The 72,089-nt window shown below is 43.1% G+C and overlaps 1 protein-coding gene across 2 annotated transcripts; it reads right to left on the bottom strand.

Moving 5' to 3' along the window:
* Nucleotides 1-25,545: 25,545 nt before the first annotated feature.
* LOC121866159 (achaete-scute homolog 2-like) lies at nucleotides 25,546-53,152 on the bottom strand. 2 transcript variants are annotated; one of them, XM_042365766.1, is made up of 2 exons: nucleotides 52,338-53,152; nucleotides 25,546-28,077 (listed from the first exon to the last, which is right to left on the bottom strand). In XM_042365766.1, the coding sequence occupies exons 1-2, from the start codon at nucleotides 52,800-52,802 to the stop codon at nucleotides 28,003-28,005; spliced, it is 540 nt and encodes a 179-aa protein (XP_042221700.1). In that variant the 5' UTR covers nucleotides 52,803-53,152; the 3' UTR covers nucleotides 25,546-28,002. The 2 variants fall into 2 exon arrangements, with proteins under 2 accessions (XP_042221700.1, XP_042221702.1); XM_042365768.1 differs by lacking the exon at nucleotides 25,546-28,077 and adding an exon at nucleotides 41,718-41,854.
* Nucleotides 53,153-72,089: the final 18,937 nt, after the last annotated feature.

Raw genomic sequence — 72,089 nt, 5'->3', positions numbered from 1 at the left:
AGCAAAGATCATGTCAGCGGTACCACGTGATGATCTAAAGCTGCATTGAGATTCTGGGAGGAAGTTTTCCGCCTCAGGAAGAAGTCTGTTTTGTAGAACCCAGGCGATAATCTTGCCAGCTATGGACAGCAGCAAGATTCCGCTGTAGTTTCCACAGTCTGACCGGTCTTCCTTGTTCTTATAAATATTGACGATGGAGGTGTCTTTAAGAGCTTGGGGGATTTTCTCCTTTTCCCATATATTCTCCAGGAGAGAGTGGAGACGGCTGGTAAGTAGTGGCCCTTCCGCCTTATACACCTCGACTGGAATACCATCAGGCCCTTAGGCTTTGTTATTTTTCATCTATTTGATGGCAGTAGCTACCTCATCCAGAGATGGAGGATTGCTGAGGTGGGTCAGCTGTGGATGCTGAGGGACCTGCTGGATAGTAAGGACATCCACATCAGTGTTTCAGTTCTGCAGTGAATGGTAGTGCTCTTTCCAGCGCTGAAGGAGGCCTTCATCATCTTTAATTATGGAGTTACCATAGGGTGAGCAGAAGGGTGCTGCACTATGATTGATTGGCCCATAAAATGTTTCAGTGGAATTGAAAAATTCGCGCATTTTGTGCTATCTGCAAATTTTTTAGTTTCACATGCTTTATTTTTAAACCAGTCATACTTTAGATTGCGAAGTTCCCTCTTGCCGCCGTTTTCTTCTTGCAGAAGGTATCAGCTTTGGTCCGAGACTGAGGGTTGTTTTGCCAGCACGTTTATCATCGACGAGTACACCAGCTCTGGTGTATTTTTCGATCTCGCCGAGGGTCTGTCTGCAGGTTTTTGTCATGACAGTGTCGAGAAAATAGCCCAATCGGCACTTGGATTTGGGTTTTTTGTTGTCGGGTTGTTTATCAGCCCATGTTCGAGCTGCTCTCTGAAAGCATGTGCTACCACTGGATCCTCCTGACGCTTAGTGTTAAAACCTCTTCTGGAAGCTTGCTGCCTTCACCGTTTTGGGGCGACGTGAAGTGATAGCTTGGCTCTGATGAGCCAATGAGCAGTGTCGCAGTGGTCTGAGCCACTCATGGCACGGGTGATGAGGAAATCTCATCAATGATGTAGCCAATGAGATGCCAGTGTTTGAATCGTGGGTGTTCCCACGAATCCTTGAACTTGTCGGCCTGCCTAAACAAGGTATTGGTGATAGTGAAGTTGTGTGCAGAACACTTGCTGAGGAGGAGTTAGACCATTGCGATTACAATTGCCTCGTCCATTTCTCCCTATTGTTCCCTGCCAAATGTCAGCATATCTGCCAACTCTGGCATTGAAGTCACCAAGGAGCACAACCTTATCTTCTCTGGGGATAGAGGTTAGCACTCTGTCGAGGTCGGCGTAAAAGGACTACTTGATATTATCCTCTGCATCCAGTGTTGGGGTGTAAGCACTGATGAAAAAGACATGACGTGAGTGATTCAGTGGGACTCGGAGTGTCATGAGGCGCTCGTTGATCCCAATAGGCATTTCAGTTAGTCTGTGTAGGACGTGTTTGCGGATGGCAAAGCCGACTCCATAAATGAGGTTTTTCTCCGCAACAGGCTTACCCTTCCAGAGGATGGTATAGCTAGACCCTCGTCTGGAAGCTGGGACTCACTAATGGCTGCTATGTCGATGTTATACCTAGACAGCTCTTTTGTCACAAGGGTGGTTCGTCTTTCGGGACGCTTATTTGTGCCAGTATCCAGAAGGGTCCTGAAACTTTTACACAGTGTCCATAAGAGGTTGCATAGTTTATTTTTGCTCTGATCTGTGATTTTGATCTGTGTTTTTGACTGCATAAGGATGACCTTACTGGGTGCCGTTGCCCAGTCAGGTTTTTTTTTAGGCAGGCTATGTTTAGGGCACCTTTTTTACCCCACCCCCCCCCTCCCCATGTGAGGTGAGCAGAGTGGCTCCTCGATAGGCCGGTCAGTCGCACAGACAGGACCGGATTGCACTGCTGCCTAGCTCCCAATGCATAAACAACCAACTTATTTGTGCCGCCCATGTGCAGAGTTATGACTAAAGACTCCTGACAGTCATCTCTGCCTGTCCCCTTCGCCACTCGTCCATCACCATAGGACTTTTGGGTGGTATAGGGGTTTTGATGATGATGATAGGTATGATAAGCTGGATGATGGCTGCAATTGAGTAGATTTATGTGGTGAGGCAGGAGCGCAGGCTGCAATCACATATCTTGGCTCTCCTTTTTCCTGATCCAGTGGTGCAAGTGTTGCAACGACTGGGGAGAGTTGCAATGGAATGCTGCATAGCCCAGTTTGTTGGGTTTCGTCTTAATAACCTGTCCATCAGGATTGCCTTCGTCTGCCAGTGCAGTCGTTGGTTTCCCATGGTGGTCACCTCTTCCACCTATACCGCCGTTGGGGTATTGTTGGAGCTCTGTAAGCACATCTGCCTGATGCGGGGCTCCACAGCAGATTTTTCGTTCAGGGTTTACTCCCGTAGCCTTATACTTACCAAGGTTAATCCGCAAGGCAGCAGGGCAATGGTTGATTGATGCCAGGGTGTGTCCACATGCCAGTGAACCTATGCACCGTCCCTCTGGGGCCCACTGCTATTCCGAGATTCCCTACTGGTTTAGCTTGGGTCCACAAAGCACACAGCCAAACTGTGGAATGCTCTGCCTTCTTCTGTGTTTCCATGCTCTTACAATCTGTCTCACTTTAAAAAGCTGGTTTTCCGGCATCTTCGTGGTGTAGATTAATACAGTATAACCTTTTTTTCTATATTTTCAATTTCTTTCCGTTCTTTTTTTTCGCCCCTCAGGCTCCATTGTGGGTCGTTTGACCTGTGCCCGGGTGGGCTAATTCCCGTAAAAAAAAAAAAAAAAAACACACACACACACACACACACACACACACACACACACACACACACACTTCATCCTTGGCCACCGAAGGGTCAAGAAGTACCTGGCTCTGCTCTGGCAGCAGCCAGGTCAACTGTCATGTTGGCCCATACCAACTCCCTCCCTTGAACCACTCTTCCCTACCAGAATACCAGCAAGTTCTCGCCAGAAGTTACTATTTCATTTCGGAAAGGAATGGAACCAGTGAAAAACAACTCAACAGCAACAGATGAGTCGTACCCAAGTTAACCTTCACACAGTGAGGTCCCAGGTACCCAATGATAACTGCCCCTGGGACTCAACAACACCAGCTATGTGTTAATCCGTCCACAATAGAGAGACCTAGGACCACACCTTGAGTGAGTGAGGTCCTGTGACACCAGACCACATGGTGTCCCCATGATGCTACTACACCACTTAGTGAACGAGTTGCTACAGCATCCATTTTTTTTTTTAAGGGGATTAGCCCATCCGGGCACAGGTCACTGACCCACATCAGGGCCTGGGGGGCGAAAATATAATAATAATAATAATAATAATAATAATAATAATAATAATATATATTATTATTATTACAATTCATAAAATTTATAGCAAATTAATAAAAATAAAATAATAATAATAATAATAATAATAATAATAATAATAATGATAATAATAATAATAATAATAATAATAATAATAATAAAAATAATAATAATAATAATAATAATAATAATAATAATAATAATAATAATAATAATAATAATAATAATGATAATAATAATGATAATAATAATAATAATAATAATAATAATAATAATAATAATAATAATAATAATAATAATAATAATAATAATAATAATAATAATAATAATAATAATAATAATAATAATAACCATAAATAAATACAAAAACGAAAAAATAAATCAAGAGTGAGAAACGATACACAGTACTGTATATATGTTGTGGTGTCTAAGTAAGAGAAACAATTGAAACCCTGCAATTGTGTGTAAATGAGGCAGAAAGTCAGATCAGCAACCTGGGACTTCGTCACAATTTTCGTGATGCCATATGGCAGCAGGGTCTACCATTAGACAATACATTATCCTTCCAATATCTTCCCAGGTGGTAGTACCTCCCTCATTGGTAGCTGCTTACTACCTACTACCTGTAAGGTAGTGAGGTTCCCCATAACATCATCTGTGAGGGAATTACTAAACCACGTCAGGTCCCTCATGACACCATCTGTGAGGGAATTATTACACCACATCAGGCCTCTCATAACACCATCTGTGAGGGAATTACTAAACTACATCAAACCCCTCATAACACCATCTGTGAGGGAATTACTACGCCACCTCAGGCCCCTCATAACACCTTCTGTGAGGGAACTACTACACCACGTGATGCCCCTCATAACACCACCTGTGAGGGGACTACTACACCACATCAGGCCCCTCATACCACCATCTGTGAGGGAACTACTACACCACGTGATGCCCCTCATAACACCATCTGTGAGGGAGTTACTACACTACGTGTCTGCTGTTCAACACCTCAGCGCACAAGATCTACGATTCTACGTGAACTCCACTGTAAACATTAATCTGTATGTTCACTGTATGTTCCTTTCTCTAATAAAGGCTTTTGTTAAACCATCAATGTCAATGTATGTAATAAGTCAATTATGTACAATGTATAATTTCAGCCATTCGGGCTGCAGAACTTTTTTCAATAAACTATTAATTATTAATATTATTACACACACACACACACACATACACACACAAACACACAATTTAATCATCAACAAAGCTATTGACCTCGGGTTTCGAAGAAGTCTTATACCATGGCTTACAGACTTCCTCAGTGACCGACGCCAAGCTGTACGCTTCCGAGGGGCTGTCTCCACCTTTCAGTCACTCACCAGTGGCGTTCCCCAAGGCACCAAGATGGGACCACTATGCCTCCTTATGCTTATCAATGATGCCCTAAGAGAAACCCCTGCTCGCTGGAAATATGTCGACGACTCCACCATTGGGATCAGCGTCAACAATTCTGCTCCCGACTATACCGCCCTTCAGGATTAATTGAACAGTCTCCAATACTGGGCCACCAACAACCACGTCACCATCAACCATACCAAGACCATGGATATGCACATCAACCTCTCCTCCGACGTTGTCCCACCCTCTTCCATTACTTTAGGTCCCAACACACTCCAGGTTGTTGATTCCACTAAGCTCCTCGGCGTCACCATAGACAGTTGTCAAATACTCCAGTTTCCGTCTCCACCTCCTCCGCCGACTCAAGTCCCTCGGAGTTCCTGCCACCCTAGCTTCTCAGTGTTTACTCAACATTCATACTTCCCAAGCTCACCTATGCCTCCCCTACCTGGTCTTCCTCCCTATATGCCACACAACGCAAGCACCTAGAAAAAGTGCAAAAGAGGGCATGCAAGATTATTCTCTCCCCTTCCTACTCCACATATCAAGAAGCGCTCAACACACTGACCCTTTCAACTCTCACTGACCATCACCACGACCTCATCTGCAAATTTGGTAAAAAGCTTCTGCACCATCCTCGACACCGGCTCCTACTACCACCTGAGATCCCTAGCCCGAGAATTGCTGTTCGACACCACAACTGCATCCGGCCCATACAAGCAGGAACTGATCGCTATAAGAACAGCACAGTCCCAACCATTGTAAAAATTATCAATAACTTGTAATAAACCAGTGTATTCACTCCCAGTTAATCCTACTTTTTGCACTGTCACTATGATGAAATGCCCTGTAGTTTGAGCTTTTCCCTACTTAGTTATTATATATCATATTTGTATCACTTAAGTTACTTGTATATTATTTGTAAATCGAAACCCATTCCCCAATTATGTAACTGTATATTTTCAGCCGTCCGGCTGCTATGCTCTTTCAATAAACCGTTAATTATTATTATTATTATTATTATTATTATTATTTATAGTTTTAATGCTACTTCTTTTTTTTGAAGTTTGCTCCCCATTCCAATTTGTAAATTTAGTTCGAGTAAACTATATCTATCACTCTAAAATCTAATTGGGCATTAAATATTTGGTGAAATAAAAGTGTTTCACAGGAGAATAGGAAGACATGTTATCTCAAAAAAAAATATTTATCTATATATTTATAACACAAATAGAAGGAAAAAAAACATTTTCTCCGCCAACTGTTGAGGTTGATCTAGCTCCACATGCTTACGGTCACGTGGCCGCTCCTGGCTTCTTGATAAACATGCTGCCGGTCCTTACGGGTGTTATGAGGTCTCCAGCAGTGAAGACGGCCGTGGTTACCTAGAAGTCCAGGTCCTCCCCAAATACTGCTCAGTAAACTGTTGTCCCCCAACCCGGTGTTCTTCAAACCTTTCCTTGACAGCAGAGACCCTGTGGTGGATTCCAATTCCATGGAGTCTTCGCCTAACTGTCCAGTGCAACCGCTTCGTCGTGCTCGTCGCGAAAGGATGGTCGCGAATGTCTGCCACAATCCTCGCGTCATCTACTGCGCTGGTCACTCTAGGCTAGGCCGTCCTAATCAGGGAAGATCTGTTAAATTACCAGACTCTTCAACTCTTCAAACCGCTGTAACCAACACCGCATTGTCAATCTCGAGACTCCCATCAGCCTTGCGATCTCGCTGATACTTAACCCGGCGTTATGCATGCCGACGAATTGCCCTCTCTGGGAGATATCGTGGTGTTGGTCTCCCATGGTTGTAGTTGGCGGAATGACCGAACGGTTGCTGTATGACCACGTCATAACCTCGGAGAAGTTAAAAGTTGTGGTGAATGACATTATTGTCCCTAGAATCGTCATTCCCATATTACAATAAACTATCATGTGTAGTGAGACTGGCGTCATTAATAACTTCAATAAAAGCAATAGGAGAGGGATAATATACCCACCACCAACAGTCTCCATTATGAACCTCTCTACTCTGAATGTAATATATTATCTGTCCTCCCGGCACTCACATAAGAGATATATTATCACCGATAAGTGGTATAGTTCAAAGTGGAGGAGCACATAGAAACACCCCATAATGGAATTTTTCCATAATTCAAGTGTCTAGAAAACACAAACTGTGTTCATTTTTTATTAAAAGTGCGTTTGTAACATATAAGTAATTAATTTATCCTAAGACATAACATTTTATATTCCTATCATCATATTTATTTAATATGGCATGAAACGGTAAGAGTTCACCGCAAACATTTCATGACCTTTCTTTATGCACGGCAGCGCGTTTGTTTTACATGGATACAAATATTACATAAAAACTTGAAAGTATGATGAGGTGTACAATCAAAGACAAAAGTCGTGTCGCGGTTTTGTCCGAAGATTAAATATAACTCGTGAAACATTATGAGAGCCCTTCGGCATATGTTTTCACCAAATTTCAGGACACGACTTTTGTCTTTCATTGTACATGAGTGAGTGATCGAGGCATTGTGTTTTATCTGCTGACTCACAGTGGCCAATGTTATAGTAAAAGTAATATAGTATCAAATACACTATACAATTTTACCACTGATCATCGGTAAATTGTGTAGTTCATCGAGGATCTGCACATAGAGACGCCATATAATAGATTGTTTACATAATCGGGGTTTCTGGCACACGCCATGTGTGTTCGTGCGTGTGTGTCTTCAACGATGCCACAAAACCGTGTGAGCCAAAACTGCCTGGCACAGGTCTTTTGGCCGGTACTGTACCAATCTTTCCGAAACAGGTCGAGTAACATTGCTCGGGAAGCCTCAAATCACATCGACCCCATGGAGATACTTCTTTTGAGGACTGTACCTAACTCTGTGAATAGGGACGATTGCATTTCTCTACCTCTCAGATTATAACTGGTAACTCCACACAAAATTTTACAAGGCGAAACTCTCTTTCTTCCTCGAGAATCAACCCCTGAGGCGCACTTGCTGTGTCCAAGTATTGTGACATTTTGTCATAACGACGGCACGAATAAAGTATAATTTCGTGTTCCATTCGTGAATATTGAATCTCGAGCAATTGAGATCCCTACAAATGTACTGTAGGTGAGTTAATTACGTTGGTGCAGGAAACGTTACCCACTAATAGCTCTGGCAATCATGCCGTGACATTGTCTGTTTGTGCAAATACGGGAGCTAGTCGCTTGGGTAAGTTAGTTGAGCAAGAAGAAAAGATGTTTTCTGGTGAACAGGATGCCAAAAGTAGGAATACACTGAGGGATCTCGTCCGTAAGTACCCTGAAGCATTCTCGCTACCTGATGAAGCTCTCACCATAACAAATTTCTATTTTCATGAAATCCGTGAAAATGGTCGTCCATGTCATAAGAGACCATAAAATATTACTGTTAAATATCTCGAAGAAATTGACAGGAAGATCCAGGATCTGCTGGCCAAGGGAATTATACACCCTTCACGTTCCCCCTACAATGCACCTTTAGTGCCAGTAGCGAAATTAGTTATTTTTACCTCTACACCACCCCGTCAAGTACTGTACTGCGGTGTCCTTCAGGACTCCTTTTTTTTTTTTAAACTTAGGGTGAAACACGACGACCCTCTTCAACGGGAGGGGGTGTTTAAAACTCCGGGTGTTACTCTCCAAGACATAAAAACAATAATCATTTAATTATGTGCATTTTATTGTGGCATTAAAGGTGATTAATTGTCAGCAGAAAATGACCAGTACGTTTTAAACAAAAACATTATAAATCCTGTAAAAGTCCTATAAATTTTCAAAACCATATTTTACAAAATATGAAATAACTTTGCGAGGGTCAATTTCAACTACCTTGTGAACTGACATGAGGGTCAGCCCAGTTAATTTTTTTTTTCATATGAATTTATCAATTAAATTTTCAACCATTTTAAAGTTGAAAAAGAGCGTTCAACTGATGCTGTTGTTGCTGGTAAAGTCACAAGAATGAGAATCAGCCCTTTAAGGTTTGGGAATAAATCTCCATTACATTTTAGGCAGATATCTATGGCATTTAAAGACAACGACTTCTCAGGAACATGTCTCCATTTTTCTTTTCATACAGAAAATTCAGCAGAAAATGCTTAAGGTTCTGGTAGCAAATCGTTTTAGAAGTCAGCACACTCCCTGAAATTCTTTACATCTTCAGCAGAAAGCTTTAGTCTGTACTTTGGCATTAGTTTTTATGAAAGGACAATAACTTCATTGGAACCCCAGTGCACAGAACTGGCGACCATGTTGGAATTCAAGTGAAAATTTTATGCTTAAAGGATTCTATGAGAATATATGGCCTACTCACATAAGTGAGTCTCCATCAATAATAAGATACAACGTCGGCACCACTCCTTAATAGGCGTTTATATAGCCCACTTTGAGCCAAGGTGCCGTCCCAATTAAAAAATTGGGAAACCCCGTGCACTGCAAGTTCACTATTGCCGAAATGATGCTGAAATTTCAGAGTGTTGGGGGGTTGGTTCCCATAGCTCCATCTTGTGAAGTTCGTGTGTTATGTAAACCAATGAAACAAATTCGGGCCCTTTGTACCACATAACTCAAATTGGTCAAATGTCGACTATTATGAGTTGCAATACGTATATTTTTTGCGTGATATGTTAACAAAATACGCTCTACTTGTGCCCTTAATGAACATGGAAGCTAAAACAGTCGCTCAAGAATTCGTGACACATGTTGTATGTAAGCATGGGTTCCCAGAACAAGTAATCACTGATGGTGGTTCAAAATTTGTAATGAAGTATTCCGTGAAATTTCAGTTATGTTGCACATGGAGCACAACACCACCACCCCATATCATTCTTCCAGCAACGGGATGGTGGAACGCGTGAAAGCAACCATTGTCGGCATTCTTAGGACAATACCGATAGATAATCCGTCTGAATGGGACTTAATGTTGCCTTTTGCGGCATTTGCTTATAACAAAGATTATCACCCTGTTATTCCTTTCTGTTCATTCCGTCATAAAAGTGAACCCTAGTACAATGCTGAAAATCTTCCTGATCAAGTTGCTACTTTGGCAAACCGGTTTTCTTCCCATTACCAAGGTAATATCGAGGAAGGAGTTGCAGAATAAGAGAGATTTAGACAAAACTGCCAGCGTGTGTATGTTGCCACAAAACCTAAACAGGGGCTTTCTCGAAAGCTGCAATTTCTATTTGAGAGACCGTATCGAGTTGTTTCCAAGATAAGTGACGTGGTTCATAGATTGCGAGACATAGCTACGGGAATGGAAAAATCAATTCATACAAAACTTATTAAACCTGAGGAGAACTTGCGTACATCAAACAATCGCAATGTACGAAGAGCATTATTATCCTGCCCACGAACCGTCAACAACTGTATCGACTGAGGAGGTAAGCGATGTTGCCTCGCCTTCTCGACCTAATGCATATTCGTTGCGGTTCCGCAGCTAAAGAAGTGTTGGATATCGTGCTAAGGATAAGTCTTGTTTCCCTCTTAGGAGATAAGCACTTGAGGCTACATTTAACTTTGGATCTCACTATTGATGTTGAATACGAGAGGAAAGATCATTGTAGGGTAGCCAACCCAGGTATAGCTTTAATATCCGACACAAGAGACACAAATAACCTGACTGAAATACTCAGTGATGACACATGAGGGTAAATGATATTTTCATGTGTAACTGATATATTCTCAGGGAAACAATTTCGCTGTCTGTGGGGGAAACTACGACTATAGACCTTCTCACAGATCAAGGTAACAATGTAGTTTCACTTTTCACAGCATTAGTAATATTTGTCCATATACAGTCTTCACTGAGATATTGTTTGCTGGGTGATGTCGCTTTGTCTCACTTTCATGACTTTAATGTTTGATTCAGAGACTATTACACCTTTTCACATATCCATTTAGACATTGTTACATAACTATTTGACAAATTTCATAACCGAATGACAGAACACATATCGAATGACAATCTAAAATAATTGTTGGTGGTATGTCATTCTCCAATTGTTACATTCTCAAACTATATCTAGACTGTCGGTTTATTGTTCACATCTGTCAACTTCATAACTTATGTCAATTACTTCCGTTAGCATGAACGAACAGTTATTTTAGATTGTCATTCGATATGTGTTCTGTCATTCGGTTATGAAATGTGTCAAGTAATTATGTAACAATGTCTCAACGGATATGTGAAAAGGTGTACTGTCAAAGCGATCACAGATGTGAAAGGCTACGTCTTTATATGTGCTGGGCTATGCCTCATTCTCGTAATTTCATGGCTATTTGTTTCGTACATGTATTACCTGGACTCACCCTTTTGCTTGATGATTCCTTGAGTATGTTTCTGTCGTACTGTCTTTTTTAGAGTAGCATGTTTGCTTCCTGGAGAAGTCAGACTGTGGGCCAGACGAATGTAGGAAAAAATGGCACAGGAAAAAAATTGGCACAGAAAAAATGGCAATAGGAAAATATGGCACTGGAAAAAAGGGCATAATCATCAGACTAGCAAAAAATGGCATATTAATTTTTATTTACATGTTTTCGCTAAAATTATATAACGTTTGTTACTGAAGCTTACTTAGAGTTATATCAACGTCATAACATAAAATATTTATTACCTTTAACTAAAACATTCTACCGTATATTAGTAAAAACTCGTACATAAATGAATTACAAAATTTAAAATGTCACCTTGCATATTATTGTTTAAGATTTCCAACGAAAGTTATAGCCATGCAAAAACTCTTGGACTGACTTGCGACCAGCTTGGCGGTCCTGGCAGAGGGTCTTCAGTCTTGTCGGGAGGTTCTTGTAAACTCGGTTTTTGCGCTTCCTGTGTGGCTCACCACGAGATTCTTTGATGATTTGAGATGATATCGGCATGGTCAGCTTGGATCCACTGGATGGAACGCCAGATAGTTGGGTGGCTGTGCCCAACTAACCTGGTAGTAGAGGAAGTAACGAAAGCTTTAAAAAGAATGAGTGCTAGTTACAAGACTAGCGAGGTCATCCTAAAAGTATATCTTGCGCTTGTGAGATCTCACTTGGAATACGCAGTTCAGTACTGGTCACCGTACTATAGAATTAAGATAGATTCCCAAGAAAGAATTCAGAAGAGAATGACAAGACTAATAAGAACATAAGAAAGGAGGAAACTGCATCAGGCCTATTGGCCCATACTGGGCAGTCCCATTTACCCCCAACCGATATCACTCATATAACCATCCAACCTATGTTTGAAGCTAACCAGCGTATTCGAGTTAATGATGATGTTTGGTAACTTATTCCACTCGTCCACTACTCTATTTTCAAACCAATGTTTACCTATCCCGCGCCTAAATCTAAATGTGTCTAATTTAAAACCATTGTTACGAGTTCGCTCCTGGTTGTATAGTTTGAGTACCTTTGCAATGTCCCATTTGTTTAGCCCTGACTTCCATTTATACACCTCTATCATATCGCCTGGGCATTAGGAATCTTGAGTACAGAGAAAGGTTAAAGCATCTTAATCTGCACTCCCTCGATTTGATTTTGCCGCTTACAGCGGCTACTTTATTGTGTAATGTGCACCCCACACTCATCCTGTGAGCGGTAGCATAAAAGGATTACAGAGTAGAGTTTACAACGGGTCATAATAATTAACCCCTGTTGTCAGAATATTATGGTAATGAATGTTGCACAGTATTTCAATTACATTATGTATTTAGTTCTATACATAAAGGGTAACCTATTCACAAATGAGTGAGTACAGGCGTGTGAGGCAGTATGTCTGGCCTCACATTTTGTTATTCACATTTGCGTGAGAAGTATGCAAGCACATTGTGTAATTGGTTCTAAACATGAGAACGGATATAGTTACTAAGTACAACAAAGTGGATACAATCTTAATATGTCGGCTATTTTGCCATTAGAGATGAAGTGTTGTGCCATTTCACACACAGTGTGCTTGGACCTGTCCCTAAAAGGTTCTATCTTCACACAGTCGAGGACGTAGTGTTCAGGTGTGTGGCTATATGTCTGGCCACACACTTTACATTTAGCCTTGTTTACATCTGCTTGAGGAACATACTGCCAGAGGTACTTATATCCTAACCTTAATCTAGCGGTTACAACATCTTGTAATCTAGTAATCTTCTTACTTGCTCCCTATACATGTTTCACTTGATACATCTCATCATGGTAAGCCATGGATCGACTACTGCCTGTTTGCACTTGTCTACTTGTCAGGGGAGAGTACAGACTAAGGAGTAATACCTGACAAGGCTAATATATACAGTAGAGGAGAGTGAGATCAAGTCCCTAGGGGACAGCAGGGGTCCATAATGCTCCGCGCACCTACAGTGATTTACTTGACTTGCATATATATATATATATATATATATATATATATATATATATATATATATATATATATATATATATATATATATATATATATATATATATATATATATATATATATATATATATATATATATACCCCTATTGCTCATATATCCATCCAACCTATGTTTGAAGCTATCCAGCGTATTCGAGTCAATGATGATATTTGGTAACTTGTTCAAATCGTCCACTACTCTATTTCCAAACCATTGTTTACCTATTTCGCTCCTAAATCTAAATTTGTCTAATTTAAAACCATTGTTACGAATTTGCTCCTGGTTGAATAGTTTGAGTACGTTTGTAATGTCCCTTTTTGTTCACCCCTGACTTCCATTTATACACCTCCATCATGTCGCCCCTCACTCTACGTCTCTCGAGGGAATGCAAATTAAGATGCTTTAACCTGTCTCTGTACTCAAGGTTCCTAATGCCCGGGATTAGTCTTGTCATTCTCCTCTGAATTCTTTCCAAGGATTCTATATTCATTCTGTAATAAAGTGACCAGAATTGAACTGCGTAATCCAAGTGAGGTCTCACAAGCGCAAGATATAGTTTTAAGATGACCTCGCTAGTCTTGTAACTAACACTCCTTTGTATGAACCCAAGCACTTTATTAGCCTTGTTTCAAGCAAATACACATTGTTTACTTGGCTTAAGATTCCTACTTATCATTACTCCTAAATCTCTCTCGCAGTCGGATTTCTCAATAACATCGTTGTTCATCTGGTATCTGATTTCCCTGTTTAAATCTCCTATACTGAGTACTTTTCATTTGTCCACATTGAATTTCATCTGCCATTTTTCAAACCATTCGAAAATTTTTTTTAGATCTTCCTGTAGTTTTGCGGAGTTCTCGTCAGATTTAATTTCACGTCTTATTTTGGTGTCATCAGCAAATTTACTTATGTTGCTGTCTACGCCGATATCTATGTCGTTTATGTATATAATAAATAATAATGGTCCAAGTACTGAGCCTTGCAGAACTCCATTAGTGAATTTGCTCCAATGGGATTTAGTGTCGTTAATGCTCACTCACTGTTTCCTGTCCTGTAACAATTTTAGAATATCACAATTAATGCCATGAGCTTCCACTTTTCTTAATAGTCTTTCGTGGGGGACTCTGTCGAAGGCTTTGCTAAAGTCGAGATATACCACATCATAATTGTGCCCCTCGTCCACTGATTCGAAAACTGATGAAAAGAATGTTAATAGATTAGTTAGACATGAACGCCCGCTTGTAAAGCCGTGTTGGGAATCATTGATCAACTTGTGCTTCTCCAGGTGATTTCGAATAGAGTTTGAAATGATTGCTTCCAGTAATTTGCCTACAATTGATGTTAGACTGATTGGACAGTAGTTAGAGGATAGTGATCTATCTCCCTTCTTGAAAACCGGTATTACATTCGCTATCCTCCAGGATTCTGGTACTACACCTGATTTTAAGAACATGTTAAATAACTTTGCTAAGGACATACAAAGCTCTTCCATAAATTCCTTTAATACTCTGGCAAATATCTCATCGGGACCCGGTGACTTATTAGGATTAAGTTTGTCTATTTGCTTAGGAACATCGTTACTAGTCACTACTATCTCGCTTAATATATTTTCTTCACTATCTATGTATAGAATCGGAGCCTCGGGTATCATGTTTAAATTTTTGGTGGTGAAAGCTGTTGAAAAATATTTATTCAGATTAATGCTCATTTCTCCGTCGTTATCAGTTAGCTCGCCGGTATCTGACTCTATTGGTCCAATCTTTTCTCGTGTTTTAGTTTGATGCATTTGATAGAATCCCTTGAAGTTTGACTTTGTCCCCCTTGTTATCTTCAGCTCATTATTCCTCTTTGCTTTTCTTATCTCCGTCTTAACCCTACCTGCCAATACCTTACAGTAATCTCGGAGGTAAACTTCACCACAATTTATTCTCCTACCTATTGCCTTCCTTTGTCCAATAATGTTCTTTAAATAGTTATTTATCGATTTCGGTTCATTGTTGTTTGATCTGAGTTTTTTGTATGGTATGCTCTGCCTTTATGCATTAAGTAACTCATTATTTAAATTGTCATGGAACTCAGCAACCTCAGATCTCGTTATCAGGTCAATCTCAACCGTCAGGTCTCTGAGTAGGGCGAGGTCAGGTCGCCCTCTGTGGGTACATTGTGTGAGGTCACCTCATGTGAGGTCATGTAGTTCACCCCCAAGCATGATTCCGCTTCTCTCAGCTGCCTCTTCAAACTGTCAAAGTTTGCCCTTCTGAAATCTGGGACTTTAGTGGAATTTTCCTTGCGGCTGCCCTGAAATTCTAACTGGAATCTAATTTCTTTGTGATCGCTGTTTGCAAGTTCGTTCCCTACCTCAACATTACTAGTGAGGTTTTCTCTGTTCGACAGAACTAAATCGAGTATATTGTTACCCCGGGTGGGTTCAGTTATATGTTGACTTAGGAAATAGTCCTGGATCGTTTCAAGAAAATCCTCTGATTCTGAGTTACCCGTATGGTCAATCCAATCTACTGTATTTGGCTAAAGTTAAAATCGCCTACTGCACAGACTTTGCTATGTATGGAAGCCCTGCACATTTCGTCCCAGTCGCTCATTAACTCTTTCAAAATTAGGAGGTCTATATATTTCGCCTATGATTAATTTTTCCCTACCATCGATTAATTCTATCCAAATTGTTTCTGTTTTCCGCTCAGTTTTTATTTCCTTATTTATTTCACACTTCAGATTATCCCTGACATAGATTGCTACTCCGCCTCCTTACCTAATCTGCCTATCGGTATGGAATAATTTGTAACCTGCAATTGTATTCGACAGTTAACTCACGTGAGTCTAGGTTTATCCATATTTCGGTGAATGCTATTATATCAATTTTTTCGGTATATACCAAGGCCCTAATATCATTCATTTTGTTTCTCATACTTCTACTGTTTGCGTAGTAGACATTTAAGTTAGTCGTGTTCTGAGTCCTCTCCTTGTCGCGTTTAGGTTTTAACTCCCTGCTTAATTTATTTTTGTCATAATTCCTAGCACTATTTCCCTGTAACCTTTCACTTTGTTTACCCGCTCCCACTGTAGTCGCCTCCACCCCCGTGCTCATATGTTCCCCTAGCAGTTTAAAGACTTCGACATCTTTTGAACTGCCGTCCCTTCTGCTGTAGAAATTGCCCCAGTTGTCAATGAATGAGACTGATATTGACTTGCAATAACTGTCAAGATGGCCATTGACACCAACTGCCCTTGACATCCATTCATTGCCAACTCTCCTTCTAGGCAGGACACCACATATGATAGGGATCCCTCCCTTAGACCTAATACGTTCTATAGTTGTCTTGAACTTATCAAGAAGCTCCTCACTCCTACACCGGCCAATATCATTGCCTCCTGCACTGAGGCAGATAATGGGTCTGCTCCCATTACCAGACATGATATTGTCCATCCTGTCAACTATATCCCCCACCCCAGCTCCTGGCTCCTGGCAAACACACCCTCATCCTATTTTTATTTTTACCACAAAAAGCTCTGTCCAGGTACCGTACATGGGAGTCGCCAACAATTAAGGTTTTAGTACCTTCCTTGTCAGCCTTGTCCCTGACTATACTATCAAAGGACTGAAAGAGTTGGTACACTTAGCTGTTGTTGACGTATCCTTGGTGGGTTTTTTCACCGCCTTGGTGTGTTTTTTCACCACCAGTTTGGTTGTCCCTCTCCTCACAACCTTCCATTCGTCTGAGCTTTCGACAGACACGGGCTTCTCTTGTCTAGTTTCTTCCTCTATCCTTGCTATTTTTTCCTTTAATTTCAAGATTTCTTCCTTGGCCCTCTCTAACTCGGCCCTCAGAAGGGCACAGCCCTGTTCACAAGTAGCACTAGCCATTACTGACAATTGATCCCCGGGAGCTAAGCCCCTGCGACCTTTCCTCTAGTGCGGTCAGAAGAGGAGGTATATATGGCCCTCTCTAACTCAGCCTTCAGAAGGGCACAACCCTGTTCACAAGTAGCACTAGCCATTACTGACAATTGATCCCCGGGAGCTAAGCACCTGCGACCTTTCCTCTACTGAGGTCAGAAGACGAGGTATATATATATATATATATATATATATATATATATATATATATATATATATATATATATATATATATATATATATATATATATATATATATATATATATATATATATATATATGTAATATTCAGAAATTTCAGTGTAATTTCAAACGCCGCGCCATTGGAGAGACTGAGTTCAAGGTCGTCTGAGGGAAGACCTCGCTCCCGCACGTAGCGAGAGTTTCTGGAACTAGGCCTATACGATATTAAATGTAATTTACCGAATTAATATGGAGGTGAATTATGAAATTAAATATCAGTTATTAAATTAAAAGTAATCATAGATCGTTTCCCAGTCTGAAAATGTTGCATACGTCCTAATTAAGCTGTTAATCGTCTGGTAAATAAGTCACTCCTGAAAAGCGTGAACCAGAGAGCAAGCATGGCTTGGGGAGTTGTGAGAGAGGTCAAGCCAGAGGACCATCTCTGTTCTGTACCCAGGAGAGACTGACCACGTGAACTGGTTCCTTCGTTTATTTAACATCAGTATTAACAAGTAAGTTTATTCAATCTCAGACAAAGCTAGATAGGGCGGTAGGAACAAACGGTGATGTGAGACAATAGCTATCAGCTCGGGTTTTTTCAGGGTTCTGTAGACCCCACGCGGTATGATAACGTCCACTGGCGGTATGAGACGAGTGGTGAAGCGAGCTGTATGACCGTCTACTGACCTGGGTTTGAGCCACCTGTTGAGTATGGTGAGAGTTGGAGTGAAACCAGCTGACTGGGTGCGCAACTAACGACGTGACGACCGTTTGGGGTCATCGGCTCTCCTCTACCTTGGCTCACAGTTCCACATATCTTCAAGCAGATAAGTGAAAACCGTTTACTCATGGGAAGCTAAAGCTTCTCTCAACTGTACAAGGTCTGATTGACTCACTCCCTTCCGTTTCATGGATGTACTGGGGGTAAAGTGAAGCCAGCTGAGTGAATACAGGGCCACACACACTGAGGCCAGGAGTATAGTGGAACTTAGAGGTACATTTTCCAAGGTTGAGAAAGGCTGGTTTGGGCCTAAAGCTAAGGGGGCCTGTTGGTTGTGCCTTAAAAAACTACGGAGTGCAGGTGGAATCATGTGTTAGGTTAGGAAGCATGGTTCACGGGTATTGGTGGACTCAGTAACTTCTTAATAATAGTGATAATACTTTTGTGTGTAGTTAATACTATTTTTTAGTTACTGATGTATGCTGTGTGTAGTTAATATCTCTTAAATAATTTTGATAGGATTGTGTTTTAATGTTGTGTCACTAATTGATGCCAGAGAATGAGGGAACTGTCTTTCAGATGAGGTTCCTCCTCTGTGCTGTAAGTGATACTGTGATTTAGTTCCTTTAATGCATTCAATATTTCTTTATAATTTCAATCTCAGGTATAACCTTTGTTCCCCAGAGTAGTGTTTAAGTTAGGTTAGGAGGTGTGCATCTGTTGGGGTAATATAATTTTGTTGAGTGCCCTGAAGGCCCATTCAAGGTGGAGTTAATAAGTTCTATTTTTTTATACCATTTTCTCAGTGTTTGATATAATTTTGTTGAGTACCCTTAAGGCCTATTCATTGTAGAGTTATTAATTTCTTATTTTTTTAATACCATTTTCTCAGTGATTGATATTATTTTGTTGAAAACCCTTAAGGCCTGCATCTGTTGGTGTAACATAATTCTTTTGAGTGCCCTTTAGGCCTATTCATGGTGGAATTAATAATTTCTTATTTTTTATACTATTTCCTCAGTGATCGATATTATTTTGTTGGAAGCCCTTAAGGCCTGTTTCATGTATACTCGACTTAGTTCTGTCGAACAGAGAAAACCCTCATTAGCAATGTCGAGGTAGGGAACGAACTTGCAAACAGCGATCACAAAGAAATTAGATTCCAGTTGGATTTTCAGGTCAAAAGTAAGGAAAATTCCATTAAAGTCCCAGATTTCAGAAGGGCAAACTTTGATAGTTTAAAGAGGCAGCTGAGAGAGGGGGTGTCGCGCTTGGGCGTGAACCTGACAGATGACACGGACCTGATAACGAGATCTGAGATTGCTGAGTTCCACGACAATTTAAATAACGAGTTACTTAACGCACAAAGGCAGAACATACCATACAAAAAACTCAGATCAGACACCAATGACCCTAAATGGATAAACAATTATTTAAAGAACATTATTGGCCAAAGGAAGGCTATAGGTAGAAGGATAAATCGTGGCGAAACTTACCTCGGGGAGTATTATAAGGTATTGGTCAGTAGGGTTAAGACCGAGATAAGAAAAGCAAAGAGAAATAATGAACTGAAGATAGCAAGGGAGGCAAAGACAAACCCCAAAGGATTATACCAAATATATCAAACTAAAACACGAGATAAGATTGGACCAATACGTTCAGCTACCGGCGAGCTAACTGATAACGATGGAGAAATGAGCAATAATCTGAATAAATATTTTTCAACAGTTTTCACCACCGAAAATTTAAACATGATACCCGAGGCACCGACTCTATTCAGAGATAGTGAAGAAAAGAAATTAAGCGAGATAGTAGTGACTAGTAACGATGTTAATAAGCAAATAGACAAACTGAAGCCTACTAAGTCACCTGGTCCCGATGAGATATTTGCCAGAGTATTAAAGGAATGTAAGGAAGAGCTTAGTATGCCCTTAGCAAAGTTGTTTAACATGTCATTACAGACAGGTGTAGTACCAGAATCCTGGAGGATAGCGAATGTAATACCGATTTTCAAGAAGGGGGATAGATCACTATCCTCTAACTACCGCCCAATCAGTCTAACATCTTCAAAAAGCACCACTGCGGTGCTTTTTGAAAATTAGTAGGGTCATTACCTAATACCTGACCATTGTGGACTTGATCTCTCCCTCCTCTGTATATATATACACCTTGTTTTGTACTACTCCTTAGTCTGTCCTCACCCCTGAAGATGTGAATTACAGAAAAGCGCTTGAGAACTTTGTGTTTTCTTCTTTCCTTGTGGTTATCAGCATATATATATATATATATATATATATATATATATATATATATATATATATATATATATATATATATATATATATATATATATATATATATATATTATCAGTCCATATAGCACACGGACTTCCATATACATCAATACCTCACTAGTCGGGAAGAGAACCCTGGCTGGTAAGGTGGTATTGTTTGTATATGGAAGTACGCATGCTATATTGAGTGATGAGATATACATGTATATGTAGCCTCGTGTTTCCTAGCTGGATTCGGTAAAATCCTACTCCGACCATATAGTTGGCAAGGGTAATCCTCAGTGGAGGTTCAGTGCGCTAAACAAGCACGATGAACAGGCTTTGTGGCGCGGTGGTAGCGATCTCTGTTCACACTCAGAGGTCCAGGGTTCGATTCCCGACTAGTGAGGCATTGTTTGTGTGTGTATCTATATATATAAACCAAAGAAGTATGTCTGTGTGTTGGGTTTGTTTGTGTGTGTGTCCGTACAAGAATCTCGGAAAGTACTTTACAGATCTGTAGATGGATGGTGTTATATGTAGTGATGATGATGCATAGTGTTATATGTAATGATGTTGGATGATGTTATATGTAGTGATGAGGGATGTCGTTATAGTAGTGATGACGGGTGTTGTTATATGTAGTAATGATGGATGGTGTTATATGTAGTGATGATGGATGATGTTATATGTAGTGATGATGGATGTTGTTATATGTAGTGATAATGGGTGGTGTTATATGTAGTGATGATGGAAGGTGTTATATGTATTGATGATGCATGGTGTAACATGTAGTGATGATGGATGGTGTTATATGTAGTGATCTCAAAAAAACTCCAACCAACCTGATCCGACACAGCCCAGACGCACACACGTAGAAAAGTCGTATTCCCTCCTATGATTTACAGCTATTTTGATCCTTAGGTTCTTTCATTATGGCTTAATTTTCTCTGCATTTAACCTCCATTCCTTACACCACACAGAGGTTGAAAAGTCGTATCCCATCCCACATATTATAGCTAATTTTATCCTTATGCTCTCTCTCTCTCATTACAGCATACTTTTCTTTGATATCTAACTTTTCTAGGCTGTCCATTCTAACAAGGTAGATAGGTAGGTAGGTAGGTAGTCCATTCTAACGAGGTATGCCAAACGTAAGATATTTCTCACCGTGGCCTAGAGAAAGAGCGTTTCTGCTATCTATATACGTATATATAAAACAAATAAGTCTGTCTGTTTGTATGTACGTCCAGACGAGAATTTTGGAAACTACTTTACCGATCTGTAGTGATGATGGATGGTGTTATACTGTATGTCGTGATGATGGATGTTGTTATATGTAGTGATGATGGATGTTGTTATATGTAGTGATGATGGGTGGTGTTATATGTAGTGATGATCTATATCTATATAAAACAAAAAAGTCTGTCTGTTTGTCTGTGTGTCCGCACGAGAATCTCGGAAACTACTTTACCGATCTGTAGTGATGATGGATGGTGTTATATGTAGTGATGATGGATGATGTTATATGTAGTGATGATGGATGATGTTACATATAGAATATGAAAAGTATCCCTCTGTTGTCTTTGGCAACATGGATAAGAAATGTGAATACTGGGGTGCAAAGAAGTACAAAGAAGAATCTGCTGGACTGTGCTACTCTCATGGGAAAGTACGACTGCCAAATTTGGAAAACCACCACAACTATTGAAGACTCATGCTGGGAACAACACCAGAGTCAAAACACTTCTTGGAAAGTATACGGAAGTACAATTCATGCTTCCAGATGACATCCTTTGGAGCTACCAGAGTAGTTCGTGAGCACGGATACATGCCCACACACATCCTTGACCACTGAAGGGTCAAGACGTACCTGGCGCTCCTCTGGGAGCAGCCAGGTCAACTGTTAAGTTGGCCCATACCAACTCCCTCCCCTGTACCCTCCTCCCCACCGGAATATCAACAAGTTCTCACCAGAAGTTACAATTTCATTTAGAAAAGGAATGGAACAAGTGTTGAACAGAGGTGAACAGTGGTGAACAGTGCTTAAGTCAGTGAGAACAACTCAACAGTAACAGACGAGTCGTACCCAAGGTACCCTTCACACAGTGAGGTCCCAGGTACCCAGTGATAACGGCCCGTGAGACCCCAACAACAACCAGGGATGTGTTAATCCGTCTACGATAGGAAGGACTGGAACCACACCTCACTCATATAACACCATCTGTGAGGGAATTACTACACCACATGCCCTCATAACACCATCTGTGAGGGAATTACTACACCACGTCAGGTCCCCCATAACACCATCTGTGAGGGAATTTCTACACCACGTGAGGTCCCTCATAACACCATCTGTGAGGGAATTACTACACCACGTGAAGTCCCTCATAACACCATCTGTGAGGGAATTACTACACCACGTGAGGTCCCTCATAACACCATCTGTGACGGAATTCGTACACCACGCGATGCCCCTCAAAACACATCTGTGAGGGAGTTACTACACCACGTGAGGCCCCTCATAACACCATCTGTGAGAGAATTTCTACACCACGTGAGGTCCCTCATAACACCATCTGTGAGGGAATTACTATAGCACGTCAGGTCCCTCATAACACCATCTGTGAGGGAATTACTGCACCACGTGAGGTCCCTCCTAACACCATCTGTGAGGGAACTACTACACCACGTGAGGTCCCTCCTAACACCATCTGGGAGGGAATTACTACAGCACGTCAGGTCCCTCATAACACCATCTGTAAGGCAACTACTACTACACCACGTGAGGTTCCTCCTAACACCATCTGGGAGGGAGTTACTACATTACGTGAGGTCCCTCATAACACCATCTGTGAGGGAATTATGCACCACGTGAGGTCCCTCATAACACCATCTGTGAGGGAACTACTACACCACGTGAGGTCCCTCCTAACACCATCTGGGAGGAAGTTACTACACCTACATTAATCTGTAAGTTCACTATATGTTCCTTTACCTTTCTCTAATGAAGACTTTTGTTAAACCACCAATGTATGTAATAAGTCATTTATGACCAATGTATATTTTCAGCCTTCGGGCTGCAGAACTTTTTCAATAAACCGTTAATTATTATTATTATTATTATTACATTCAAAGTCCAGGGTCAAGTCTATCACAAAGCAGGATCCCTCTTACCACTGGAAGATGAGCAGGCAAAGTTCCTCCAAATCTACTTCATGGGAGATCATGAAAAGCAGACTACTACCAGGTGTGGCAACATTCAAGGTGTCAGACATGACATTGTCCTATCTATCCAAGAAATGCTGCATGAGCGCAACACGTATGTACAGTCATTTAAAAATGCCCTGGAAAACATGCCTTCTGACGAATACAAAGTCAGGACCAAAGCAGACACCTTAATGCACTACAGTGAGACAATGTGGAGCCTCTCGGAGGGTGGCGTCCTACCGTGGCCTAGCGAAAGAGCCGATCCGCTATATACTGTATATATATAATAGCAAAATATTCTCGAGATAAGAGTTTATAAATATTTTAAAGGAGATTATGTAAGTACAGTAAAAACAGATTTGCCACAACACCAGCGATCAAGAGATGAATATGTTCACCATCTAGTGCAGGTTGATGGTGGAACAACCGTGTGGTGGACCAGCATCCTGTCCAGGTGGAGAGTAATTCTTTAGCTGCTGAATGATGGTGGAACAGCCCTTGGGTGGAATAACATCCTGGCTGCTGCTTACTAAGAATCGATTAGCACCTGCTCCGGCACCCTATCTGTTAGCCAAAAAATCTTGTGGGAATAACAAAATAAATATTCTGTATACATAAATAGTACCTTATGCTTTCTCGTATATTTCATAGAATGCCTTGATGTTATTATGCATTTCTGTTTCAACAGATAAAGTTCTTAAGTGCGCTTTACCGGCATATAGTACAGTATATGCCATACCTGTATACTGTACTAGCAATTACACTAGTCATCAACAATTACAAGTTATGAGAGATACAACTCTGTCTTGTTGTTATAATATTATTACTGCGCTTCAACAACTAAGATCTTTAAGTGCGCAACAAGTTTAATAATTTCACTATTTCAGCATTTTCAAAAAATTAAGAAATAACACTCTCTTCTCTTTGGTCTTATTTAGTTGTTCTTGTTTGATAAATATGCTTCATTTAGTTGATATTCCAATATACTGTGATTTTTTTTATAATCATTGTGTAGTAAGCAGAAAGGCGGTGCCAATATACATCACTTTTCCAAGAGGAGTTTTTCATTTCAAATTGTTTTATGATTCTCTGGTATTTACAATTTATGGGTCTGCTATGAGTTTTTCTGAACTTCAGCTATCCTAATACATAAACAAATTCATAATGAGTTTTTGCTTTTATTTTTAAACGAAAATATAAACCAATAACAACTCAAGACAAGGGGTAAAATATAAGGTACCGATACAAAGGAAACAGTGTCACTACATTTTTTTTTATTATTACAAATGAAAACTATCCTGGAGGTGGACGCGCAGGGGTCGCCTCCACTAACACGAGTTACATAATAATGCTATCTCGCTCTCCCCACACTAGAGACAACCGAACAACTAGTAAATCTGAATGTGACTCATAATTAATTATTTACAATAACCTTTAATTTCTTCGATACAGAAATAAGGATATTTTTTAGCACTGTGTTATATAATTGTCTTAAATAAACTAATAAAATTAATTAATCTCCTCCACGAAAATCATATTCAGTATATAAGTAGATTTAAAGCATTTACATTGATTTTTTCTCTGAAGTGACACATAGCAGGCATAATGACTTACAGCATTGTTATGCAGCCTTTAGTGTAGGGATAAGCTTTGGCGGGAAGATGGCTGTGTACACTGTCCAAAATATACCTTAGACGTTAGTTACATCTTTCCCAAGTTTCAGTATATGTATACATTTTTATATAAGGCATTATAGTGCACTTAATCACTACTGATGGGGACTAATGGCGGACTCCGGCACCCGTTACATGATAACATTTCACGACACTCTCGCCCGTATTATTAAACATCTTCCCTTGAAGAGGGTCGTCGTGTTTCAACCCGAGTTTTAGAATAAATGAGTCCTGAGGGACACCGTAGTACAGTACTTAACGGGGTGGTGTGGGGGTAAAATTAACTAATTCCAATATTATAAATAAATTTTATTGGAATTTGTTAATTTTACCGCCACACCACCCCGTTAACTACAGTACTGCGGTGTCCCTCAGGACTCACTTAGCTTAAAACTCGGGTTGAAACACTACGACCCTCTTCAAGGGAAGATGTTTAATAATACGGGCGTCTGGGTCTTCTAATGAACCAAGATGGCGGGCCAACTCGCCCGTGTGACTAAGACAACTCTCCTCAGAGGCGACGAAGGGGTCACGTGACTATTTGTGACCATTTGAAACTCAGGTGGACTAGCACAGTGCACAGGTAATCTATGGTTATACTAGGGTACAGGCACCAACTCCAGCGCTGTTGTGTGAGGCCACCTTTATGCCACAGTATTTTTTTTTCCAGGATCGCCCGCCAGTAACTTGCACTTCACTGTTTATTATCCTTATGATTTTATCATCTTGGCCATATTAAATGTAAAGACGTTGGGATGAATGAAGTACGTAAATATGATGAAACAGTGGTGGCAAGTTTACAGGCGGCTAACCAATGAAAAAATTACACTCAGCTCTGATAGTTTCTTGGAAACATAAGTTTCCAAGACTCAACGTGACAATGGTGGTGTGAGCTGTGCATCGGAGATAAAGTTTTTGTGCAGCCGTGACGTCATTGAATAGCTGACGAAAACATTTCCAAGCAGCTGACGATGTGTGACGTCATAATAACAGCACATCAATGTCTGACGCTAGAATACAGTCTAAAGTTTAGACTCCATTCACATATTGCATTTATATGATACTGAATAATATTATATAATGCAAAAGGTTGTCAAAATATAAAACATTAAAATAACTTCTTTGGTGTAATATAAGAAATATAAAGTTTATTTGCCGTGAAACAATGATCATAGTGATACAGTAGCCCCTGTGTTTAACCTGACTGTTAGCGAGGCAGGGCGGCGTGTGTCAGTTGGTGCTGTCACCAGCCTTACTGCCTCTTGACACATCTTTTATAGCTTGAATTGTCTTCTTGTAAGCTTGTAAGACAACAATAATTCATTGTGGTGACTGATATGAAGAGGGACCCAACTTATATGAAACAGATTTAATCAACATTCCAATTTATTTTTCTCCTGCCTGTTAATAATAAAACACTTCTCACAAATAAACGAAGATGTGTAGTGCGGGTGTTGTGGAGGGTTAGGAGGGGGGGTAACCCTGCACCTCCCTGTGGACCTCATGCCAGGAGAACCATCTGTCCGGTTCGCGCAGCCAGCACCTCCCACCCGCCAGTTGGTAACCATATGGCCTCCTGGCTCAGGCTTCCCCGATGGTTTATTAGTCCCCCATGTGTCGTACAGTGAGGGATAAGGAAAAAGTAGATTCCCATATGTTGTATAGCGGGGAAAATGTAGCGAGGCGCTGGAGAAGGAAGCACAAGTCCCAGGAAATACACCAACAGAAAAGAGAACAAAACATGAGATCCCAAAGTGCCGTGGTGTAAATGAGCATTAGTAAACAGGAATGTGGGTGATTTTTAAGCCGTAAAGGAAGATAATAACAGAAATATATGTGTGACCAAAACGGGAAGACGGAGCAGACGGCATCCATGTGTCACCGTCTGCCCAACTGTAGTGTTGTTTTGCCTCGCACTAGCATGAGCCAGTTGTGGGCCATGTGGTGCTGGAGGACCTGCCAGGGAGATGAGGGAGGGAGGGTGAGACTCATTCCGTGTCACCTGCTGCACGAGGATCCAGAAAGGCGACCACCATAACACTTCGGGCACAAATGTATCAAGGAGAAGGTCTTTACATCCTACAAGGATGCTCCAACAGTCACAACGTAAACACAAACTCACATATACGCCAGCACCTTTATATATCTTTACACACTCATGTTGGCTGATTTTTTTTTGGGGGGGGGGGGCTGGGCGGGGCTCGAAAGGTCATTGTTCACAAACAAATCTACTAGTTTCTAAATAAGAAATTGGAAACATGAAATACAGGAACATACAGAAGAATGACAGGTCTAGTTCGTCTTTACGACCTGTTTAATTATTGCTACGGACATAAAAATTCTAACAACATTATATCAACAGGAGAGACGAGGTTGTGTCTGGCTCTTCACCTCCGAGGAACTCAACACCCATTCAACCTTCTGAATGTTTGTAACACATATATGTAATTATCGTGTGTTTTAATAAAGCCATGACTAAATGAATGAACAAACAAAATTGCCTGAAATATACGCTATATGACTGGAATCTTGTAGTTGGTTACTTTATCAAGTTCCCTGGACAGACACACCCGGTACACAGCAACACCAGGAGCAAGGCGTGGGTTCGTGGTTTGCTGCCAACGCAACACTTATCCTCCGCTGCTCCTGCCTGCAGGCTACCGCACCACCAGATGGTCAAGACCTGCCTGCTGCTGCACGAGGAGGCCCACGCGCCCTTGGGAAGGTTAAGCAGCAGACGGAGACGGTGACGGCGACGTGGGGAGCGATTGAGGTGAGCAGTGGAAGCGCAGGGCTCACGTGCTCCCCGGCAGAGTGTGGGATATGGACCCGCTCAATCTGTTGGTCGCCTTGGTTACGTCTCGCCGCATCTGCCGGAGCACAGGAAAAACAGGTGTTAATTAGGGCTGCATCTGCTGTCCACAGGAATCGTAAACCTCATTGAAATGATGTCACACAACATAAAATAAATATTTATTTTTCTGTACTGCTGCAAGAGTTAACTAGGACTACGTAAATATTCGGCATCTCAGCTTATTTCACAGCTGATCATCCTTATAGAGGGCAGGGTTTCTCAGCTAAATAAAATTGTCTGGCGTAGACCAGATTAAAACAATTAAGTGTGGAGCTGCCCTCTAAAGGGTTAAACACTCTAACACTAACTGATACGGTAAGGTTAGGTTGGTTTTAAGCTGGTTAATCTTAAGGTGAAATAAGCTCAGGTGCCTATCTTTATGTGATCCATAACTCACAAGAGATAATTCTAAATACAGCATTGAATTGTCTTACTCAACTGGTTCATACACTTCCAACATATTTTACAATATGTACTTGCGTTAATGAACTAGTGTAGCTGCCATCAAAATAAGGAAATTTACAGTAATGCACAAGTCTTTGTTCAGATATAATGTAAAACTACAGTAATTCATTGGTGGTGACAGCATCATAGAATTAGCTGAAAGATTCAAGTAAAAATTGCAATAGTTAGTGGAGGTTCAAACTGAGCAACACCTCCCCCCCCCAAAAAAAAAAATAAAAAAAATGCAAACAATACCAACACGGCATTCATGTTGTAATTCCAGCGTCCACGTGCAAGCAACCAAATATCACTGATGACTTACAGATAGAGGAACACTCGAGGATTTCCCTCATTGTGATAGCTGATATCGACATATTACCTTTAAATTAATTCAACATTTTTACAGACATATGTAACTTCCAATATTTTAAGCAACGTTACCATTCATCCGTGACACAATTTGTTCCGCCGGAAGTAAATCTGGCAACAATGACACGAGTATTCACTCTGATAATGAGTCCTAGTGTCGCCCTCACACACAGGGGTGCCAACATAAATATACTATTTTCAGTGTCATTCTTAGTAATTAAGCCTTATATAGCTGGATTTTGTTTAATTAAAACTTTACATATTTTTCAGATACTTCTCATCACTTCAAACGAATAAAATTATTCAAAATACACAGGACTTAAATGAGGAGTGGCTGGTATCACCGAAGAGCGATAGCATGTTCACCATTCAAAATACGGATAGGAATAACATTCAGTTTATAAAGATTATGTTTTGTACGGATCAATATCACTATACAACAGTGACAACACTACAAATCACCTTCAGTTAGATACCGGTACTACAGAAGAAAGCCCCGGGAACCAAAATACTTCAAGAGAAAAAAAGCAAACACCTTAAAAATTAAAATGAGCGGAACAAATCCTAAATACTGTACAGACAGATGCCGTCCTTTCGCAACAACCACTCCTCCGCCTCACAGTTTATTGCTTATGTGGCTGCTTATGTGGCTGTCTGCCTCAAGCAATCGTTACCAAGAAACAATATCTCTATAACAACAACACATACACAAATATACATATAGAGATGCACTCTTATCAGGACTTAAATATTATAACTTCGAGTATTGTACACAAAAGTGGGCATACACTCAAATTTACACGCTCACATAAACACAGAAACACACTATCATCAACATTTCCAAACATTCTCGCAACAGCAGGTGCACCGCCACCACGGATAGTAGCAGTGATTCAGTTCGTCAGCAAGTTCATGAATGAAATTCTAGAATGCTACGAAAAGCGACTATCTCATTAGAAACCAAGCTCTTTCATTGACTGCCATTAGATAATGCACTCGTTTTACGATATATATATATATATATATATATATATATATATATATATATATATATATATATATATATATATATATATATATATATATATATATATATATATATATATATATATATATACACGAATACTTCTAATGTATTTAGACTTTGTGTGGAATGTGGAACTCGTCATATTGCAGCATAGTCATCTGCGCGGGACAGCGACTGCCGCGTACCTCCCCTCGCAGGCGCAGACCTGCCAACACCTCAACCATATAAGTCACTTTCTCCATTGTGCTTGGACAATCCGATTCTTAAAACAGAATCTAAATTCATCTACACGATTATCATAATAGTCATAAACGTGAGAAATAATTATTTATAATAAAAATAAAGGTAGGGAGCAGGTTACTGTATCAGCAGTTGGCAATTCTGCTCCAGCGCGACATGTGGGTACACAGACAACATTTGGGCGGACGTCCGACTGTGTCAGCCAGATGGGGAGGTGGCCTTCCGCTCACATCGCTCTTGTTTCATTACTCCATGAATACAAATTTTATAACAGCGCTCTGTGATGAATGGAACCTTATTAGCATAACTAAACACGTTTAATATATTTTCACGTTTGCATCCTTTCATCAAACAACAAACACCATTGTCATTGCTGCATCACTTAAATTAGTTTAAAAACGCTCTTATCAACAAGGTAAATAAAGTCCTATTTGCCTAGGTCTTGTTGATCATTATGAACATAACTTAAGTGCCTCTGTATTACATGAGTGGGGAATATAACCTGGTAAATTATAAAATTCTTTCCCGGGAAAATCAATAGCCTTTCCAAGTCGTTCTATAACCTACTGAAGACCACCTTTACCACCCTCCTGACAACGGTGTCATCCCACTTGGACGATCGTCTGTTTTATGCAATTTTTACCATCTTAATTAAATGATCAGATTAGGTTAGTTTCGTTACGTTAAATTGCATAAAACAGACGATCGTCCTAATAGGGATGTGATCCTGACAACCACACTTACCTCACTCTCACCCTCCTGACAACCTCACCTCCCCCACACTCACCCTCCTGACAACCTCACCTCCCCCACACTCTTACCCTCCTGACATGATAGAGGTGTATAAATGGAAGTCAGGGTTAAACAAAGGGAACATTACAAAGGTACTCAAACTATCCAACCAGGAGCGAACTCGTAACAATTGTTTTAAATTAGACAAATTTAGATTTCGGCGTGAAATAGGTAAACACTGGTTTGGAAACAGAGTAGTGGATGAATGGAACAAGTTACCAAATATCATCATTAACTCGAATACGCTGAATAGCTTCAAACATAAGTTGGATGCTTATATGAGCAGTAGGGGTTGGGTATAAACGGGACTGCCCAGTATGGGTCAATAGACCCGCTGCAGTTTCCTCCATTCTTATGTTCTTATGTTCCCCACACTCTCACCCTCCTGATAACCACACCTTCACAGTCTCACCCTCCTGACAACCACACCTTTACACTCTCACCCTCCTGACAACCACACCTTCCCCACACTCTCACCCTCCTGATAACCACACCTTCACAGTCTCACCCTCCTGACAACCACACCTTTACACTCTCACCCTCCTGACAACCACACCTTCCCCACACTCACCCTCCTGACAACCACACCTTTACACTCTCACCCTCCTGACAACCACACCTTCCCCACACTCTCACCCTCCTGACAACCACACCTTCCCCACACTCTCACTCCTGACAACTCCTTCCCCACACTCTCAACCTCCTGACACCCACACCTTCCCACACTCTCACCCTCCTGATAACCACACACCTTCACAGTCTCACCCTCATGACAACCACACCTTTACACTCTCACCCTCTGACAACCACACCTTCCCCACACTCACCCTCCTGACAACCACACCACCTTCCCCACACTCTCACCCTCCTGACAACCACACCTTCCCCCACACTCTCACCTCCTGACACCCACACCTTCCCACACTCTCACCACACCCCGACACCCACACCTTCCCACACTCCTCATCCTCCACACCCACACCTTCCCCACACTCTCATCCTCCTGACACCCACACCTTCCCCACACTCTCATCCCTCCTGACACCCACACCTTCCCACACTCATCCTCCTGACACCCACACTTCTCCACTCTCATCCTCCTGACACCCAGACCTTCCCCACACTCTCACCCTCCTGACACCCCACTTCCTTCCCACACCTCACCCTCCTGACACCCACACTTCCCCACACTCTCACCCTCCTGACACCCAGACACTTCCCCACACCTCACCCGCCTGACACCCACACTTCCTCACACTCTCACCTCCCTGACACCCACACCTTCCCCACACTCTCACCCTCCTGACACCCAGACCTTCCCCACACTCTCATCCTCCTGACACCCAGACCTTCCTCACACTCTCACCCTCCTGACACCCACACCTTCCCCACACTCTCACCCTCCTGACACCCACACCTTCCCCACACTCTCATCCTCCTGACACCCAGACCTTCCTCACACTCTCACCCTCCTGACACACCTGACACACAAACACCGGACGCTCGAACTATTGACATCCTCCTGACACATTCATAGTACTCACACACCCTGCTGACATTCCCCGGAGACTCCTGACACTACTGACGCTCTGACAATCTTAGTTCGTTTAAATTTCACACTCCCGCACATTGTGTTTACATTAGAGTGAAGTGTGTCCTACTAGTGTAACTCACTGAAAGATGGTGATGACTAGTGTGACTCACTGAAAGGTGGTGATGACTAGTGTGACTCACTGAAAGGTGGTGATGACTAGTGTGACTCACTGTAAGATGGTGATGACTAGTGTGACTCACTGAAAGATGATAACTGTTGTGACTCACTGTAAGATGGTGATGATTAGTGTGACTCACTGAAAGATGGGGATGACTAGTGTCACTCATTGAAAGATGGTGATGACTAGTGTGACTCACTGAGAGATGGTGATGACTAGTGTGACTCACTAAAAGATGGTGATGAGTGTGACTCATTGAAGACGGTGATGACTAGTGTGACTCACTGTAAGGTGGTGATGACTAGTGTGACTCACTGAAAGATGGTGATGACTGTTGTGACTCACTGTAAGATGGTGATGACTAGGGTGACTCACTGAAAGATGGTGATGACTGTTGACTCACTGTAAGACGGTGATGACTAGTGTGACTCACTGTAAGATGGTGATGACTGTTGTGACTCACTGAAAGATGGTGATGACTGTTGTGACTCACTGTAAGACGGTGATGACTAGTGACTTACTGAAAGATGGTGATGACTGTTGTGGCTCACTGTAATACGGTGATGACTAGTGTGACTCACAGTATGATGATAACTGATGTGATTCATTGTAGGATGGTCATGACTCGTGTGTTTCACTGTAAGATGGTGATGACTCGTGTGTTTCACTGTAAGATGGTTATGATTAATGACTCACTGCAAGATGATTACTAGTGTGATTCACTGTAAGATGGTGATGAATAGTGTGACTCACTGTAAGACGGTGATGATTATTGACTCACTGTAAGATGGTGATGATTAGTGACTCACTGTAAGATGGTGATGACTCGTGTGACTCACTGTAAGACGGTGATGAATAGTGTGACTCACTGTAAGACGGTGATGATTATTGGCTCACTGTAAGATGATGACTGATGTAATTCATTGTAAGATGGTGATGGCTAGTGTGACTCACTGAAAGATGGTGATGAATAGTGTGACTCACTGTAAGACGGTGATGATTATTGGCTCACTGTAAGACGGTGATGACTCGTGTGACTCACTGTAAGGTGATGACTCGTGTGACTCACTGTAAGACGGTGATGAATAGTGTGACTCACTGTAAGACGGTGATGATTATTGGCTCACTGTAAGACGGTGATGACTCGTGTGACTCACTGTAAGGTGATGACTCGTGTGACTCACTGTAAGACGGTGATGAACAGTGTGACTCACTGTAAGACGGTGATGATTATACTCACTGTAAGATGATGACTGAGGTGATTCATTGTAAGATGGTGATGGCTAGTGTGACTCACTGAAAGATGGTGATGAATAATGTGACTCACTGTAAGACGGTGATGATTATTGACTCACTGTAAGATGAAGATTAGTGACTCACTGTAAGATGGTGATGTCTCGTGCGACTCACTGCAAGATGATGACTCATGTGATTCATTGTAAGATGGTGATGACTGTTGTGACTCACTGAAAGATGGTGATGACTGTTGTGACTCACTGTAAGACGGTGATGACTAGTGTGACTCACTGTATGATGATGATTGATGTGATTCATTGTAAGATGGTAATGACTCGTGTGTTTCACTGTAAGATGGTGACGACTCGTGTGTTTCACTGTAAGATGGTTATGATTAGTGACTCACTGCAAGATGATGATTACTAGTGTGATTCACTGTAAGATGGTGATGAATAGTGTGACTCACTGTAAGACGGTGATGATTATTGACTCACTGTAAGACGGTGATGAGTAGTGACTCACTGTAAGATGGTGATGACTCGTGTGACCACCAATGTATGTAATAAGTCATTTATGTCCAATGTATATTTTCAGCCTTCGGGCTGCAGAATTTTTTCAATAAACCGTTAATTATTATTATTATTATAACTATTATTATTATTATTATTATTATTATTATTATTATTATTATTATTATATATATATATATATATATATATATATATATATATATATATATATATATATATATATATATATATATATATATATATATATATATATATATATATATATATATATATATATATATATATATATATATATATATATATATATATATATATATATATATATATATATATATATCTTGATAAAATCACACGGGAAAAGGGAAACAAAATAAGGCCCTCAGAATTATCCTAGGCTGTCCCATGAGCACTAAAATAATTAATAATGAGGAAAGAACTAAGTATACCCATTCTCAGAGAAAAAATAATTGAAGTCAACCTCATGATAGCCCTGAGGCTTTTGCGTGGTGACTCTGAAAACATCGGTTCCTTAAAATTGCTAGAATATATGAGTCAATTCAATTTCAATTTCAATTGTTTATTCCTTGATAGAGGAAGTGGGATCCTAGTGCTGTCACTAGGTACCCCTGTACAATGACACCAGAACCATCTGGCAAGTGTGACAAGTATATACAGTATAAATTATAAAGGGGCTTACTAAAGCCTAAGGAAGGAAGGATATTCCTTTAACACATAATCAATGTTATTTACAAAATATCTGGCCAGTATGGGGAGGATCATCGTGTCTCCCTTCGTCAGGGGGTCGTGGAGTGGTGGTCCAGCAGGCGTCACGGAAGCGTTGTGTGTGGGGACATCTTAGGAGGTAGTGATATTTGAGTCATGGGACTGGTGAATCTAAATTGATCTAAAATACAGCTTTGGACCATCTGTACAAAGTTCAGACATACAGCGCTTCCTACCACCCTGGCGGACAGTTTCCTTCGATATTGTAATACCAACATACCCGCCGAAACAACTAATTAAACAAAGACCATATCTCCAACACACTGCCAAAGTGAGAGTTCTTTAACACATATGCAACTTACACACTGAATAACATCACACAGACCATCTACACTGATGCATCTCTTAGCACTGCTTGTGGGAGGGCTGGAAGTGCTGTCGTTGTGACTCAACCTAACGGTAGTACAGACTGTTTTAACAGCCAGTATGTGCCATAATTTCGATTCGCCCAGAGACCAGAACGTGTGGAACCCTTTCAGGGGTCGCTTGTGCTGCTAGTGTGCGGTGGACCTGAGCATCCAACCGAGTACAGTATTAACCGATACCTCCACAAAACCTTAATTATTGTATTGTGTACCATTAATTCTATTCTTGTTGCCACTCTTAATTTGCTGAGTCTTACTTTCATGTGGTATTGTGTTTAATATTGAGTTTTGGTCCCATTTCTATGTTGGGTGACATACCTATATCGCTGACTCGGTTAATGTTGTATTTAAGAGTTAAGATAAGTTCATAATCATATATGGCTTACTGTTAGCATAGTTCATAAGTCATTGTTGCCGGTACTTAAATTAATAACCTGGGGCTGGGATACACGCACCTGAGGCTGGGATGCACGCACCTGGGGCTGGGGTACACGCACCTGGGGCTGGGGTACATGCAGTTGGGGCTGTGGTGTACGCACCTGGGGCTGGGGTACACGCACAAGTACTTTTAAGTTTATCTTCTTTCTTGATTTATCCTCTGGGTGTTATGATAATTTAATCTGGTGCTGACAAGATAATCTGACCTAATCTGAATCAGCAACCAACTAAATTGATTGGTCTATCCTTTACATCATAATTATGTCTAATGCTTAACTGAAAGCATTTTCGGAGCAAGTCAACAGAGCTTGTTTGGTTTTACTTGCTATGACTTGGGGTATTTGGTATTTTCTTTATATATAACCCTTTGAGTCCTGAAAGGTTAAATCATCATCCTCAAAAAGTTAGATTATTGTTCTCAAAGGGTTAAACCATCGTCGTCAAAGAATTAAACTATCATCGTTAAAGATTTAAACCATCATCCTCAAAAGGTTAAATCGTCATCATCAAAGTATTAATCAATCTCCATAGACGAACCTGGCTTCAAAGTAACCTCACAAATGACTCCAAACCGTAACAGGAGACAGTGAAGGATAACAGTGAGAGGTGATAGTGAGGAGTGATAGTGTATATAGTGATGACAGGATGATTAAGTTATGGTAGTTGTGTTGGTTTTTAAGGTAGCGGGAGTGTGAGGGTCAGGGGAGGAGAGGAGGGCGAGTCACCTGTTACCTCGGGATATCACCTCCCCCTTGTATATCTTGCATCTCTTCGATGAGTTTCTATCCTTTTTCGTCGTTTTTTCTCTCCCTCTCTATTCGGTTTTCTCTATTTCTGTTGTTTCCAATATTCCTCTCTTAATTATTTCATTATATTCTGTTCTCACTGTACCCCCTCCCCCTGACCTGCACTCCCTCGAGAGACGTAGAGTGAGGGGCGATATGATCGAGGTGTATAAATGGAAGTCAGGGCTAAACAAAAGTGACATTACAAAGGAACTTAAACTATCCAACCAGGAGCGAACTCGTAACAATGGTTTTAGATTAGACAAATTTAGTTTTGGCGCGAAATAGGTTAACATTGGTTTGGAAATAGATTAGTGGATGAGTGGAACAAGTTACCAAACATCATCATTAACTTGAATACACTGGATAGCTTCAAACATAGGTTGGATGAATATATGAGCGATAGGGGTTGGGTGTAAATGGGACTGCCCAGTATGGGCCAATAGGCCAGCTGCAGTTTCCTCCATTCTGATGTTCTTATGATAGGTGCCATTCGTTGACAACTGGGACAACTTTTACGGAAGAAGGGACCTTTATGCTAGGGATGGGGTGGCAACCTTGGCTGGCTCTCTCAAGAGGGCAGTTCAAAAAATGTCGAAGTCTTTAAACTGCGAGGGGAACATATGAGCACGGGGATTGGGAAGACTGCAGTGGGAGAGAGTAAACAACAAAAAAGTTATGGAGAAATTGTGCTAGGAATGATGACAAAACTAAATTAGGCAGGGAGTTAAAACCGAAATGCGACAAAGAGAGGACTCAGATCACTACTAACTTAATTGTCCACTACGCAAACAGTAGAAGTATGAGAAACAAAATTGATGAAATCAGGGCGTTGGTTTGTACCGAAAAAAATCGATGTAATAGCATTCACAGAAACATGGATAAACTTAGACTCACGTGAGTTACCTGTCGAATACCAAATTGCAGGTTACAAATTATTCCATACGGATAGGCAGATTAGGAAAGAAGGCGCAGTAGCAATCTATAACCCATGAGATATTTGCCCTTAGCAAATTTGTTTAACATGTTCTTAAAAACGGGTGCAGCACCAGAATCCTGGAGATAGCGAATGTAATGCTGATTTTCAAGAAGGGGGAAAGATCACTATCCTGTAACTACAGACCAATCAGTTTAACATCAATTGTAGGCAAAATACTGGAAGCAATAATTTCAAACTCTGTTCGAAATCACCTGGAGAAGCACAAGTTGATCAATGATTCCCAACATGGCTTCAAAAGCGGGCGTTCATGTCTGACTAATCTATTAAAAAAAATCAGCTGTTTTCGAATCAGTGACGACGGGCACGATTATGATGTGGTGTACAATATCTCGACTTCAGCAAAGCCTTCGACAGAGTCCCCCACGAAAGACTAACATGAAAAGTGGAGGCTCATGGCATTGGAGGAGATATTCTAAAATGGATTAAGGCGTGGTTACAGGACAGAAAACAGCGAGTGAGCATTAACGGCACTAAATCCGATTGGAGTAACGTCACTAGTAGAGTACCCCCAAGGCTCAGTTCTTGGACCATTATTATTTGTTATATACATAAACGACATGGATATAGGCGTAGACAGCAACATAAGTAAATTTGCCGATGACACTAAAATAGGGCGTGTAATTAAATTTGACAAGCACTCCGGAAAACTACAGGATGATCTAAAAAAAAATCGAATGGTCTGATAAATGGCATATGAAATTCAATATGGACAAATGTAAAGAACTTAGTCTAGGAGACGTAAACAGAGAAACCAGATAACAAATGAACAACGACGTTATTAGAGAAATCCGATTGTGAGAAAGATTTAGGAGTAATGATAAATAGGAGTCTTAAGCCAAGTAAACAATGTGTATTTGCTCGAAACAAGGCTAACAAAGTACTTGTGTTCGAACAAAAGAGTGTTAGTTACAAGACTAGCGAGGTCATCCTAAAACTATATCTTGCGCTTGTGAAACCTCACTTAAATTGGATTACGCAGTTCAATTCTGGTCACCGTACTGCAGAATGGACATAGAATTCCTTGAAATAATTCAGAGGACAATGACAAGACTAGTTCCGGGCATTAGGAACCTTGAGTACAGAAACAGGTTAAAGCATCTTAATTTGCACTCCCATGAGAGACATAGAGTGAGAGGCGATATGATAGAAGTGTATAAATGGAAATCAGGATAAAACAAAGGTGGCATTACAAAGGTACTAAAACTATCCAGCCAGGAGCGAACTCGTAACAATGGTTTTAGATTAGACAAATTTAGTTTTGGCGCGAAATAGGTTAACGTTGGTTTGGAAATAGATTAGTGGATGAGTGGAACAAGTTACCAAACATCATCATTAACTTGAATACGCTGGATAGCTTCAAACATAGGTTGGATGGATATATGAGCGATATGGGTTAGGTGTAAACGGGACTACCCAGTATGGGCCAATAGGCCCGCTGTTATAGGCCTATAAGAACTATGTACAGTACGTAGTTAAGAAAAATTCAGCTTTCGTCTACTTTATTTTCAAACAATATATACACACCACACACACACACACACACATTTATATATATATATATATATATATATATATATATATATATATATATATATATATATATATATATATATATATATATATATATATATATATATATATATATATATATATATGTGGCAGTCAGTTAAATACTATTGTTTTATATAACATATTAATGACTGTACTGTACGTACTGAACATTTAACGTTAGGTTACAATGATGTATGACAGTGCACAGATGTGTAGCTAGTGCTAGAGGAGTATAATAATATCAGTGTAAACCGAAATTTAGAGGCGTATAAATTGAACGGTCACGTACTGTGACGCACATATGTGAATATCAATATTCATTGTCATGCAATTGAAACTGCATATACCAGAGTAAGGAATGTATATCTATGTACAGCGTCATATAAAAGCGTAAATCCGAGAACGTCAGTATAGTAAAATAAAGTCTTGAATTTAAACTTCGATTAAATTAAACGCAGTGTTTCCGGTACTTTAGGTTGGTGAAAGTGTAGCATGGAGAGAGATATGCCTATATATACAAAACATTTACACTGTACAAGCTGCAACGAATGTGTTTTATCCTATTTCCGTATTCCTTCAAGTTAGTGTGTGCGCGTGCGGCCAAGTGTGGTCGGAGCAGCTCTGTGTGTGATAGAGGGGATACACATGTGTGTGCAGGAGACTAAGGAACAGCTGTGCTCAGTGAGGTTTCCGAAACAGCGGGTTTCGTGGCTTGCAGTAACCAGTCAACCTTCCACCCATTTGTATTTACACGCTTCAGTATCAATTATACAAGAACGGTCTTCTGGTGGTCTCGTGGCCCCTCTCCTCCTTTCCTTCGATCACTCCTCCTCCACCCTTCCGAATACATTTTTTCTGTCTCGCTTCTGATTGAGGTTTATTCTGCGCATGCTTCTTTGGCGAGGGTCTTTATTAGCTGGAGGTGTGTAGTTATGCTTATTTACGCGGGCCAGAGGGAGCAGGTGGGCCGTCTCTGGCACCCATACATCTCCCACATCTTCACACCTCTTCTTTCTTTATACTTACTTGCTTCATGGCTTCACACACACCTGGCGGCAGTCTAGGTATCTACCATCAACTGCTGCGATTAATAAACAATCTTGAGGGCGGTATTTACCTAGAGCCGTGTAAAGCAGATGCTAAGTTTTCCCTGGCCGTTTTCTATGCATGGTTAGTGAGTTGTGGGGAAGTGTCGGCCTCCCTCCCTCCTTCCACGCCATGCCAGCTGGCCGCCGCAGGGGGCTTCATTCATCCAGTTCTGATGCCTTCCTTCCTTCCTCCCGCCTACCGTCCTCACCCTATCTAATACTCTTCCTGCCGCAGGAAGTACTACACACCACATTAACGGTTTCCTCTGCTTGTTGACAAGGAAGTCACATGTTAGCTGTCCGCAGCGGTTAGTGGTTAAACTTATACCTGGCATATACGAGGAACCACCATCAATTAAAAGTGGCATGATTTCAAAGCAGGAATATTATTGAATAAATATTGAAAGTCATCTGATCACATATGTTTTAAACAACTGAAGTGAAAGTAAAAGGGCAATTTTCGGAGTCAGACAGGAACAAAGTATAAAACAAAAGACATCAGGCAAGATCCTTTTATGTATGAAGCTGTATAAATAGAGTAGTGTCACTATTACTAGTCATCTAGATTCTAGATGACTTGGCGGACAATATTGGATGAGACAATGGATGGCGGCAACGGGAGACACTGCTTAATACACCTTAACCTAAGTGATCACTGCCTATCCTATACCTTGCTAATCCGTGCATAGGTCAAGGTGCCTTATGTTCTTTGAATAAAACAAAATTTAAAATAAGGAAAGCAACGAAGCACCTCCGGGCAGAATATGATCGATACGAATCCCTTTCAAAAAGCAGTCAGTTGTTGCAAGTCAAGTTCGTGGTACAGTGGCAGCGTCATGAACACCTGTGTTCTAAGATCGCATGTGGAATGAGTTAAATGCGAAAGTATTGTTTTGACTTATGTGTAAAATTGAGTGACGTGTAAATTAAAGACAATGGCAATAAAACTTTACGCGTCAAACCCAAGAAATATTAAAAATCACACCAGTTGGTTGCATCGCTGCCAAACGAGTTTTTTTTTTTTTTAGTTTAACAAAGCTTGGAGTACAGTTTCCCTATTCTGAGTAATTCAGTCAGGTCTTGACACTGAGGGTGATATCACTTCTCACTACCAAACGAGAAGGAATCAAATGGTTGTGAAGTTACAAGACACGGTTAAGTTATGTTAAAATATAACAATCAAAATAAACTTCGTTTAAAGGAAAATAATGACGTTCTCTAGCAGGAAACAGAATATGAAAAAGTACATATTAAAAAATTAATTAGGAGATACCATAAAGGAGGCGGTAGAGGGAACAGGTGGCGTCACTTTCCTCATGGGCGGGCGGGTGGGGCGTGAGCGGCGCCTCCTTCAAGGTCGACTTCCCGCTCCGCCCCACAACTCACTTCCCTCCAGTCTGCCACCCCCCAAGCCACTCTTCCAGCCACCCAATCTGTCGATGTATCACCCAGTAAGCTAGATACTAAGTCATTTTAGCTAGTGAAGGATGGTTGGATAAATGCGAGTGGATCGGTAGTGAGGGTCAACTGGGTGGTAGGTATACGATAGGATGAAGTTAGATGTTAAAAAGTAAAGGGTGATTGGGTAGCATACATTGCATCATGATGTAAGATGAGTGGTGAGAGGCTGCTGGGCAATAGGTTGGTGGTGAAGAACGGCAGGAAGGTGAATACAGGGAAGGTGGCTTGATGGAAGGTGGGTGGGCAGTGAAGGGCGGCAGGCGGGGTGAAGACGCGTGGGTGGGTCCAGGTGCGTGGCGGCCAGGTGTCGATAAGCAACGCTACACACACACTCACACGCCGGAACACCCCCTCCCTCACACCCGGTTGGCGGATGGGGGAAGGGTGGAGGTGTAAGAAATATGGGAAGGAGTTACAGTAATTAAACGATTTGAATTCTAAGTCAAGACAGTTAAGAAACCATTGCAACAATACCAAGAGGCTGTGATAGTCAAAGACTCAAACAAAAGACTCTAAGCACTTGGGTTGTGGTGGAAGAGCAAGGTTGTGATGAAGTTACTCAGGGTCACCGGAAGTAAGGGAAACAGAGACATGGAGGATAGAAAGAGAAGATAAATTAATTCGTATGTAAAAAAGGTAGAGAACCCTGAGAACGAGCAATATCTTCTTATAAATATGATGAACGACACACACACACACACACACACACACACATATACTATATATATATATATATATATATATATATATATATATATATATATATATATATATATATATATATCACGCTAAATTGGGATAAACGCCGATCAAACTTTCAAAGGCAATTTATGTGTTATTGCCAAATAGGGATCAGTAGTTCTTTTTACTGTTATACTGTACCTTAATGGAAAATAATTCATGCAAGGTAAATTTTGTTTCTACTTCATGTAAAACGTGTTTACCATCATCATAAGATTGCAAATAATATCTAAAGTAGATTAAATTAGGTCAGATCAGGTCAGTTAAGTTAGATTGGGTTTTCTATGAATCTATTCACTTATATGTATTATGATGATCTACATGGTCGTCTATGGCCATTCAGAATTCCCACCCCTCAAAAAAATAAAAAGTTATCGCAGTTAGACAATAATCCCTAACCAGTGACGCTCACCTCCTAATCTTGTTATCACTCTATAACTTTTTGATAAACTCGCTGCTTAATATGCTTGTTAAATCGGCCACCTCAAGTTGTTATTGCTCATCACCACCACCCTTCACTGCCCCTGAGGGCGGCCAGCTGCAGCAGCACCCACCAAGCTGCTACACGTCCCCTACCCATCCCCAGCAGGTGCAGCTGTGGCTGCCCTGCAGCTGTGCCTGCTCACATGTGGTACACCGCACCCCACCTGCCCCCTCTCAACCCTCTGTCTACACCCACTCACCCTACTACCTCAACCCACTTCCACTCTCTCCACAAATTCCACCTACCTCTAACCACTCTGGTGCCTCCACCACTTCATTATCTCTACTCCATAAGCCACAGCTAAAAACATACAGCTGCGAAATCCTGTATAAACCCACGCTCTGTGTCGTGACGTCAACTCAAAGCATTAACAGAGTCTGGATAAGGACTGTATACACCCAGTTCATCAGTAACTCAGTAGTCATTACCCGACACTCAAGGGCCCAGCTTATCACAAGTCTATACTATATGAAATGTATTAAACAGAATCACTCACTCAAGGTAAAAAAAAACACAAAAGACGGCCATTATGGTGCTAAAATTGCACTCAAACTCTACTGTAACCATGTGAATTCTCTTATCACCATTCTGGGGAAATGGTTAACGTTCGAATCTATGGGAATGCGAGAATCAGGGTGGTGAAGGACGGCAAGACAATGCGATGCATAACACCGGAAGTTCAATTCATGAGGCAGTGATAGTGTCTCTTATCTTACCTTCCCCTTAATATAAACCTGTGATCTCGAGTCACATGCGTGATTAACTGTGAATATCCGTAGTTAAGATTAATTTTAAGTAGATACTGTAAAGTGTGGTCATAAATGAGAGCAGACAATACATGTAACTATTAAAACACGTTTATAATTGAAATGATCTTAGTTACTTTAATTCAGGTGTTACTGCTACTACACGCAGGCGACTGCCATCAAACGTGGCTGACTCTAAACTCTCTTTAATAAACCACCCTAATACTCTTGACGGCTAGCCAGCCCATCCTCACCTACGATACCGTCTCACACACTCTTGGAAACTTCACTCATCCTGGACACATTATATTCATAATTCGTGTATCAGGGTAGCATCAGGCACACCTGAGGTTTCCTTGAAACAGGGTTGGCCAATTTAAACCAATACAGTACTGTAGTTTAACCCAAACTTAATTTTTTTTTATCCCTGCCTTTTCCATTGGTTTTAATACGCTTTTTGTTGTTTTTTATTATTTTCAGAAGGTTTTAATGATTTTCACCACCAAAGATACTAAAACGTCTATCGTTATTACATTTTAAAATTAAATTTGAAGCCATGATCATATGAATACGACCTACTTCATAATATGGTTAACGTCTTAATACTAAATCTAGAAGTCATGTACCCAGACGAAAAATTAATTCCCAAGTATTTCAATGGTCCCACCAATCCTACTCCTACCTCCTTTGTTCAGCTCCTACTGCTGTTTTTCACACTGCCATTGTTCGAGGCCTTTTTGGTAATTTAGTGTTTCTGTATATATTGCTTTTACTTATGGTCTGTCATATTTCTTTAACATGTAATAGTTATTGTTTATAAACAGATAACCAATCTTGTACTGTATTATCATTAATAAGAATTGTCAACTATATAAATAATTTTCTATGTTGCGTGACAAAATTTATTATACGAAGGGTTAATTGTCAAATTTTATAGATGAACAAATCATAAGTCATTTGAATGAATTATAATTTATTGGAAAATACAAAAAATATATATTCTTGTATTCTTTAGCAATGGAAATTATATCAATATCAACCTACTACCTAAAACAGAATTCAATAAAATTTTAATCAACCTTTACTTTATAATATTATTCTTGAAACGAAAGTTAAAAAATATTAAGCAGACTGTTGGTTTTAACAAATCATAATTAAGAATGTAAAGTGAGTCTGGATGACTGATCAAAACTTGTGTTTTCCATGTTGGACTTTTACAGTGGATTTTTGGAGATGGAAAAGAATGTAAATAATTACTAAATCATCCTAAATGTAATCTTTACGATTAATTGCATATTAAAAAAGTTATAAAACGGGTTAAAAATATTAGACTTATTAAAACCAACAAACTGTAATAGCATTACAAATAATGTTTTTGTGTTTATTTTTTTACCTTGTCTCGAAATCTTGCAGTTACTTTCTCAGAAAATTATACAAACCAGTCTTTGGTACCACCCAAAAAAAAATAATAATATCCTTTCTATTTATGAGGTAACCTGTATGTCTCTAAACAGCACCAGGCCTGTTCTAGCTCTTAAAAATACAATCCAGTACCGTATGTCTACACGTTTAATGCTACAACAAATATATTTCTGAAAAGTGCGAATCTTCAAGACTATCCTGAAGTCTTCAGTCTACCCCACAGGTGGGGCCAGCTTAACCTTACTCCCCCCCCCCCTCTAAATTTTCCCAAATTAGCGTCAACACCAGAGAACTACCCCCAGGACCTGCCACCCCCACCAAAACCCACCCAGTCTGTTGTAACGATGGCAGCTGCTGCACCTCCCAGACGGAGGAAAGGCGGAAGGGGGAAGACAGCCCAAGCTTTGGCTCCCCGGAGGAAGGGTGATGGGGGGCGGCTCCCCGGAGGAGGGGTGGTGGGGTGGCACCCCTAATTGCGGCCCCCCGGAGAAGGGGTGGTATGGGCCACACCCCAGTTTGTATCTCCCGGAGGAGGGGTGGTAGGGGCGGCACGCCAGATTGTGGCTCCCCGGGTGTAGGGTGGCGGGGGAGGCACCCCGGATTGTGGCTCCCCGGAGGGGATGGCGGAGGTGGTACCTCAGATTGTGGCTCCCCGTAAGGGATGGCGGGGGTGGGACCCAGATTGTACCTCCCCGGAGGAGTGGCGGGGGCGGCACACATACAGTATAGGGATAAAACAGGAAACACTTGTGTCTTACAGACAGTAACTGCCCTATGCGCTCCCCTCCACAAATAATGTCTTTATGGGTCACTACTGTGTCTAACTGATCCCTCTCTATCTCTTCCCTTTTTTCCAAGTCATTCTCTCTTTGTATCAGTGTTTCTGCCTCTTTTGTTTCTGTTAATCCTTAAGTACTGTACATTAATAATTTTAACTGAAGAAGTAGAGAAGAAATCGGGATCATGAGAAGAGACAACGAAAGGTATGGAGAAGAAGAGTGCAGAGGAGTGAGAGTGACAGCTCAGGAGCAAGAAGAAAAGAAAGAAGAGACAGAAAAGAGAAAGGAGGAGGAGGAGGAGGAGGAGGAGGAGGAGGAGGACAGATGGTAGCAACAGTTGGAGCACTCACCAGCCGGTGCCCTTCTCGACCCTCCATCACAGTTCTCTTCCACTACACTCACCCCCCACCACAGTAATCCCCCACTACACTCAACCCCCACCACAGTCATCCCCACTACACTCACCCCCACCACAGTTCTCTTCCACTACACTCACCCTCACCACAGTTCTCTTCCACTCACCACCCCCACCACAGTCATCCCCCACTACACTCATCCCCACTATACTCACCCCCACCACAGTCATCCCCACTACACTCACCCCCACCACAGTTCTCTTCCACTACACTCACCCCCACTACAGTCATCCCCCACTACAGTTCTCCCCCTCTCACCCCCACCACAGTTCTTCCACTACTCTCCCCCATCACAGTCATCCCCACCACAGTCATCCCCCTACTGTCATCCCCACCACAGTTCTCTTCCACTACACTCCTCCCCATCACAGTCATCCCCCACCACAGTCATCCCCCACTACAGTCATCCCCCCACTACACTCACCCCCCACAGTCTCTTCCACTACACTCACCCCCATCACAGTCATCCCCCCATCACAGTCATCCCCATTACACCCACCCCCACCACAGTTCTCTTCCCTATTCTCACCCCACCACAGTCATCCCCCACTACATTCACCCTCCACCACAGCCCACACCCCCACCACAGTTCTCTTCCCTACACTCACCCCATCACAGTCATCCCCCACCACAGTCATCCCCCATTACACTCACCCCCACCACAGTCTCACCCCCACCACAGTCATCCCCCACTACACTCACCCTCCACCACAGTTCTCTTCCACTCATCCCCACACCCACTACACACCCACCCCCACCACAGTCATCCCCACTACAGTCCCCACCACAGTCATCCCCCACCACAGTTCTCTTCCACTACACTCACCCCCCACCACAGTCATCCCCACCACAGTTCTCTTCCACTACTCTCACCCCCACCACAGTCATCCCCACTACACTCACCCTCCACCACAGTTCTCTTCCACTACACTCAACCCCACCACAGTCATCCCCCACTACACTCACCTTCCACACAGTTCTCCCTTCAGTCATCCCCCACTCACCCTCCACCACAGTTCTCTTCCACTACACTCACCCCCACCACAGTCATCCCCACTACACTCACCCTCCACCACAGTTCTCTTCCACTACACTCACCCCACCACAGTCATCCCCACTACACTCACCCTCCACCACAGTCATCCCCACTCCACAGTATATCCCACTACACTCATCCCCACCACAGTCATCCCCCACCACAGTCATCCCCACTACACTCATCCCCCACCACAGTTCTCTTCCACTACACTCACCTTCACCAGTCATCCCACACTATACTCACCCTCCACCACACTTATCCCCACTATACTCACCCTCCACCACACTTATCCCCACTATACTCACCCTCCACCACACCCTATCCCCCTATACTCACCTCCACCACACTTATCCCCTCTATACTCACCCTCCACCACACTTATCCCCCTCTATACTCACTCTCCACCACACTTATCCCCCTCTATACTCACCCTCCACCACACTTATCCCCCTCTATACTCACTCTCCACCACACTTATCCCCCTCTATACTCACCCTCCACCACACTTATCCCCCACTATACTCACCATCCACCACACTTATCCCCCACTATACTCACTGACCACGAGTGAAATGACTCTTGTATTTGGTTAATCATCTGATATGAACTATTTCTTATTCTAGTTCCAAAGGCAAGTCGGCTCGAACTATTTTAATGAAAACTATAGTTCTGTGATACTGTCTGATACAATATTACTGGTGCAAAGGTCATGGCGGTTCTGTTGTGTTTAAAATGTAGCGCCTAGCTCGTATTTGTGAGGCAGAGCATCGCAACTCATTATCCATTTTTTTTGTTAGAAATGTTACATGTAAGATTTGTGACAGACTAGAGGAAAAGGCAGTTTTGTTGGCTGAAGTCTCCGTGATCTCTTACCACAATGACTCAAAATAACACCAAGTTGTCAAGTTACAAAAAGTGTTTCGTTATAGGAATGTTCTTGTGTAAAAATAAATCAGGTCTGACTGCGTGTATATCATAACTATCTCCATCCTATGTATAAGCCAGGTATACGCCAGATATTACTCGTGAATGAACCACATAAACCACATTTAATTACTACGCTAGGTATGCGCCCCAGCCCACCAAAACCAAGGAGTTGTTATATTATTTAGCGATACTGGGTCTCACATGAGGTTCTAGCTTACCCAGGCGTTGGTCCTCACACCCAATCGTTGGTCCTTCCACCCAAGCGATGGTCCTTCCACCCAGGAGTTGTTCCTCCCACCCAGGCGTTGGTCCTCCCACCCAGGCGTTGGTCCTCCCACCCAGGCGTTGGTCCTCCCATCCTGGCGATGGTCCTCCCACCCAGGCGTTGGTCCTCCCATCCTGGCGATGGTCCTCCCACCCAGGCGTTGGTCCTCCCACCCAGGCATCAGTCGTTCCACCAAGGCTTTAGTTCCCCCACCCAGACGTTGGTCCTCCCACCCAGGCGATGGACCTCCCATCCAGTCATTAGTCGTCCCACCAAGGAGTTAGTTCCCCCACCCAGACGTTGGTCCTCTCACCCAGACGTTATTCCTCCCACCCAGGCGTTGGTCCTCCCATCCTGGCGATGGTCCTCCCACCCAGGCGTTGGTCCTCCCACCCAGGCATCAGTCGTTCCACCAAGGCGTTAGTTCCCCACCCAGACGTTGGTCCTCCCACCCAGGCGATGGTCCTCCCACCCAGGCGTTGGTCTTCCCATCCAGTCATTAGTCGTCCCACCAAGGAGTTTGTTCCCCCACCCAGACGTTAGTCCTCCCACCCAGGCATCAGTCGTTCCACCAAGGCGTTAGTTCCCCCACCCAAACGTTGGCCCTCTTACCCAGACGTTGGTCCTCCCACCCAGGAGTTAGTCCCCAGGGCTCTCCTCAGGGTGTTATCTCTCTGCTTCTCCCTTGGGGTGTCATGCTTCTACCCCCTCCTCTTTCTCTCTCTCGGAAAGAAGATCTAGTGACCAAGAATAGGCTGTGGGCGGGTGTTTGTGTGCCGGAATGGGGGATGGTGATGGTGGGGGTTTCCTGATGTTGTTTTAGGGAGAAAGGCGGAAGGATGGGGGGTGTGGGGGAGATGCGGGGGTGTGGTGGAGGTACGAGAGTATTGGGCAAAGGTGTAGTGGAGAGGATAATATTGAGGTGATAGAGGTTGAAGATGATGGCAAAGACGGAATTGCAACAAAATTTAAAGACATTCCAGAGACAGCCAGGCGGTAGACAGACAGACAGACAGAAGGGAAGATAGTGGTTATACGGCAGTCATACGGTGGGCGGGTGTAGTATGTGGGCAGGCATGTGTTGAGAAAATGGGGGGGCCAGGCGAAGAAGACGGAAGTGACAGATGCTGTACACGCGCCGCGGGTGACGGGTGGACTGGGTGACGGTGCTCACCAGCTGACGGCAGGGCAGGTGATGGGCGAGTTTGAATTTTGGGGCTATATTTGGGGTCTTTGTCTTCGTTATCGGCATGTTTCTACTAGTAGGATGTTCTTGCTAGTAGGTGCGTCAGCTCAACGGCATGTGTTAGATAGTAGGCATGTTTCAGCTAGTAGGAATGTGTTAGCTAGTAGGCATGTTTCAGCTAGTAGGAATGTGTTAGCTAGTAGGCATGTTTCAGCTAGTAGGAATGTGCCTGCTAGTCGATGTCTAAGCTAAATGGTATGTGTTAGCTAGTAGATATGTGTCAATGTGTCAGCTAGAAGGTATGTGCCTGCTGGTAGGTGTGTCAACTAAATGGTATGTTAGACAGTAGGTATGTGTCAAATTGTGTACATGTGTTAGCTTGTGAACACATGTGGGTGACACCGATCTCGCAGGCCACCCCCGTTGAACTGGCTATAAAAAGCGGTGTCAAGTGTCAGGAGATGGCTGGTTGACGCGTTAGTATTGCGGTAGTCAGCGGTGCCAGAGGTAAGCACGGGTGACGTTACTCTTCTGGCCACCTGGTAAATCAGGTCACGCTCACTGTGTCACCCCAGGTCAAGGCTAATATGTGTGTGTGTGTGTGTGTGTGTGTGTGTGTGTGTGTGTGTGTGTGTGTGTGTGTGTGTGTGTGTGTGTGTGATGTCCTCATCACCCGTGCCATGCGTGGCTCAGACCACTGTGATACTGATCATCGGTTCGTCAGAGCCGATGTTGGGCGTGTATACATATGCGTGCGTGCACGTGAGATTCTGTACCGTATGTGTGTACATAAATGGTAGTGTTCCTGTTCATGCACTTTATATAACCCGCCTTTGTGAATGTGTTCTGAGTTCATGCGTCCTTTGATGTGCATTTGAAATTTGGTGCACATGTGTCATTTGATAGCTATCTATTATTTAGTGAACAAAAGTCTATTAAATGGTGTAAATGTATCCTAGCCGTGCATGGATCGTAGGTGTACATGTGATGTGAGGTTGAGTGTACATGCGTCCTCGGTGTACAAGTACAGTAAAACACAGAAGTTGCAGACAAGACTATGGCGTCAACTCGTGCTAACAACCCCCGGGATTTACATTCTAATCTCGTTAAGTCACAGTAGAAACATGACTGTCCTCGGGGCCGGCCAGATTAACCATGTTTCTTTAAAAGCTGAACATCTATAGAGTGCGTCCCTCACTGTCATATTAACGGACGTCGTAAACCAACCGCATCAACCGCAAATCTACAAAAAAGGTAAAAGAATGACTTCTCTTAGTCAAGGCTTAGTTTGCGTTAGTTGTGATTCGTGAACAGTTGAAAGCGCAGATGTCTACGAGTCAGCGTCCTTGGGGACCACTAGCGCCCAGCTGTGGCGCAGTGAGCAGCCAGGCGCAGCTTGAAGCAGAGGCAGTATTGAGCAAACACGCGAGGAATGTTGTGACACGACGACAACTGTTGAAGGTAGCTCTGACCCCCCCCCCCGCGTTGCTCTCCACTCCCCTTCATTAGGTAGAAGTGTGTGTGTGGGGGGGAGGGCGGGCACGCACACACACACAAAATGTCAGGCGATAACGTGGCGCATCAGAACGAAGGTCTCCAGGTAGCTTATTCGCACCTGTTCGCCAGCTGGTGCAGGTGAGACGCTGTATCACTACAGCTGGCACGGGTGAGGCCCTGTATCACCCCAGATGGTGCAGGTGAAGCCCTGAATCACCCCAGCTGGTGCAGGTGAGGCCCAGAATCACCCCAACTGGTGCAATATTTTGAACGTTCATCACCATTCAGTCAAAAGTTTATAATTCATAAAAAAAAATACAGTACAGTACATCATTATTATCACCTTAATTTAAAACCAAGTTACATAAAGAAAGTCGTAAGAATCAGGAATTTTGTATAGTGCAAATCATCAACTATTATGGGTATAGAAACTTGTTATGTTGCATGGACCAATAAATATTATGTAACTTAAAAGTGCATTTGGGTGGTGAGGGGGTGAGGGCTGAACGTGTGGTGAGGGTTGAATGTGTGTGCTGAGGGCTGAACGTGTGTGGTGAGGGATGAACGTGTGGCTGGTGAGGGATGAACGTGTGTGGTGAAGGCTGAACGTGTGTGGTGAGGGCTGAACGCGTGGCTGGTGAGGGCTGGACGTGTGGGTGAAGAGTGAAGGCTAGACGTGCGGGTGGTGAAGAGTGAAGGCTGGACGTGCTGGTGGTGAAGAGTGAGGGCTGGACGTGTGGGTGGTGAAGAGTGAGGGCTGGACGTGTGGGTGGTGAAGAGTGAGGGCTGGACGTGTGGGTGGTGAAGGTGTGAGGACGGTGCGTGCTACAGTCGATGGTTGAGGATCATGACAACTGATCCGAGACTGAAGCCTGCTCCTCCCTGCTCTGGTGTGTTTACAGTGTCGCAGAGAGAGAGAGAGAGAGAGAGAGACTTATTACATAGAAACTTACCGTGGAGGTCTGGAGTGTGTTGGTGGTGGAGATGACGCCCAGGGGTTGTCTGGTGGAGGTAAGGGATGAGAGAGGTGACAGGTGGTGTGAAGGCATGGAGTTGTGGAAGGCGTGGGGTGGTGTATGCTGCAGTTGGTGGTGTGGAGACGTGGGTGGGGTGAGAAACCTGGCGGTGGGCTCGTCCTTGAGGCCAGGGTGGTCCTCGAGGGCATGCTGGAGGTCGCAGATGTAGTCGATCACGTGCTGGATCAACTCGAGACGCGTTACCTTCCTGTTCTTGGGGATATGGGGAACGATCTCCTTCAGTTTGTCAAGGTAGAGTCGCATCTCAGCCTCGACCTCGGCGCTGGGAGGGTGACGGTGAGGACGGCGACCCCTGTCGCTCCTGCCACTGTCACCGCCCCCACCACCCATGGCACCCAGGTCATCGCGGGCTGGACCCATCATTCTATCCTGGTAAGCCATGAAGATTGTCAAACTCCAATGTGCAGCCGCTCAAGCAGGCTTCACGGCTTGCCGCGTATTATCGCTTGCGGTGTGAAGTATTTGGTAAATGTTATTGCAAGTCACTGGATCACTAAGTCACTAGGGAAAATATAAGGTGCAGCAATAACTTGACAAGTGCCACAATTAGTGAGTATCACTGTCAACACCACAAAGTAGGATCAGTAAGTGGGTTCCTGAGGAGCGGCTACACGTTTCCTTCCCTGCCTCCTGATCACTACTGACTCTCTCTCGCCGTCTGTGTAAACTTAAAGAGGATCACGACCACGTGGCGGCGGCCTCAGCTGTCGGAGACTCACGTACAACTCACAGTGGTGTTCGTTCAGTTATTACACCAACACCACATGACAACAGTTCAGTACGCAGATGTCAAGGCGGAGTTACGCGCTGGCCTTAATCATCGCTCAAAGGTCCTTCACGTAAAAGACACTGATTAGCTGGCGCTTAAGGTTCCGATAGGACAAAGAGAAAGTATTTTATTATGTCATGTGTCCAATTGAAAAAATTCTAAAACCTAACTACTGCATTCTTAACTAAATATGAAAAAGAAACGAATGATAATGAAAATTCTCTCGACTCTCAAACGTTTGTATAAGGTTTCGGGATCCAACCAATCGGAGGTCGTTTTCCCACGAACGTCACGGTGGGAGGAGGCAAAGCGGACCACTGGTGGCGAGCGTAACAAGCCTGATGGGAAAGGGGCACCACCTGGCCTGCACGTGGTCTTGGGCTCACCCACAATGCTAACTTGCACTTGAAGATGTCAAATGTTCCATGAATGATTTTAAATGCAGGTGTTGCTCACGGCCGGAGATCCGGCACGTGCGCCACTTGAGTAGTCAACACGTGGACCGTTTAATTAATTTTCATTTGGATGACAGTTCTTGGAAATGATACATTCATCAACTTCATGGTAGTGTTATGTCAGTGACATGCAGCCAAGATTCACTCTCTCATGGTAGTGGGAGAATTGCTGTGTTGATCAAGTTATTACACAGTACCCAGTCACTGATGTCAACAAATATTTTGAGATTAACGAAGAAAAAGTTTGCTGTAGAAGTGAGGAAGTGAACAGAAGAAAGAGCGAGGACATAAGGGAGTGCAAATGTGTGTTGAGGCGCTAGACACACACACACACATATACAAACACACACACACTGACTGTCTTGGCCTTGATTTTTAAATTAGCTTGTTTTCCCGGCGTTGGGTAGACGCGTGTCAGGTGGTGCAGGTGGTCATTACTTGCCGGCCCTCAGCGTGCCAGCTGGCGCCGGGGTCATCTGGTCCACTATTGCAGACACCCGTTTACGCTCGCACCTGCTCACGAGGACAGCATCTCCACACCCCAGCTGGTGGCACGACTCGGTGCCGCTCTCACCAGCTCCAGCACCTTCCACTAATGTCCACATGACAGCTGGTGAGAGGGTGAACTGGTGACCGAGTAAAACCTTGATGAAGAAAGTTTTGAGCTGGGTAAACTGGAGATGGGAACAGCTGGTGACGGGGTTAATTACTGAAGGGGCAGTTGGTGAAGGGGTTCGGGCAAAAGCCCTCTAGGACAAAAAGTAATAAAAATATTAAATATAATGAATTAAAAAAATACTTATTATTATTTGGCCTAGATTTTTTTGTCTTACACTTACTGATGAAGGGGTAGCTGGTGAGGGGGTGTACTGGTGAAGGGGCAGCTGGTGAGGGGGTATACTGATGAAGGGGCAGCGGGTAATGGGTTGAACTGCTGAAAAGGGAATTGGTGACGGGGTGTACTGGTGAAGGGGCAGCGGGTGACGGGGTGTAGGCCTACTGGTGAAGAGGCAGTTGGTGACGGGGTGTAGGCCTACTGGTGAAGAGGCAGTTGGTGACGGAGTGTACTGGTGAAGGGGAGCTGGTGATGGGGTGTACTGATGAAGGGGACCTGGTGAGGGGGTGTATTGGTGAAGGGGTAGCTGGTGACGGGGTGTACTGATGAAGGGGCAGCTGATGACAGGGTGTACTGGTGAAGTTGTAGTAGATGAAGGAGTAAGCTAGTAAAGGGACAGATAAAAGTTGCTTTATGTTACACCCGAACAGCTGTTGACAAAGCTCAGATTATAGGCAACGGCGGAGTTAACCAGGTGGAGTTGGGACAATACAATACTTAGCACCCTGGAGATATAAGTCAGGTGGTTATTTAGCCAGCCAGATGGTATAGGCAAGGGGTGATTTATGGTGAAGGAGTTAAATGGTTAAGAAGTCAGGTGCTGAAAGAAGCAGGTGATGTAAGATCCACATGGTGAAGGAATCAGGTGGTGGAGGAGTCAGGTGGTGAAAGAGTCAGGTGTTGAAGGAGTCAGGAGGTGAAGGAGTCAGGAGGTGAAGGATTCATGTGGTGAAAGAGTCATATGGTGAAAGAGTCAGGTGATGAAAGAGGCAGATGAAAAAAAGAGTCAGGTGATGAAAGAGGCAGATGAAGAAAGAGTCAGGTGTTGAAGGAGTCAGGTGGTAGAAGAGTCAAGTGGTGAATGAGTCAGCTGGTGAAGGAGTCAGGCGGTGAAGGAGTCGGAAGGTGAAAGAGTCAGGTGTTGAAGGAGTCAGGTGGTGAAGGAGTCAGGTAGTGTAAGAGTCAGGTGATGAAAGAGTCAGGTGATGAAAAAGGCAGGTGATGAAGGAGTCAGGTGATTAAAAGAGTCAGGTGATATAAGAGTAAGGTAATGGAAGAGTCCGGTTGATGAAAGAGTCAAGTGGTGAAGGAGTCAGGTGGTGAAAGAGTAAGGTAATGAAAGAGTCCGGTTGATGAAAGAGGTAGGTGATTAAAGAGTGAGGTGGTGAAGGAGTCAGGTGACGAAAGAGTCAGGTGGTGAAGAAGTCAGGTGTTGAAGGAGTCAAGTGGTGAAAGAGTCAGATGGTGAAGGGGTCAGGTGGAGAAGGAGTCAGGTGATAAAAGGGCCAGGTGATGAAAGAATCAGGTGATGAAGGAGTCAGGTGCTGATGGAGTCAGGTGTTGAAGGAGTCAAGTGGTGAAAGAGTCAGGTGGTGAAGGAGTCAGGTGTAGAAGGAGTCAGGTGATGAAGGAGTCAGGTGATGAAAGAGTCAGGTGATATAAGAGTCAGGTAATATAGAGTCAGGTGATATAAGAGGTAGTGAATGAGTCTCGTGTTGAAGGAGTCAGGTGATATAAGAGTCAGGTGACGGAAGAGTCAAGTGATGAAAGAGTCATATGGCGAAGGAGTCAGGTAGCGAACGAGTCAGGTGATGAAAGAGTCAGGTAGTGAAGGAGTCAGGTGATGAAAAAGGCAGGTGATGAAAGAGTTAGGTGGTCAAAAATTCAGGTGATGTTATAAGAGTCAGGTAGCGAATGAGTCAGGTGATGATAGAGTCAGGTGGTAAAAGAGTCAGTTGTTGAAAGAGTCAGGTGTTGAAGGAGTCAGATGTTGGAGGAGTCAGGTGATGAAAGAGTTAGGTGATATAAGAGCCAGGGGGTGAAGGAGTCAGGTGATGAAAGAGGCAGGTGATGAAAGAGTCAAGTGATGAATTTTAATCAGATGATGAACGAGTCAAATGATGAAAGAGTCAGTGATGAAAGAGTCAGGTGTTGAAGGAATCAGGTGATGAAGGAATCAGATGTTGGAGGAGTCAGGTGATGAAAGAGTCAGGTGATGAAGGAATCAGTTGGTGAAGGAGTCAGATATTGGAGGAGTCAGGTGATGAAAGAGTCAGGGGGGTGAATGAGTCAAGTGATGAAAGAGTCAGTAATGAAAGAGTCAGATGATGAAGAAATCAGGTGATGCAGGAATCAGGTGGTGAAGGAGTCAGATGTAGGAGGAGTCAGGTGATGAAAGAGTCAGGTGATGAAGGAATCAGGTGGTGAAGGAGTCAGTTGTTGGAGGAGTCAGGTGATGAAAGAGTCAGGTGATGAAGGAATCAGTTGGTGAAGGAGTCAAGTGTTGAAGGAGTCAGGTGATGATCGAGTCAGGTAGTGAAAGACTCAGGTGTTGAAAGAGTCAGGTGATGAAGGAGTCAGGTGGTGAAGGAGTCAGGTGATGAAAGAGGCAGATAATGAAAGAGTCAGGTAGCAAAGGAGTCAGGCGATGATAAAGTCCAGTGATATAAGAGTCAGGTGTTGAAAGAGTCAGGTGATTAAAGAAGAAGGTGATGAAGGAGTCAGATGTTGGAGGAGTCAAGTGATGAAAGAGTCCGGTGAGTTAAGGATTAGGTGATGAAACAGTCAGGTGATGAAAGATTCAGGTGGTGAAAGAGTCAGGTGATGAAAGATTCAGGTGATATAAGAGCCAAGGGGCGAAGGACTCAGGTGATGAAAGAAGCAGGTGATGAAGGAGTCAGGTGATGAAAGAGTCAGGTGATGATGGAGTCAGGTGGTGAAGGAGTCAGGTGATGTCAACCGGCTGGTTAACTCCAAGTTAACCAGGTTGATACATTTATATTATATTGGGCTTTAGTAACGAAACCCAATTGAAGTTTCTCCTTTTATTAAAAAGTATTGTTTGTATAATTCCTGAGTGTAGATCCACCGTAACTTCCACTATTTATGAGCGTGAAGAGAAAGGACGGCGGCTATGTAAATAGGCCGGATAATCAAAATCCATTCGATGTAAGTTTGTGAGTGAGACTAGCAATGAGCGCCAGCTTATGAGCGCTGACACAAGTGCTGACATACAGTCAAATGAGCCGCACCCCTGACCTGCTGGCCGATACTCAACCTGGGAAGGGGGCGGGCATGACAGTCGTACCGAGCAGAGACATCTGCGGCTTGTTCTGCTGCACGGCGGTCACATTCTTTAGTCTTGGCTTGCCATTCTTGAGAAAAAGACTTCGGGTGGGCAGGAACACAAGACCTGAGATGATGTCCATATAGAACCTGGGCTGGGGAGCGTCCGGTGAAGTTCGGGGTGTTGCGTAACTCTAACAAACCTCGATCGAAGTCCTCGCAGTCGATATTTCCTGAGGGTGACACCTTAAGGATCAGGTGTTTAACAGTCTTCACTGCGGCTTCAGCGTGTCCATTCGCCTGGGGCTAGTGGGGCGAGGTCACGACATGACGGACTCCCCAACGGTCCATGAAATCCCGGAGCTCGTGGCTGGTGAACTGGGGTCCTCCATCAGTCCTGAGGCGGAGGGGAACACCAACTTCTCTGAAGTAATGTCTGAAATTCCGGATGGTAGCAGTAGCCGTTGTATCACTACCACAGGGGACGACAACAGGCCATCCAGACAATCGGTCGGCAATGACGAGGAAGGACTTCCCTGCCACTGCAAAGAAGTCGGCCGACACAGACTCTAAGGGTCTTGAAGGGTTATCGTCGCACATTAAAGGTTCCTGTTGCTGGCTGGGTTGCAAAATCTGGCACGGCTCACAGGCACGGACGGTACTTGCAATGTCCGCGTCGATTCCGGGCCAAAATACAATCTGCTTCGCCCGTCGCTTGGTGGCCTCCACTCCTCGATGGCTGTCGTGAAGGCGGGTCAAGGTACGGCGGCGTAGGGCAGCAGGAATGACTACTCGTGGACCATACAAGGCGAGGTCTCCGTCACAATAGAGGTTCTCGCGTATCTTCCAGTACGGGAGTAGCGATTCATGAAGGTCGTATCGGTTAGATGAAAATCCCTGGGACACACAGTCGACGAGCCGGATATAGGAAGGGTCGGCCCGGGCTGCGGTGCGGAGATCTTCAAGGGTCTTGTCTGCATCCAGTGCTGTAGACTCTTCTGATGTGAAGACGGCTTTCAATGAGACTACTGACTTGAGGGATGCAGCAGCTGTAGAACACAACATCTCGTCCTCTGGGGTGGGGCGACTGACAGGGGCGCGGGACAGGGCATCCGGGATGCACAGCAGCTTACCCGCACGCCACACAGCCGTGAAGAGATAAGGCGAGAGCTTCTCTTTCAAACGTTGAAGGCGAGGATTCTCTACTGCATCCAAAGAATAGTGATTGATAACACTGGTCAACAGCCAAAATGGTTCACATATGAGATCATGCTCACACAACAAATTTCATATTACTGAATTCGAATCTGATATTTGTTTTGTTCTATCAGACCAGGTTTTATAAAAAAATCAATAGGTACAAATATTTAATATTCCATCACGTGTCGTGCAAAAGATGAGATTATCTCATGTGACTGTGCTTTCATGACTAATTTCATATTAATGAATATTAATTGGATGTTTCATTCTACCATCAGACCTACTTTCTTAAAGAATAAAAAAAATAGTAAATATAGTAACATTATCGCGTCATGCAAGATACAATTTTAAACCTATCACAGATAAGCTCATAAAAAATTGTACCAAAAAACACAAGTTCAAATCCTTTATAATGACAAAATCTGAAGTTCTAAAAGTGCTTCTGAACTTTACTCTTTCTCTTGTACAGCTTGCTCCCTTCTCGTTGCAGTGTCCAGCAACAGTCGCCCATCATGTTAGGACTGAATTGTCCCTGATATCTGCTCTCCATTATGGCGATATCTTGATGAAATCTTTCGCCGTGTTCATCACTAACGTCTCCAAGGTTACCTGGGAAAAATTCAATATGAGAGTGGAAAAAATGCAATTTCAAGGACATCCTTGCTCCCAATGCATGATAATTCTGAAGCATGGTTGTTACGATTTCTTTGTAGTTGTCAGCACGATAGTTTCCAAGAAAATTCTTTGACACATTGACAAATGATTCCCATGCTTTTTTCTCCAGTGGGTTCAATGTTTTGGTGAATTCGCTATCATTAACTAGTATACGAATTTGTGGTCCATTCAAGACACCTGCTTTCAACTTGGCTTCGGAAACCACACCACCTAGTTTCTGAGATAAGTATAGAGTCCCAGCACCGAATTGATCCATAGCTTTGATGAAATTTTTAGCCAAACCGAGCTTTAGATGCAGTGGAGGCAAAAATATCTTTTCTGGATCTACAAGCGGATTGTGAGCACAGTTAAACCTTCCAGGCGCATCTCTTGGTCTTGTCGGCCAATCCTTTCTCACATAGTGCTCTGCATCAGCTCTGCTGTTCCACAAGCACAAAAAGCACATGTGCTTTGTGTAGCCACTCTGAAGGCCCAGTAGTAAACTGATGACTCTGAGATCGCCACATATCTTCCACTGGTGTTTCTCATACTCTATAGCGGCCAACAGAATTTTCATTGTTTCATAGCTCTCAGTCATTTTTGTTGCGTGTGCTATTGGGACAGATGGAAGCCGATTGCCATTGTGTAAAAGAACAGCTTTCAGAGAGTCTTTTCCTGAGTCTATAAACAGCCTCCAATCCTCTGTCTTGTATGTTTCAGACTTGCAGAGTTGTTGCATGAGAGATACTGCGTCCTCGCAATAACAAAGGTTGTTTGCCATCTTGAAAAATGCAGACAGCTGTCTATGTCGGTAACGCGCTGTAGTGATATGCACTCCATCTTCTAGCAGGTTACGCTGCTTTAGTCTGGATCCCAAAACTTCAGCCTTTTCTTTTGACACGTTTAGGTCCCTGATGAGATCATGAAGCGCTTCTTGAGTAAATAGTTTAGGCCTGGTATTTTCAGAGTCATCCTGGTAGTCGTTTTCCATTGAGGTAGAGGTAGAATCGGAAGCACTCAATTCTTGTTCAGTCGGTGGATTTGGGACTGGAAGTTCAGCACTGTGCGGTACTAGTCGGATTGCAGAAGCAATATTGGGGTAGTACCCCAAGGTACAGTACCCCAATGGGGTACTGTACCTTGCCTCGTGCCTTGATTTTTATTCCCTTAATATTTGTGAGACAGAAGTAACAGTCACTACTGTGGTCTTTAGGTTCACGCCACATCATTGGTACAGCAAACGGCATTCCTGAACTTCGTTTACCACACATCCACTCGCTCAGGTGGTTAACACAAGACTTACAGGCTACATGAGGTGCCCATTTCTTGTCTTGGTCACCCAAATGACATTTGAAGTAACTTTTGTAGTTCAGTCGAACAGCTTTTGTGATTGGTTTCTTGAGGCTACCAGGGGTGAAGGCACCACATATGTAGCAAAAACTGTCAGCACCGTTCACACACTTGCAACGTTCCATGTTTTGTTAATTTCAGAGTAATTACAAATCATGCAGGTGTAGATATGCAATATCATGAATCAGCAAACTGAAACAAACAAAAAGCACAAATCAGGACAAAATAATTGCATAAGTGGAGCCAATGAGCATATAAATTACTGTATGAATAGCATGGTACACTAAATATATAGATATGCTGGTTCTGGAAAACTGAGCCTGATACAGCTATACGAATGTCATAATTGAGTTCAGCACATACAATTACACTAGAATCAGACTGTTTTGATCCAGAACCATGAGAATTTTTTTTTATGTTGACCAGTGAGGTACAAGAGGGCGATGATCCGTGAAGAGGATGAAGTGCTGAAGTCCTATCAGGTGGAAGCGGCACTTCGCCATCGCCCAGACAACAGCCAACATCTCCAGCTCAATCGTAGCATATCGGGTCTCAGCGTCGGTCAGGAACTGGGATCCACACTGAATTAAGCGGAGTTGTCCACCGCCATGGTCCTGCAGAAGGGCGTAACCAACGCCGTAGAGTCTGGAGGCGTCAGTCTGGAGGACGGTGGGTAGGGCTGGGTCGTAACAGGCGAGGACAGGTGGACTTAAGAGGGCCTGCTTGACTCGCTGGAAGGCCTCTTGATGATCTGGGGTCCACAGGAATGTCCTCCTGGGGCTCAGCAGGGGGCGTAACGGCTGGGCTGCGGCGGAGATGTCAGGTGAAATTCAGCCAGCTGATTGACCAGACCCAAAAAAGAACGGAGGTCTGTCAGGTTGGCAGGGGTTGGAAAATCCCTGATTCCACTTAATTTCTCCGGGTCAGCTGCGATACCTGATGCTGAGAGAGTGTACCCACAGAAGTTCACTGATGGTGCGGCAACTACAAACTTGTCAGCGTTGAGGGTAATCCCGTACTTTCGACATCTGGTGAGAACTTCATATATTCGGGAGAGGTGGGCACAGTAGTCTTCGTCATGGAGTAAAATATCATCAACCACCTTGACACAATTCGTGACTCCTTGAAGGGCCGCGTCACCACGTTGACAGAATGCATCGCCCGTAGCGGCAAATCCCATGGGGCCTCTGCAATACTGATATCTTCCATATGGTGTGATGAATGTAGTCAAATGCTGGTCTTCTTCGGCCAACTCGACCTGCCAATAACCACATAAGGCGTCCATCGTTGTAAAAAACTTCGCATTCGGGTCCACATTTCGAACAGCTGCGAAGGGTGTGGGTGAAGGGTGGGCTGGACGGGAAACTTGCTGGTTAAGTTTTGACAGATCGGTGGTGATCCGTACTCCACCACGAGGTTTGGCGACGGGGACGAGAGGGTGTTACCAAGGTAAAGGTTCGTCTCCGGCCGGCTTGATGATTCCCTGAGCAACCATGGAGTCAAGCTCTTGTCTAACTAGCTCCTTGTAGGCGTGAGGCATCAAACGAGGGGTGTGGATGGCAAAAGGTGTGGCATCATCCTTAAGATGAATCTTCATAGGTGGACCCACCATCGGCTTGAGTGGTGTGGATCCTAAAGATTTCTTCGTAACCAACACGTCAGCAAACTCCTTGAGAAGGTAAGCTCTTGCATCAGAAGGGGACGTGTTAGTAGAGATAGGAAGTTCCTTCAACCTGTTGACATGGGTGACCTTTATAATAGGTTTGGGGAAGTCCTTTGAAATAATGGCCAACTCTTGACAATGGCCATATGATAACAGCGGAGTCGGGATCCCATCATGAACATCAATCCGGGCTGAGCAAGACTGCTTACCAAAGGTAAGAGTAGCCCAGAAAGATCCCAAAGCTGGAGCCATCTTGGAACCATCAGCTGTCAGTTTCGTTGTCTGAGGAGGGGGCTGTAGGTTGCTCCGGGGTATTCCCAAACTTGCTAAGTGTTGTGGACCAATTACTGAGACGTCAGCACCGGTGTCAGGTAACATCTGAAGACTGGATGACAAGTTACCGTGAGAAATGACGACACTGATGTGCTGGCGCGTCGTGTCTGTGGAACAATGTACACGACGGCAGGAACGACTGGACACAGCGTCTGGATGCTTGCCAGAAGGAGGGGGCGCGCCAGCACTACCTGAGGATGACTTCTTGGATCCTTGGTGGTGTCCTCTCTGTGTCTTCTTACGACAACATTTGTCATAATGGCCCACACGACCACAAAGTCTGCACTGAAATTTGCTAGCTGGGCACTTGACTGTGTAAGCCCAGTGACCCTGGCGGTCGCAACTTCTGCACATGCTTTGAACAGCTGGGCACTGGGAGGCATCATGCTGTCTCGCGCAGCTGTTACACAAAGCTGCTGCTGAAGGTGTAGCTGGAGGGTGAGGGGTGGGGTTACCTTGCTGCTTCTTACCCTTTCTGTAGGAAGACACCGCCCTCACCTGGTCAGGTTGTGAACGTAAAGCTGAAGTCGCACACCTGGCGGCCTCGTACGCTCGACATTTTGTAACAACATCTTGAAGGGAGGAAGTGGGGTCAAGTGAAATGAGACGCTGAACTAGCTCTTCATCTCGAACACCCGTTAAAATGATTGTCTTGAGTTGTGTCTCTTCACAAACTTGAGAATTTCCAGGACAAACATCAACTTCTTCTGAACATCTTTTCAGTCTTACAAAAAATGCATCAAAAGATTCTCCATCAAGCTGCTTACATTGGAGGAGTTCTCTTCTTCTAAGTGCTTCGTTGCGCTGTCCCTTAACATGTTCCTGTAACTTGTCAAGCACGGCCTCTACAGTCAGAGTTGTCGTGGGAGGCACTTGAAGTGTGTGCTCGAGAGTATGTTGTGTCTCTAAGGACAAGCACATACGAAGCTGTATCATCTGTTTAGGCTGTGGTAAACTTGACAGGTCAACCATTGTTGCATAGTCTTGCCAACGTCGACGCCATTCCCGAAATATCTGATAAGAAGCGTCAGACTTCAGAGAGGGAGGCGTGTGTACTGCAGCCTTTTGAGGAATTGTTGAACCGACTCTGGGAATTGAGGTACCAGTACCTCTAGTCGTATCAGCATTAGTAGTAGCAGAAGAATCTTGAAGAGTAGATCGTTGTGGGGAGGCTAACAGGGAAATCAAGGCTTCAAATCTGGCTTGATCCTCTCTTCTTCTCAGGTCATCCTCACTTCTATGTATATCTTCTAGTTCTCTGCGTCTTTGTTCATCCTCGTGGCGTCGTCTTTCAGACTCTCTGTACCGAATTTCTTCCTCTTCTCTCCTTGCAACATAGTCCTGGCGTCGATAAGTTTCCATCCACTTAATCAGTTGAAGGAGATCTTGGACGCAGGCACCGCAGGAGAGCTTGCTCGGGACGAACGAGGAGATTCTGTGGGTGATTGGGCGTTGTCACTGTGGGGAGCGTGGGGCCTGAGTGTGGGTGTGGAGAGGTCTCCCAAACTTAAACTCATAACCCCATCGTCCAGGGTATCATTTTGATCCCTGTGAGACATGCTGACAGCTTCTGTACTTTATCTGTGCAAGAGACTGGGTCAACCCCTCATAAGCTATGCACAGAATTACAGAAGTCTAAAGTAATACACAAGAATTTAATATAAAGTGGGCCTGTGAGTGCGTGTGTGTGTATGGCTCGTTGCCGGGAGGCTTGGCGCGCTTCCAGTCGTAGAGGCAGCTGGGCGCAAGTTGCAACTGAACCGAAGTTGTCTTAATGCGCACTGCTCAGTTACCCAATGACTATAGGCAGGAAGGGATGTACTGCTAGGCAGCTCCCTCAGTCATCTGATTGCAGTTTGCACAGACAATTCTGATTAAAATACACAACACAGCACTTCACCGAACACTTCACTTCACAGCACAGCACTGTACACAGCATAGCACTTCACAACATTGTAAGTCCTGAGGCCTGTAGTCTGGCTGTAAATCCTTGGCGAAGCTGAACACGAGACGCCATTAACACAGTCCGGCTGGAAGGCTAAGTTCACTCTGAATTTCACTGAGAAATCTCACTGCGCCATCTATGTTTGTCTTTGATACCCCCAAAATGTTCTACACTACTGAGGGTATACACAAACACTTGTTATCTTGAAAATAGGTTCTTATTCTCGTACGGGAGATATACAGAGGGAACAAATAGACAGTGGGCTTCCACACCATAAGGACTAGCGATCTCAACTCTCTGTATCACTCCGCGCTGGCATGTACTGATGCCAGCATTCACAGGCTGAATACATAATATGTAAATATGATAATTCACATACATAACATGGTGCATAATAAATGGAAATATTACATAGGATTAATACATGTTCTGTAATACTTTACTATACATAATTAATAGAGTAATATAAGAATACACAGCTTAAGGTACTACTTCGTGTCCATATTATACACTTCCTATTTAGTAAATATAGCTCACATTTTTAGTTAAGCAGCTGAATCAATTCCTTGCTAATTGTTGTAGAAATTCTGCTGAAAGATGATCAATCCCACAAGCGTTATCATTTTTAATTTTGCTCACAGCTACCTCACATTGTTTCCAATATTGGTACCATGATCTTTACATACAGTATTTCCTTTTCGTTTCTTATTTGCATTCCATCTCTATCATTCCAAAGCCTTCCCATGTCCCCATCTATCTCTTCTTTTGCCTCTAATAGGATCTTATTATATTTATGTGTTATTTACTACCACCCAATCCATGTCCTTTTTTCCAGTTCATATAATTATTATATCTCTCTGTAAATGTCTCTGTAGATATATATCCCGCTGGGGCGGATTCAGGAATATCAAAAGGAGGGTGGCCAAGAAGTTGTAGTTGGGGGAACATGGCGAGCACAGACAACCCACCGAGCTGTGTTTTTTTTTTAATCTGACCAATATCATGGGCATTTTGAGGCCATTTTGAAGCCATGTGCACTTGATATTACGATATAATCTGAAGTCAATAGTAATTACATATTACAATACAAAAACGCCTTAGTACAATACTGTATAAAGAAAAAGTATTGGAATTTTCTGATGAGAAGGGGGTCCGGACCCCCGGGACCCTCCCCCTGGATCCGCCCCTGTCCTGTCACTGTTTTCTACCGTCTTCCATTTCTTGTTTTTATAGATAATATTTTTTTGTTATAATTTGTATAAATCTCATTTTGAATTTCTTCATGAACCTCTTCATAGGCCTCACTTTGTCTGGCTAACCTTCCTATCCTATCTTCTTCTTTTTTTCATTTGTGATCCACTCAGTTTAGCTAAGTTATTATTTTGTCCTATAATGGTCCACACTTTAATATATTTTCTTTGAAATGTTTCATGTTGTTTTATTAGTTGTTCTTCAGGTAGTGTACTCCATTTGACAATACCAAAAATCCGTCTTGAATTTTAGTTTCACATTCAATTTCTGTCTCTGTTTTAATATTTTTTTTTATATCCTAAGATTTAGACCTGCTAAACAAGTGGATAGGTTTTAGTTTGAGTTTCTAATTTCTTGAAATAAACTCTGATCTATTCCATTCCTGTGGCTTTTTTTCATTCTCTCAGGGAGATGTCCATGGGAGATGCTGAAACATGAGTTTAAACATAACTATTTTATTTTCCTTACAAAAGTAAACCAGTTTTTCTTCTCTTATATTTCTATTGCCCACATAATATGGCCCTTCCTTATTTTCACTTATATCTAAAGATACATTAAATATCACAGCTTCTTTTCCCTTCCTTACATCCTCACAAAAGTTTTCTAAGACCTCAATCTTACTACCATTAGATAGTATATAAACTAAATTATAATCAAGTGTATCGATTTTGCAACAAATTCGACTAATAGAATTCTATCTGACACTACACTTTAACCCAACTACCCAACTTTTGCTTTCCAAGAATAACCTTCATTATAAGAGGATGTTCATCTTTTCTATTGCTATATGAATCTTTCCATCTTACATTACCAAATCCTAGAATTTTCTCCTTCAATTTTTTATTTCGACGCAATTGTGTGTACTATCCAGGTTCAAGCGGATATTCTTTTAATATCCATGGCTTTGTTTTCATCAGACAGTACTTGCTAGCTCTTGGTGGCACACTGCCTGCTAGTACAAGAGGTAATGTAGCTGGACTCTTACTGTAGATAACGATGATGCAAGAGGAACGCCCAAAAGCCATATGTGTCTAGTGTCTGCCCATGGTTGTTGTGGGATAAGAATTGAGTTCAGTGATGCTCTATTTCCTTTCATCATCAGAAGAGTGCCATAATTAAAAGGAATTTCAGAAGGTTAAAAATGATCTATGGGGTCACACCTGATTCTGGTAAAGGATCAGCCCATCACATTAGCATTTTCTATATTGCAGACAAATTTACATATATGTTCATGTAATAAAAAAAAATAGATTTATTTCTTAATATTAAACTGAATTTGAAGTTCATGATCTGAAGAAAGAAGATTGACTGTCATCATCTGAAGAAAGAAAAGTGACTGTCATCATCTGAAGAAAGAAGAGCGACTGTCATCATCTGAAGGAAGAAAAGTGACTGATCGAATTCCAGTGTTTTTAGGATGAGCGTCGTAATGTTGTTTAATGTCTAGTGTTCATGGTAAGGTGTTACTTCTATGTTGGATTTATAGATTATTTTCTCCTCTGACTCTGCCTTGTGTTCTTTTTGTGTCAGCCCTGTGCTGTTCTCTCTAAACCCCTAAGTTGTTTCACTCTAAAACCCTAAGTTGCTTTTCTCCCGTCCATGAGTTTTCTTGTCCGTTCCTATATTGCTCCTGTCTTATACGTGTGTTATTCCTGTCTTAACGCATTGCTGTTTCTGTCTCTTTTCTGTGTAATTCCTGTACCTGCGTTATTCTGATCTCTGTATTTCATGAACAGTCCCTGTGTTGTTATTCCTTGTGTTGTTCCCGTTCCTATTTTTTCCTGTTTTGTTTCTGTTCCTCTGTTGTTCTTGCCTCCGTTTTCCACCTGTGCTGTTCCCGTAGTATTCCACTGTTGTTCCTATGTTGTCCATATCCTAGCGTTATTTCTCTGTTGTTCCTAGCCTATGTGTTGTTCCTGTGTTATACCTGTGTAGTCTCTGTTTTATTCCTGTGTTGTTCCTGTAATGCCCCTGCGTAGTTCTTGTGTTGTTCCTGTGACGTCCCTCTGTTGTTCCTTTTTTGTTCCTGTGAAGTACCTGTGATGTCCCTGTGTTGTTCCTGTGTTATTCTCGTGATGCCTCTGCGTTGGTCCTGTGTTGTGCCTGTGACGTGCCTGTGTTGTTCCTGTAATGACCCTATGTTGTCCCTGTGTTGTTCCTGTGATGTCCCTGTGTTGTTCCTGTGTTGTTCCTGTGATTTCCCTGTGTTATACCTATGTTGTTTCTGTGTAATAGCTATGTTAAAACTATGTTTTTCATGTGCTATACTTGTATAGTCTTTGTGTTATTCCTGCAATGTCCTTATGTTATGCCTTAAACAATGTATTATTCCTGCCCAGCTTAACTTCCAGTGTTGTTCCTCTTTCTGTGTTTCTGGTCTTGTTCTTACACGGTTCATGCTTTGTTTCTGTCCCTATTTTATTCTTGTGTTGCCTTGTTTCTTTTCCGTGTTGTTCCTGTTTTGTCAGTCTGCTGCCCGGTGTTGTTTCTCGGCTATTCCAGAGCATGTGGTGTACAAGTGTTTGGGTATTGTACTTGACTTAGTTGTTCTTGTCTCTGTGTTGTTCCTGTCCCTGTCTTGTTCCTGTCACTGTGTTCTTCCTGTCCCTGAATTGTTCATGTCCCCGTGTTGTTAACGTCCCTGTGTTGTACCTGTCCCTGTGTTGTGCCTGTCTCTCTGTTGTTCCTATCTCTGTGTTGTGCCTGTCCCTGTGTTGTGCCTATCTCTCTGTTGTTCCTATCTCTGTGATATTCCTGTCCCTGTGTTGTTCCTGTCTCTCTGTTGTTCCTGTGCCTGTGGTGTTCCTGTCCCTGTGTTGTTCCTGTCCCTGTGTTGTGCCTGTCTCAGTGTTGTGCCTGTCACTGTATTATTCCTGTCATTGTGTTGTTCCTGTCTCAGTGTTGTGCCTGTCACTGTGTTCTTCCTGTCTCCGTGTTGTTCCTGTCTCTGTGTTGTTCCTGTCCCTGTGTTGTTCCTGTCCCAGTGTTGTCTGTCCCTGTGGTGTTCCTGTCTCTGTTGTTCCTGTCCCTTGTTGTTCCTGTCCCAGTGTTGTTCCTGTCCCTGTGTTGTTCCTGTCTCTCTGTTGTTCCTGTCCCTTGTTGTTCCTGTCCCTAGTTGTTCCTGTCCCTGTGTTGTTCCTGTCCCTGTGTTGTTCCTTGTCTCTGTTGTTCCTGTCCCTACTGTTGTCCTGTCCCTGTGTTGTTCCTGTCCCTATGTTGTTCCTGTCCCTGGTGTTCCTGTCCCTGTTGTTCCTGTCTCGATGTTCCTGTCCCTGTCTGTCCCGTTTCCTGTCTCCAGTTCCTGTCCCTGTTGTTCCTGTCCCTGTGTTGTTCCTGTCCCTGTTCCTGTCCTGTTGTTCCTGTCTCAGTGTTGTGCCTGTCACTGATTATTCCTGTCATTGTCTTGTTCCTGTCTCTGTTGTTCCTGTCTCAGTGTTGTGCCTGTCACTGTATTATTCCCATTTGTTGTTCCTGTCCGGTGTTCCTGTCTCTGTTGTTCCTGTCTCTGCTGTCCCTGTTGTTCCTGTCCCGTCTTGTCCCTGTCGTCCTGTCCCTGTTGTTCCTGTCCCTGTGTTGTTCCTGTCCCTGTGTTGTTCCTGTCCCTGTTGTTCCTGTCTCAGTGTTAGCCTGTCACTGTATTATTCCTGTCATTGTTTCCTGTCTCTGTGTTGTTGTTCTGTGTTGGCCTGTCACTGTATTATTCCATCATTGTTCTTGTCTGTTGTTCCTGTCTCTGCGTTGTGTTTCTGTCCTGTGTTGTTCCTGTCTCTGTTGTTCCTGTCCCTGTTGTTCCTGTCCCTAGTTGTTCCTTCTCTCTGTCCTGTTGTTCCTGTCCCGTTCCTGTCTCTGTGTTGTTCCTGTTCCCTGGTTGTTCCTGTCCCTGTGTTGTTCCTGTCTCTGTGTTGTTCCTGTCTCTGTGTTGTTCCTGTCCCTGTGTTGTCCTTTTCACTGTTGTTCCTGTCACTGTGTTGTTCCTGTCTCTGTGTTGTTCCTGTCTCTGTGTTTTTTCCTGTCCTTGTTGTTCCTGTCTCTGTGTTGTTCCTGTTCTGTGTTGTTCCTGTCTCCAGTGTCTTTGTCTCTGTGTTGTTCCTGTCTCTGTTGTTCCTGTCTCTTCCGTTGTTCTGTCTCTGTTTGTTCCTGTTCTGTGTTGTTCCTGTCCCTTAGTCCCTGTCTCTGTATTTCCTGTCCTGTGTTGTTCCTGTCCCTGTGTTGTTCCCTGTCTCTGTGTTGTTCCTGTCTCTGTTGTTCCTGTCCCTGTGTTGTTCCTGCCTCTGTGTTGTTCCTGTCTCTGGTTGTTCCTGTCCCTGTGTTGTTCCCTGTCCCTGTGTTGTTCCTGTCTCTGTTGTTCCTGTTCTGTGTTGTTCCCTTGTTCCTGTCCTAGGTTGTTCCTGTCTCTGTGTTGTTCTGTCCCTGTGTTGCCTTCTGTCCTGTGTTGTTCCTGTCCCTGTTCTTCCTGTTCCTGTGTTGTTCCTGTCCCTGTGTTGTTCCTGTCTCTGTTCCTGTCTCTGTTGTTCCTGTCCCTTGTTGTTCCTGTCCCTGTGTTGTTCCTGTTCTGTGTTGTTCCTGTCCCTGTGTTGTTCCTGTCTCTGTGTTGTTCCCACTTGTGTTGTTCCTGTCTCTGTGTTGTTCCTGTCTCTGTGTTGTTCCTGTCTCTGTGTTGTTCCTGTCTCTGTGTTGTTCCTGTCCCTGTGTTGTTCCTGTCCACTGTGTTGTTCCTTCACTGTTGTCTCCTGTTCTGTTGTTCCCTGTCTCTGTGTTTTTTCCTGTCCCTTGTTGTTCCTTGTCACTGTGTTGTTGGGTTCCTGTTCTGTGTTGTTCCTGTTCCTGTGTTGTTCCTGTTCCCAGTTCCTGTCTCTGTGTTGTTCCTGTCTCTGTGTTGTCTGTCCCTGTGTTGTCCTTCTGTCTCTGGAGTTCCTGTCTCTTTGTTCCTGTCTCAGGTTGTTCCTGTCCCTTGTTGTCCTTCTTCCTGTCTCTGTTCTTGTCCCTGGTTCTCTGTTCTGTGTTGTTCCTGTCTCTGTGTTGTTCCTGTCTCTGTGTTGTTCCTGTCCCTGTTGTCCCTGTCTCTGTTGTTCCTGTCTCTGTGTTGTTCCTGTCCCTGTGTTGTTCCCGTCTCTGTTTCCTGTCTCTGTGTTGTTCCTGTCTCTCTGTTTGTTCCTGTCCCTGTGTTGTTCCTGTCCCTGTGTTGTTACTTCTCGACCATGTGGTTATTTGATCACTGTGTTGTTCGGACCATGTGTTGTTCCTGTCACTGTTGTTCCTGACCAGTATGTTCCTGACCAGCGGTTGTTCCTGACCTTCATGTGTTCCTGTCACTGTGTTGTCTTTTGACTATGGGGAAAGAGTTCTTTTTGTTCTAGGGAAAGAGTTCTTGGACTATAGAAAGAAATTTTGTTACTGAAAGAGTTTTGACTATAGGGGAAAGAGTTTTGTTCATAGAAAGAGCTCTTTTGTTCCTTGTAGCAGCCTTTTGTCTCTTAAGAGCCTTTGACTATAAGAGGTTTCTTGGACTATAAAAGAGCCTTTGTCATCAGAAAAAGAAATTCTTGACTATAAAAGAGTCTTTGTCTCTTAAGAAAAGTTATTGACTATGTGTTAGCCCCTGACTATGTGTTGTTCTTGACTATAGAAAGAGTTCCTTGTCTCCTAGAAAGAAATTTTGTGGTTCCTAAGAGCCCTAATTATTTGTTGATCCTGTCCTTGTAGCATTTTGTCCCTAGAAAGAATTTTCCTTGACTATAAGGAAAGAGCCTTGGACTATGGGAAAGAAATGCCTGACTATGGGAAAGAGCCTTTGTTCTTGTGTTGTTCCTTGTCCCCAGGTTGAGTTCCTGACCATGTGTTGGAGTCCCTTGTCCCTAGAAAGAGTTCCTGACCATTTGTTGATCCTGTCCATGTTGTTCTTGTCCCCAGGTTGTTCCCTTGCTCACTGTAAGCAGTTCCCTGACCATTTGTTGATCCTGACCATGTTGTTCCTGTCTCTGTGTTGTTCCTGTCCCCAGGTTGTTCCTGTCCCTGCAGTGAAATTCCTGTCCCCTGTGTTGTTCCTGTCACTGTGTTGTTCCTGACCATTTGCTGATCCCGTCCATGCTGATCCTGTCCCCTGTGTTGTTCCTGTCCCCAGGTTGTTCCTGTCCCTGTGTTGTTCCT

The sequence above is a fragment of the Homarus americanus genome, unplaced genomic scaffold (assembly GCF_018991925.1).
Source record: "Homarus americanus isolate GMGI-L3 unplaced genomic scaffold, GMGI_Hamer_2.0 scaffold32583, whole genome shotgun sequence".
NCBI lineage: Eukaryota > Metazoa > Arthropoda > Malacostraca > Decapoda > Nephropidae > Homarus > Homarus americanus.
The sequence above is the reverse complement of the archived record's forward strand: the minus strand, read 5'-3'. Positions and strand labels throughout refer to the sequence as shown.

Coding starts and splice junctions, on each gene's coding strand:
- LOC121866159 (XM_042365766.1), bottom strand. CDS start 52,802: ATGGCTTACCAGGATAGAATGATGGGTCCAGCCCGCGATGACCTGGGT. Junction 28,078..52,337: donor ACACACTCCAGACCTCCACG/GTAAGTTTCTAT, acceptor GTGCTCCGGCAG/ATGCGGCGAGACGTAACCAA.